The sequence below is a fragment of the Lissotriton vulgaris genome, unplaced genomic scaffold (genome assembly GCF_964263255.1).
Source record: "Lissotriton vulgaris unplaced genomic scaffold, aLisVul1.2 SCAFFOLD_2252, whole genome shotgun sequence".
Classification (NCBI taxonomy): Eukaryota; Metazoa; Chordata; class Amphibia; order Caudata; family Salamandridae; genus Lissotriton; species Lissotriton vulgaris.
The window spans coordinates 165110-237198 of NW_028247894.1; positions in this window are offsets into that span (position 1 = coordinate 165110).

A 72089-nucleotide genomic window follows, 5' to 3' on the forward strand; every position below is an offset into this window, starting at 1 on the left:
GCCAAAGCGGACAATCGGCAAGTACACACATGTTGTATGAGTACATAACATAGAGTGGTCGCCAGCTACTCCAAATATACATCCCAGAAAACAACAGGATCAACATCACAGATATGATGCAAAGGTTTACGATCGATCAGTCCATACTCAGTATTTCCTATAACACAGAGCAATGGAAGAGGAATGAGTCAAGCTAACAACAAAAGAAAGACTAACACATACTGTCAAAACAATGTTCGAGATATGTATGATGTAACTAGATGCATTGCACATGGCCTGCAATGTATCAGTAACAGTTCTCTAAAGTATTAACACTTGACCGTTGCTTCTCTTTTAGCTGACCAGGGATATGGCGTCCAGCAATGGGTTATGACACCCCACGCACACCCCAGATTGAGCCAGAGAAGGCCTATAACCAGGCTCACAGCAGGAGCCGACACATAGTTGAAAGAACCTTTGGACTGCTGAAGACCAGGTTCAGCTGCATTGACATATCAGGGGTTAGATTGCTCGACTTCCCCCAATGGCATGCAAGATAATACTGGTCTGCATAATTCTGCACATTATTTGAGTGCAGACAAAAGTCCCATGGGGCGCTGAGATAGAACTACCCAACTTGCTGGAGGATGATGAAGAGGACGATGCTGAGGCTCGGTACCACCAGGACACAGCTGCAGGCAATCGCAGACGTGAACAGATTGTGCAAAATATTTTCACATGAAACACACGTATGTGAATAGACAATTAAATCTAATGAATGAACGTTTATACTTGATAAATGACACAACCTTTTACTTGTCATTAAGTCTATGTCACATTTTGCGTAAATATCAACTGCAACACATTCTGTCAACTAGGACTAGCCTTCAGAAAAGTAGATTCTTGTCGTGTGCCAGGCATCAACATCACACACCCATAAACAATGCACCATGTTGTGTCACGTGTTGGGTGGCACTTGCACTTTGACCAATTCCATAGTACTGTGTCAGTGGACAAAGATGTGTCATTTGTGAAGTCGACAACCTATTAGGAAAGAAGCTGACACTATCGTATGAAAGGTAAGATTTCTGTAGTGAATGTGGCCATTTGTCATGCAAAGTCATGCATGGCCATTAACATTGATGTAGAACTCTGTAAAATAAAGGAATCAAGGGAATAAAAGTTGCCTTCATGGTGATAATAATAATTCCTTCTTTATAGGCAGGCAATACATCCATAAAAGGATACAATAATCCGATCATCTATACTTCTATACTACTATTATAAAGAGAGAACTTGCACCTTTTGGCCAGGTAAACTCGGGAACCACAGCACCAATCACAACACCCAATACAGCGTTGGAAAGGGCAGTTGCAGCAGAAGGACATAGGCTATGCAGACGCCAAGAACCATGCCAGAAAAGTAGTCCCTTGTGGGCGTGTCTGCATTGTGCTGTGGGTGTGTGCTGGGGGGCGTGACAATCGCGGGGGGGGGGGCATTCCGTCAGGAGTGTTGTTTTTTCTTCCCAGGTTCTATACATTCCTGCTCCCTTTAAATAGTAATTCAGTGGAGGTCCCATTCTCTTAGAACCACCCCAAGCACAGTTATGAGCAAAAATACAACTAAAAGGCCCTGCAAAGCATTATGGGATAAGCTTAGCATAATTTTTAGCATTCATGAAAGGGTTTCAATGTTTTTGAATTTTACTCATCAGGGACATCTTGGGACGACGAGGTGAACTGCAGCTTGATGTATAATTTTTTTAATGCTATTGCATTTGCCTCATCAGGGACATCTAGGGACCATGAGGTGAACTGCAGCTTGATGTGTAATATTTTAAATGCTATTGCATTTGCCTCATCAGGGACATCTAGGGACCATGAGGTGAACTGCAGCTTGATGTGTAATATTTTAAATGCTATTGCATTTGCCTCTTGGGGACAACTGGGGAGAAGGAGGTGAACTGCAGCTCTTTGTAGAATTATTTGGATACTATAATATTCACTTCCCAATGCTAATCTCGTCCCATAATGGTTTGCAGGGGCTTGATCTCAAAATCATCACCTCTCTCCCTGCTTGCTGGAAGCTAATTTCAGTTTTGTGAAATGACTATATGCATTTTAGCATGTAGAAATACTTGTTATTTTACCTTGAATATATGAGGTTTCTGTTTTAATAATTGGAAATCTGACGGAACGAAATATTGCGGATTTATTGTACCAAGTTCGCGCCAATTCCGCCCACCCCTACTTTAAATACCCTTGCACCCCATAATCATAACCCACCCTTACTCTATAAAATACCCCAACACCCTTAAACACTAACCCATCTTAACCCGATAAATCTACCCTGTACCCCACAACCCAAACCTATCCCTAAACCCTAAAAATACCCCTGTACCCCAAAACCAAAACCTAGCCCTGAACCCTATAAATACCCCTGTACCTCAAAACCGAAACATACCCCTGAACCCTAAAAATCCCTCTGTACCCCAAAACCCAAACCTACCCCTGAACCCAAAAATACCCCTGTACCCCAAAACCCAAACCTAGCCCATAACCCTTAAAATACCCCTGTACCCCAAAACCCAAACCTACCCCTGAACCCTTAAAATACCCCTGTACCCCAAAACCCAAACCTAGCCCTGAACCCTAAAATACCCCTGTATCCCAAAACCCAAACCTAGCCCTGAATCCTAAAAATATCTCTGTACCCCAAAACCCAAACCTAGCCCTGAACCCTTAAAATACCCCTGTACCCCAAAACCCAAACCTACCCCTGAACCCTAAAAATACCCCTATACCCCAAAACCCAAACCTAGCCCTGAACCCTAAAAATACCCCTGTACCCCATAACCCAAAACTATATCTGAACCATTAAAATACCCAAACACCCCAAAACATATACCTCAGTACCCCAAAACATATACCCCTATACTCATACTTGCCTTATCAAAACATTTTTAAAAAACATGCTTTTGCCATTCATGCATTTACAACGAATTGCGTTGTAAATGTATGCGTGGTAAAAGCATATAAAATGTAATGCCATGCGTTATAATGGCATTGCGGAGTCATGGTACTTTCGTAATGAAAGTATGCAGAGTGATGGTATGCGGAAAGAAATTTGCGGAATAATGGGTGTTTACCCTCCCCCGTAAGTACATTGGTGGCACGGCGGCCCACATCTCCAACAACATACTCATATTTTTTCACCACCAATTGGAAAAATGCACAGGTCTCTCTCATTGATGCCCAGCACCGACATACACTTTTAGACACTCCTCCCACCACAAGTTCTAGAATTGTGAACTTTAGAGATGGGGAGCTACGTTAGAATCTCGGCATCAGCTCAACATCCTGTGATTCCAGGCAAATCGCTTTGTCTCCCCTTGCCTACCACGAATCAATTTGTTCTTCTGTAATGTAAATTGGGCTCATGCCATGTTGTCGAGTTCGCGCTATATAATATTGCAAGGAAAATAAAGTAGGGAAACTCGAGTTCACACACTACTGAACGCGCACTCTTAAGTGCATCAGCAGTGCACTGTGAATCGGAGCGTTTCACAGGCCTGTCACAGATAAGAAATGCTATCAAAATGAAATCCTACGAAACAATATACTACTGGCCGGCAGCAATTCATACCCGGACAACGTCGGGACGGGCTGCTAGTCTATCTATACTACTATTATAAAGAGAGAACTTGAACCTTTTGGCCAGGTAAACTCAGGAACCACAGCACCAATCACAACACCCACTACAGCGTTGGAAAGGGCAGTTGCAGCAGAATGACATAGGCTATGCAGACGCCGACCATATACATTTAAAATGTAAAAGAACCATGCCAACAAAGTAGTCCCTTGTGGGCGTGTCTGCATTGTACTGTGGGTGTGTGCTGGGGGCGTGACAATCACTGGGAGCCTTCCCGTCACGAGTGTTGTTTTTTCTTCCCAGGTTCTATACATTCCTGCTCCCTTTAAATAGTAATTCAGTGGAGGTCCCATTCTCTTAGAACCACCCCAAGCACAGTTAGGGGCAAAAATACAACTAAAAGGCCCTGCAAAGCATTATGGGATAAGCTTAGCATAATTTTTAGCATTCATGAAAGGGTTTCAATGTTTTTGAATTTTACTCATCAGGGACATCTTGGGACGATGAGGTGAACTGCAGCTTGATGTATAATATTTTAAATGCTATTGCATTTGCCTCATCAGGGACATCTAGGGACGGCGAGGTGAACTGCAGCTTGATAAATAATATTTTAAATGCTATTGCATTTGCATCATCAGGGACATCTAGGGACATGAGGTGAACTGCAGCTTGATGTGTAATATTTTAAATGCTATTGCATTTGCCTCTTGGGGACAACTGGGGAGAACGAGGTGAACTGCAGCTCTTTGTAGAATTATTTGGATACTATAATATTCACTTCCCACTGCTAATCTCGTCCCATAATGGTTTGCAGGGGCTTGATCTCAAAATCATCACCTCTCTCACTGCTTGCTGGAAGCTAATTTCAGTTTTGTGAAATGACTATATGCATTTTAGCATGTAGAAATACTTGTTATTTTACCTTGAATATATGAGGTTTCTGTTTTAATAATTGGAAATCTGACGGAACGAAATATTGCGGATTTATTGTACCAAGTTCGCACCAATTCCACCCACCCCTACTTTAAAAACCCCTGCAACCCATAATCATAACCTACCCTTACTCTATAAAATACCCCAACACCCTTAAACACTAACCCATCTTAAAACTATAAATCTACCCTGTACCCCAAAACCCAAACCTATCCCTAAACCCTAAAAATACCCCTGTACCCCAAACTAAAAACCTAGCCCTGAACCCTATAAATACCACTGTACCTCAAAATCCAAACATACCCCTGAACCCTAAAAATACCCCTGTACCCCAAATCTCAAACCTACCCCTGAACCCTAAAATACTCCTGTACCCCAAAACCCAAACCTAGCCCATAACCCTTAAAATACCCCTGTACCCCAAAACCCAAACCTACCCCTGAACCCTAAAAATCCCCCTGTACCCCAAACCCCAAACCTAGCCCAGAACCCTAAAATACCCCTGTATCCCAAAACCCAAACCTAGCCCTGAACCCTAAAAATACCCCTGTACCCCAAAACCCAAACCTAGCCCTGAACCCTTAAAATACCCCTGTACCCCAAAACCCAAACCTACCCCTGAACCCTAAAAATGCCCCTATACCCCAAAACCCAAACCTAGCCCTGAACCCTAAAAATACCCCTGTACCCCATAACCCAAAAGTATATCTGAACCATTAAAAGACCCAAACACCCCAAAACATATACCTCAGTACCCCAAAACATATACCCCTATACCCATACTTGCCTTATCCAAACATTTTTAAAAAACATGCTTTTACCATTCATGCATTTACAACGAATTTCGTTATAAATGTATGCGTGGTAAAAGCATATAAAATGTAATGCCATGCGTTATAATGGCATCGCGGAGTCATGGTACTTTCGTAATGAAAGTATGCAGAGTGATGGTATGCGGAAAGGAATTTGCAGAATAATGGGTGTTTACCCTCCCCCGTAAGTACATTGGTGGCACGGCGGCCCACATCTCCAGCAACATACTCATATTTTTTCACCACCAATTGGAAAAATGCACAGGTCTCTCTCATTGATGCCCAGCACCGACATACACTTTTAGACACACCTCCCACCACAAGTTCTAGAATTGCGAACTTTAGAGATGGGGCGCTACGTTAGAATCTCGGCATCAGCTCAACATCCTGTGATTCCAGGCAAATCGCTTTGTCTCCCCGTGCCTACCACAAATCAATGTGTTCTTCTGTAATGTAAATTGTGCTCATGCCTTGTTGTCAAGTTCGCGCTATATAATATTGCAAGGAAAATAAAGTAGGGAAACTGGAGTTCACACACTACTGAACGCGCACTCTTAAGTGCATCAGCAGTGCACTGTGAATCGGAGCGTTTCACAGGGCTGTCACTGATAAGAAATGCTATCAAAATGAAATCCTACGAAACAATATACTACTGGCCGGCAGCAATTCATACCCGGACAACGTCGGGACGGGCTGCTAGTCCATACTAATATAATAAAGAGAGAGCCCAAACCTTTGAGGCGGGTAATCTCAGGAACCACAGCACCAATCACAACACCCAATACAGCGTTGGAAAGGGCAGTTGCAGCAGAAGGACATAGGCTATGCAGATGCCCACCAGATACATTTAAAAAGTAAAAGACCCGTGCAAGAAAAGTAGTCCCTTGGGGGCGTGTCTGCGTTGTGCTGTGGGCTTGTGCTGAGGGGGCGTGACAAATGCTGGGGGCGTGTGGTACGTTCCGCCCTTCGGGCTGGACTGTTCCCATGAGGCACAGGGTCAAGGCTGATTTGCATAGGGCCATGTCTGAACTGGGGTGGTGTGGAGTGCAAAAAAAAGATGTATTTAGGCCCAGATCTCTGTACTGGGGTGAATGTATGACATTGTTCTGCATACTGTCCATCAACTGTTGTTTTTGCATTTGTCACCCCGAGTGGTATGGGTATGCTAGGACGTGAGTCCCATGCTCTCCAAACCACTGGAGTCAAGCTATCCTGGTTGGAAACGGCTGATAGCCAGAAATTGGTCCTAGGATACTTGAGTCTGGTCCAGGAAAGACATGACTTTGCAGTTCGGTCTGGAATGTTCCCATGAGGCACAGAGTCAAGGCTGATTTGCATATGGCCATGTCTGAAGTGTGATGGGGTGGAGTGCAAAAAAATGTATGGATTTAGGCCCCGATTTCTGTATTGGGGTGAATGTATGATATTGTTCTGCATGCTGTCCATCAACTGTTGTTTTTACATTCCTTCCTTTATGCCATGTCGCATATCGTGTGCTGGGGGTGTGGGGGGGTGTGTGGCGCGCGCTGTGTCAAATATTTCATTGTTTTTTCTTCCCAGGTTTTGTACATTCCAGCTCTGGATGTCCACCCCGCTCCCTTTAAATACCCCTGCACCCCATAATCACACCTCACCCTTACTCCTTAAAATACCCCAACACCCTTAAACACTAACCCATCTTAACCCTATGAATATACCCTGTACCCCAAAACCCAAACCTATACCTAAATCTTGAAAATACCCCTGTACCCCAAAAACCAAACCTACCCCTGAACCCTAAAATACCCCTGTACCCCAAAACCCAAACCTAGCCTTGAACCCTTAAAATACCCCTGTACCCCAAAACCCAAACCTACCCCTGAACCCTAAAATTACCCCTGCACCCCAAAACCCAAACCTAGCCCTTAACCATAAAAATAACCCTGTACCCCAAAACCCAAACCTACCCCTGAAACCTAAAATACCCCTGTACCCCAAAACCCAAACCTAGCCCATAACCCTTAAAATACCCCTGTACCCCAAAACCCAAACCTACCCCTGAACCCTAAAAATACCCCTGTACCCCAAAACTCAAACTTAGCCCAGAACCCTAAAAATACCCCTGTACCCCAAAACCAAAACCTAGCCCTGAACCCTATAAATACCCCTGTACCTCAAAACCCAAACATACCCCTGAACCCTAAAAATACCCCTGTACCCCAACACCCAAACCTACCCCTGAACCCTAAAATACCCCTGTATCCCAAAACCCAAACCTAGCCCATAACCCTTAAAATACCCCTGTACCCCAAAACCCAAACCTACCCCTGAACCCTAAAAATACCCCTGTACCCCAAAACTCAAACCTAGCCCAGAACCCTAAAATACCCCTGTACCCAAAAACCCAAACATAGCCCTGAAACCTTAAAATACCCCTGTACCCCAAAACCCAAACATACCCCTGAACCCTAAAAATACCCCTATACCCCAAAACCCAAACCTAGCCCTGAACCCTAAAAATACCCCTGTACCCCATAACCCAAAACTATATCTGAACCATTAAAATACCCAAACACCCCAAAACATATACCTCAGTACCCCAAAACATATACCCCTATACCCATACTTGCCTTATCCAAACATTTTTAAAAAACATGCTTTTACCATTCATGCATTTACAACGAATTTCGTTGTAAATGTGTGCGTGGTAAAAGCATATAAAATGTAATGCCATGCGTTATAATAGCATTGTGGAGTCATGGTACTTTCGTAATGAAAGTATGCAGAGTGATGGTATGCCGAAAGAAATTTGCGGAATAATGGGTGTTTACCCTCCCCCGTAAGTACATTGGTGGCACGGCGGACCACATCTCCAGCAACATACTCATATTTTTTCAACACCAATTGGAAAAATGCACAGGTCTCTCTCATTGATGCCCAGCACCGACATACACTTTTAGACACACCTCCCACCACAAGTTCTAGAATTGCGAACTTTAGAGATGGGGAGCTACGTTAGAATCTCGGCATCAGCTCAACATCCTGTGATTCCAGGCAAATCGCTTTGTCTCCCCGTGCCTACCACAAATCAATGTGTTCTTCTGCAATGTAAATTGTGCTCATGCCATGTTGTCGAGTTCGCGCTATATAATATTGCAAGGAAAATAAAGTAGGGAAACTCGAGTTCACACACTACAGAACGCGCACTCTTAAGTGCATCAGCAGTGCACTGTGAATCGGAGCGTTTCACAGGCCTGTCACAGATAAGAAATGTTATCAAAATGAAATCCTACGAAACAATATACTACTGGCCGGCAGCAATTCATACCCGGACAACGTCGGGACAGGCTGCTAGTTTACACAATAAAACAAAATGAAGCATGTCCTGGGGAGATATAAGATCGCAGCCACAGGAGCCTCCTTGGGATAAGGGAAGCAATCCAGCTGGTGATGCTAAAAGATGGTGAAGTTGATTAAATCTGAAGCGCGAAATAAAAATCTATCATGGGCGCTAGAGAGTGCAAAAATATATGTTTCCATACCCAGCACAGACTGTAGCATTACATAAGCCCTCACTGTAGGTTTACTGAGCTATTGTTTTCGCGTTGGGCAGTGACAAATTTATGATGCAACTCTTTTGTGATGCTAAGATCCCCAGGGCATGAAGTGTCATGTGCAAAAAAAAGGTGTGGCCTTCCTATAGCCTGTACGAATTCCTTAATATAACATACCCAGGGGATTGTAGTGCCCAGATCCTGGGCCTGACAATCCTCTAAAATAAAGTGGTTTTGAAATGACCTCCGGTGCCCATGAGCCCAGTCTGCTGGGATAGCTGGTACTCAATCAGTCAATCAATCAAGCATTTATAAAGTGCGCTACGTACCCGGAATGGTTCCAATGCGCTGGGGGAGGGGGGATGGGTGGGCGGGGGGGGCTGCAGCTAGTGGTCGAAGAGCCAGGTCTTGAGTAGTCTCCTGAAGGTCTGAGGGTCTTCCGTCTGCCGAAGGTGGAGAGGGAGGGTGTTCCATGTCTTTGCGGCGCGGTAGGAGAAGGACCTACCTCCGGAGTTGGTCCTGTGGATGCTTGGGACGGCGGCCAGGGAGAGGTCAGCGGAGCGGAGTCTCCTGTTGGGTGCCTAGAATGACAGTCGGTTGTTGAGGTATGCTGGGCCGGTGTTGTGAAGGGCTTGTGTGCGTGGGTTAGGAGCTTGATGGCGATGGTCCCCACGGACAGATTCCTACGCCTTCCCAGGGTATGCGTAAGGGAGACTCAACAAAGTGAAATACCTAAATGTTTGCCTTTTATTTAACTACTAGCAGCCCGTCCCGACGTTGTCCGGGAGCAAAAGGCTACTTCTAGGCCCCTGCCCCCCCCGACGTTAAGGCTGCTTCTGGGCCCCCGCCCGACGTTAAGGCTGCTTCAGGGCCTCGCCCGCCCGCCCGACGTTATGGCTGCTTCAGGGACCCTGAGCAGTGGGAGTCTTTCTTACCTGCTCCTGAGTTCTCCGCTCGCCCCTCCTTGCCGGTCATCACCCCACCCGTCCCGACGTTAAGGCTGCTTCAGGCCCCGCCCGCCCTGACGTTAAGCCTGCTTCAGGGCCCCTGAGCAGTGGGAGTCTTTCTTACCTGCTCCTGAGTTCCCCACTCTGCCGCTCCTCACCGGTCGTCACCGCTCCTCCCCGCTTGTCCGCCAGTCCTCTCCGCTCCTCCCCGCTCTTCCTCTTGCTCCGGGACGCCGCTCCTCCCCGCGCTCGTGATGTCAGCACGCACGTTGCGGCGGGCGCTTCTTCCTAGAGACTACTTTTTTTTTTTTAATATAGCCGATGTCCATCTGCTTGCCCTGACGTTTTCAAAGATGTTTTGGGTGTTTGGATTGGTGGTGTAGTTTTCGAGTTTACCTGGCTCAAAGGACACACTTCTCTCTTTATAATAGTAGTATATATAATCCCCCCTAGAAGTTATCCACTGTGGTCACTATAGTCGCTGAAATTTCATTACTTTCTCAGTGGTGAAGGGAAGATCAAATATTTCTTACAAACACCTATGGGTATTGTCTTGGGAGAGCACTGTGGATGAGGGAGGTGTTATGTTTTGAATATGTCAAATCATGGTCTGGGGGTTTTTTCGTATGAGGCTTTACAGAAAGATGTTAACAGGATATCATAACACATCCTAGCTTTCTTTTCTGTGAACATTTTTTATTTGATTAAGAACATCGAAACATGGCTTATGCCTCAGTGATATGTAGTCATCATGTTCCGTTCCGTTGCTTATTTTGTTCTGCTGTTTACATGGCTGCTGAGAATGCAAAATAATGAAATCAGAGCTGTGTGAATAATAACTGCGCCAGCCCCATGCTGAGGTGCATCATCAGAGCTGTGTGAATAATAACAGCTGTGAGCCCGTGCCTGAGGTGCATCATCAGAGCTGTGTGAATAATAAGTGCGTCAGCCCCTTGCGTGAGGTGCATCATCAGAGCTGTGTGAATAATAACAGCTGTGAGCCCTTGCCTGAGGTGCATCATCAGAGCTGTGTGAATAATAACTGCGTCAGCCCCGTGCGTGAGGTGCATCATCAGAGCTGTGTGAATAATAACAGCTGTGAGCCCTTGCCTGAGGTGCATCATCAGAGCTGTGTGAATAATAACTGCGTCAGCCCCGTGCGTGAGGTGCATCATCAGAGCTGTGTGAATGATAACAGCTGTGAGAAACAGCATACTCTTGCACACACTCTCGCTGCTCACCAATTCAAAGTTTGCTAAACAATTATGCAACGCATTGTCATACACAATGCCAATAACTCAAACTTTAATGCTGCGAGACCTATTGCATTGTAATTGCTTGCTTTGTTTTTGTTATTCTGCTTCAAAGTACTGTCACTGTTGTACTGGGAACGCAGAGTTTAATAGCTATTTTGTGAAAGTGTGTTAGAGTTTCAAAATCGGCAAATGTGACCTGTTTAATGAAGATGCTATTTTCTGGAAGGGTCTTTCCTTCTTTTACGTTTTGTATCCCTTGAATAATGTTTCCGTTTCGTTTTTCTAATTCTGTGCGCAAGTACTGGGACTGTTCCAGTGATTAGGGCCAGTTGTGTTAACTGTGGAAATCGTATTTGTTTGGTTAAGCTTTTAATATTGTTCGCAACATCCGTAATTAGTCGTAGTTTTGGGAGGAAAGTCTCGTGAATGTTCACTCGATTGCCTTTCTCCGGTAAGAAATGGCCGCTTCTTTTGTTCCGGTTCATCCCCCTGGAATGTCGTTGGCGAATGGTTAAAGAGTTGTTATTTATTTTCACTGAAGTCGTGTGTGTGTGTTAATTATTGTGGGTTGTGATTGGTGTACTGTGTGAAGCAAAGCGATGATAGGTGGTTCTCATTTGTAACCCTGCCCCCAGTGTCACGTCATTGTTATTGAATCTGCGACGATGGAAGGCACGGCCATTTTTTCATGTGTATTAATTATTGTGCGTTGTGATTGGTGTACTGTGTGAAGCAAAGCACTGATAGGTGGTTGTCATTTGTAATTCTGCCCCCTTTGTCACGTCATTGTTATTGAATCCGCGACGATGGAAGGCACGCTCATTTTTTCATGAAATCCGACGAATGCGTCAATGTTGTCAGGGTAACGCCGACGAATGTGCGTATGTTGATGTTAGTATATTTGTGATACCGCGCACCTCTGTTGTTAGATTTTGAAAAGTGTGTTATAAACTTATTGAAAGCACATTCCCGCTATGTATGTAGTTGGAAGTGTGTGGTGAAGTGTGTAGCTTGCACAGTGAAATGTGGTAACGCCGACGAATGTGCGTATGTTGATGTTAATATATTTGTGATCCCGCGCACCTCTGTTGTCGGATTTGCAAATGCGCGTTATAAATCCAGTGAAAGCTCAATTCAGTGAAAGCGCATTCCCGCTATCTGTGCAGATCGAAGTGTGTGGTTAAGTCGCTTTGCCTATGTTTGTTCTTCGCCCTGTAAATGCCAGCATTTATCCTTCGACACGCCCACATTCTTCTTCCACACGACCACCAACATTTGCTCTTTGACACGTCCACGTTCTTCTTACACACGACCACGCCCACGCTAACGCTCACAAGGGACTACTTTTCCACTTTTGGCGTTTTTGCTTTTTTAATGTATATGGTGTAGACATCTATAGCCTATGTCCTTCTGCTACATCTCCCCTTTCAAAAGGTGTATTGGGTGTAGTGATTGGTGCAGTACTTTTTGAGATTACCTGGCTCAAAGGTTTGTGTTCTCTCTTTATAATAGTAGTATAGATTGAAAAAGTTTCCACTTAAAGCCCTGGTGACATCTGCCGCCCGTGCGCCTCAAGATGAGTCACGCATCTGCCCCTCCTTGCTCGATGGTGCGCTGCATTGTAAATGTGACGAATCTGTTCTGGCGCATCCCTGCTGATTTGCAGAGATCCGCCAGAAGACGTAAATATGCCCCCAAATGTTAACACCAGTGTACATTAAAATAAGCAGAAGCCAGGAGGACAATGTCAGGGAATCCAGAAGTGAAGTGGACTTTTTTTTATTATACATTTTCAACATAATAGACAGCAGCCACACTGCTCTACCACATAACCGTAACACATTGGCATCCTCAACTCCCCCTGCACCACCTCTAATCTGCTCTAATGACCATTTCTCTCACTGTATCTTGTCCATTTCTAACTATATATTTTACTTAATGTGTACCTGCTATGTTCATGTGCCATCACTATGTAAAGCGCTCTGATACTCTTGGGTCCAGCAGCGCTGTATAAAACTTTTTAAATAAATAAATAGCCAAAAGCTCTAGTCATACAATTAAAAGGTCCCACAGGCCAGACCTATTGGCTATGCCAATGCTTGTTTAGTTGGGTGGTGGGCGAGTTTGGGGACAGGTTGGGGTTCAAAAGTGCCTCTAAGGTTCTTCTCTTCAGGAGGCCCCGCCCCATCAAGGTCTCGCCCCCTCTTGACTCGTGAGATTGTTCAGGTTCTTGGCTGGTATGACGTGCCTGGTTGTCCGGAAATAAGCAAGGTACTCGAGAATATGCATACCCACAATTCCTTGCAAAGCCACAACATACTTATGTATGGATGGTATTTATTTAAAGTCAAGCTACAGATGTGTACCTTTGAGAATACCAAATAGAGAAGAAATACGTGCGCTGTGATAACTGATGCGAAGAATGTTTAATGATAGTCGCTTTAACATGTTTAGGGTGATGAATTCCAGAGTCATACAAGCAGAATTTCATTTTTTCAGGGTCTTGATACATGCAAGTCCCAGGCCCATGTATGTAAAGACATCTTCAGTTCAGTCATTGTAAATGGTTGTAAAACAGACCCCTTTCCTATCAGGTCTGGGGTAAGACAAGGCTGCCCGCTCTCGCCACCTCTGTTTGTTTTGGTTATATCTCCACAATGGCCCCTCGCGGCGGGATGCCTGGCTTTCACCTTGTGGATACCCTGCCGGGGTTATCTCACAGGGGAATACCAGGACGGGTTCCCTAAGCAAGCGCCGGGAAACCCTTTGTGGGTAGCTGTGCGCTATATAAGCTCAAATACATTTACATTTACATTTATAGAACTTCTTGCCGAGTACATCAGGAAGAACCCAAACATCAGAGGGATCCAGACTCCCGGCGACGCGAAGAAGGAGGTCTGGGGTAAGACAAGGCTGCCCGCTCTCGCCACCTCTGTTTGTTTTGGTTATAGAACTTCTTGCCGAGTACATCAGGAAGAACCCAAACATCAGAGGGATCCAGACTCCCGGCGACGCGAAGAAGGAGGTCAAGAGTTCGCTGTACATGGACGATATCACCCTCTTCTGCGCGTATGGAGAATCAGTCAAATCCCTGCTGGAGGCGTGCACAGACTTCGGAAAGGCATCAGGGGCGAGAATCAACGTGGACAAGTCGCATGCCAAACTCTTCGGGCGATGGGACCTCTGCAACGAGCCTCTCCCCTTCCCCATCGAGGCAGGACTGATGAAGATCCTCGGCGTCTGGTTTGGAGGACCAGGGCCAGCAGCGAAGAGCTGGAACAAACGCTTGGCCAAGGTGAAGCAGAAACTGGGTCTCTGGAGCCTGAGAAACCTGAGCATTGAGGGGAAGGCTCTGGTGCTCAGGAACGACGCCCTGCCCCTGCTGCAATATGTGACACAGGCCTGGCCACTCCTGGCCAACGTAGCACGGGCCATAAACAGCAGGGTGTTCGACTTCATCTGGCACTCAAAGATGGACAGGGTGAAACGGTCGGTCATGCACAAGGAGCACCACAAAGGGGGGAAGGCAGTCCCCGACATCCCAACAATCCTCAGGGCTTTCTTTGTGTGTGGCTGCGTCCGAATAACTCTGTTAAATATGAACAAGGACCACTCTGCCTACAAAGTCTTCCGCTTTTTCCTCCTCCCGGTGTGGAGACGGCTGGGATGGGATAAGTGGGAAAATGCAGTAACTTTCAACTGGGACCTACCATGGTACTACAGGGAGGTGGAAAAGTTTGTGGGTGAATTTGGGCTGAACTGTGTCATCCCTTGCCTTTGGAAGCCCAAGACAATCCGCAAACTGATCAGGACCAGGGACACCACCGAACCAGTAAGCGACCTGCCCCCAGCAACGGCAGCGCACGTGTGGGGGAATGTATCCTCCCCAAGTCTGACCAACAGACACAAGGACATAGCATGGATGTCTGTGAAGGGGGGCCTGCCAGTAAGTTCCTTCATGCACAGCAGAGGCCTGTGCCCGCACAGGAACTGTCCAAGGGGATGCCCCGCAGAGGGATCTGCACACCATCTCTTCTGGGCCTGCCCCTTTGCCCAGAGACTACGGGCTGTCTTACGCCAAGAACTGCTAGCCCTCATCCCCTACGAGAACATTACTGAACAGTCCATGATGTACGGGCTGTTTCCAGGGACACACACAGAGGAAGATATCCAGGGGTGCTGAGGCTCCTTTGCTGTATTAAAGGCATTCTCCTGTTCGCCTAGTGACCAATGGAGAGGTGGTGAACCGAGAAGGGTGCCTCAGGATGGTGCTCATAGAGACTATGCAGCCATGGACAAGCAGAAAAGTGATGAAGGGGAAGAACTGTAACACCCCCACCCCCCCCTACCCCACTAGACTCTTTAAAGTGGCCCCATTAATAACTGCAAACGCTATCTGCAGACATTCTTGAACCCCAAACTGACGACTTGTAAAATGTTTAAATACATTGATTAAAAGTTGAAGTGGACTGCCTTCCCTAAGGGGGAGGTACCACTTCCTTGAAAACTATGTATCGCAAATTTTTAAGCACTTAATAAAAGTCTTTCCCCCAAAACTAAAAAAAAAAAAAAAAGCACTCCGTGTGTCAATGATCGGCCTCGAATCTTGTTGAATATATGGATATCTCTGCATGTATAAAGATCTATAGCGCTGTTACATATGAATCGTGTAATGTATCCGTTTCGTAATGGAGGGCAGACCGGTGCCTCCAGCGAGTTGTTCGGATGGTAAAGAGCTACTATTTTGAGTTACAATATAACTTTTAACATCTGTAGATGTGTGGAAGCCTTTACTAACAATTACGGTGAAATGCAGAACACTGAACTTATTTAGAACAGGCAATGTCAATGCTTGTTTAGTTTATTTTTTTTTGGGGGTGGGGGGGGGGGGGGAGTTATGGACAGGTTGGGGTTCAAATGTGCCTCTTAGGTACTTCTCTTCAGGAGGCCCCGTCCCGTCAAGGCCTCCCCCCTCTTCATAGGGTGAGATTGTTCCACAGCTTGGCTGGTATGACGTGCCTGGTTGTTCGGAAATAAGCAAGGTACTCGGGAATATGCATACCCACAATCCCTTGCAAAGCCACAGCATACATATGGATGGTATTTATTTAAAGTGAAGCTACAGAGGTGAATCTTTGAGAATAGCATCTAGAGAAGAAATACGTGCGCTGTGATGACTGATGCGAAGAATGTTGAATGATAGTCGCCCTAACATTTTCAAGGTGATGAATTTCTGAGTCATAGAAGCAGAATGCACTTCGTGTGGCAATGATCAGCCTCGTGGTTTGCTGAATTTTTGGAGATCTCTGCATGTGTAGAGAATCTACATCGCTGTTAAAAGAGAAATGTGATAAGTACCAGTTATATACTGGAGGGCAGACCGTTGCTTACAGAGAGTTCTTCCGTTTAGAAAGATGTCCTATATTGTGTTGAAATATAACTTTTGATGTCTGCAGATGTGTTCAAGCCTTTACAAACAATTACGGTGAAATGCTGAACTCTGAACTTTTAGAACAGACATGTCTAGAGAAAATTTTTTTTGGGGGGGTGGGGGTTTATGGACAGGTTGGGGTTCAAATGTGCCTCTTAGGTTCTTCTCTTCAGGAGGCCCCGCCCCTTCAAGGCCGCTCCCCTCTTCATAGGGTGAGATTGTTCCACAGCTTGGCTGGTATGACGTGCCTGGTTGTCCGGAAATAAGCAAGGTACTCGAGAATATGCATACCCACAATCCCTTGCAAAGCCACAGCATACTTATTTGCAACTGTCAGATATAGGGGCAATTCAAGGCGCTGGGCCTGCGTCACCCTGGCTTGTCCGGGGCCAGGCTGCGTGTCGGGGAGGGGGAGGGTAGATAGTCCAGTGTGGACCCTCGGCCACTAGACCCTGCGGCTGGGCCTTCGACCTCTGGCTTGTCCGGAGCAAGGCTGCGCCAAAGGGAATAGGAACCTGGGTGAGGGCTGCTGCAGGGCATTATCCTCAGAATTTGGGAGCTCTTCTTTGCCAGTTTGGATGACCGTCGCTGAGGGGGAGGAGACCCTGGCTGAGAGCCAGGCAGGGTCATTTCACCGCTTTAGTTCTGGGATTTACAGTGAGCCCCCTCGGGGCCACTAATTGAGCAGGGCCCCCTAAGGAAGCAGGGCGCTGCACATGGTGAGAATCCATTGCGGCCTGTCGGGATCTCCGACCACAGCTTTGCACCAAAGCTGACCAAGGATCACCGGCCACAAGGGATGCGAGGCGTCGCCCCTTGCCCCTGACCCCTGCAAAGTGCCCCCACACCTCAGAGGAGAGGAAACACGGAGGGCAGACGAGCCCCCTTTGACCCCCTGCATCGGTGAAGGAGGCTGCCGGGAGACTTCAAGATTCACCCTGCAGTACCGCCTTTTGCCCCAAAAGGGCCGGGCCGGAGCAGTGAAGCAACCTTGAGGGGAGTCTGGGTCCCGGTTCTTACTCGGAAGTAGCTGGAGGCACACGCGAGAGAGGAAGGCTTCTCCCCCCTTTAACATTAACACTGCGGAGCAGGAATCTCTCCCTCTACCCGCCAGCAAACCCACCCCAAACAGCAGTGGGGACTCGCACCACCACCCGAGTGCACCCCGGTTTGAGGCGCAGAAAAGCCCTACCGCCCGATTCATGTACCTAAATTGCGCTCGCAAGGGGCCGGATTCTGAGAATCCGGCCCTTTGCGAGAGCGATTTTTGCATTTGGGATCAAAAATTAGCTAGCATTCGCGCCAAGAATTTTCAATTCTATTAAGGACACGGATGCGAGGATTATGCTTCTCTTTCTTATATTTGCCACTCACAGCAGCCAATGAAAAACGTTTTGTATGCAAATAAAAACTACATTTCCCATGATGCTTGTACATACATCACATCCTGTATAGCCCCATAAGAGCTGCTGCATCCTGTGTCTCCTCCTCTTTCTTTGCTCGAACATATACAGTCCACACATAAATAAATCCAGTCCATTGTACGGAATATGAGTCTCAATAAACATCCTTCAACATGGAGAACCAACATTACTAAATCCAGTCCTTTTCACGGATATGAGTCTCAATAAACATCCTTCACATGGCGAACCATCGTCAACTGGAAGGATCACGTCTTTTAAGCCAGAAGAACACCTGCTCCTTCTTCTTTACTGGAAGCTGAAAGGAATGAGACAGGAAAAACCCGTAACTTCTGCTTATACAGAATATCAAGTACATGCGGGTGGGTAATTATTACCACTGTAATAAACCGGGTGGGATAATCCTCGCCTCCGTGTCCTTAATAGAATTGAAAATTCTTGGCGCGAATGCTAGCTAATTTTTGATTCTATTACAGGACCGGAGGCTTCGGATTATGCTAGTTCAACGCTTAGCAACACAACTACAGTCTTAAATCTCCCACCGGTACATAATATACTGTTTAAATAGAGTCTGAGAAACTCCATCAGAAAAGGTAAAACTTGCACAACAATGGGAATTATCCAAACAAGAATGATAAGTATTGTACTTGAGCAAACTGTGTATCACCATTGGTTCAAACACCCATTCCGGCCAAAGGCCCTCAACCATCGGCTGTAATAGCCTCGTACTCACATAGAAAATGATAATAATCATCAACAATCATATGAACATATAGTCAAAAAAATCAGATGGTAATTCCGAGAATCATCGTTGTAAGCCATGAGGCATGTGAAGAAACACCCATAAAGTGCAAAGTCGTGTGACAAGGCCCTGACCACATGCAGTTCAGACCTCGCTGACAGGGCAATTTCTTATAGTACATACTATACCTGTAAAACGCGGGCTTGCCTCGCCATAGGAACCCCCGAAGGTGGAATGCTTCGTAACACAGCCTGACAATATTTAATGTCCCGTTTGGAAACTTATGCCACCAAAAGAATTCGAAAGAAAACCCGACGCAAGTTCAGCAACCTGCCCTGAACCGAGAAGAGCCGCAGGAAAACGGCCAAATGACGTTATTAGGACTAAAGTCCCCGTACATTAATTGGTAACTAATTCCCCAGAAGAAATCAGTCCTCACAAAGCCGCCAAATGGCGTACATATCCACAAGCGACCCTCTATCGCCGAAACCTCTGTAGGGAATGAAAGGTCCCAGAAATACGAAAAGAACGCGTTCGAGAACCAAGAAAGTATTGCAGATACCAAAAACTTAGTCGCAATAAAGCAAAGTCGGAATACATACACCCAGGAAAAAAGTTCCTACCACATTGCCATGTGTCAATCCGGACCCGCGCCTAATAAACGGCAACGATGAATCTGCGGGCCGTAGCTCTCTGGTGAACCATAAGGCATCTGCCTTGATTTACCTGAGTGTCACTACATTAGAAAAGGGGAAAAATTGCAAGAAAAGGCGGGAGAACGAGCCGTCCTCCGCCGACCCAGGGGGCATTGGGATTCCAAAATGGAGTCCGCCCTGCACGAAAGATGCGACCAGTTGTCCGAAATACCAGGAAACCAGATGGAACAAACCTTTACTGCCATGTAGGCTAAGGAGGTATACCACAACAATCTAAATGTGAAATCGTCGGCAGAATGGCCTGAGTCCTGGAATTAGTCCACTATGAAGATGACCTATATGCCCATATCCGCTGATCGTACTCGCAGTCGAGATATTGTGCATGCTGAACAGTAAGCCTCCAGAGGCGTGCACGACAAAGAGCCCGAATAACTGGAGGGGTCGGAAAAACTGTTTGAATGACGGTGCCCAACACACCACCACCGAGGCATCCACCCAAAGGGAAACTCTTGTACTAATACCATCGGAAAGTCATCCTCGCATTGTAAAGTGGGGATAAAACCACTGAGTCGCATAGGATTGAGATAAAACAACCATGCCTCTATGTATCCAATTAACCTGAGAGATAAAACAACACGGTACTCGGACGTTAATGGGGAACTGAGGAGGGATAGCCTATCCCTCGCATCAACCATTGGTACCACCATCGGAACAACTGCCCTTGTAGGGAAGGAGAGAACCAGACTCTCTCCTGAACGCTATATGCCAGAAACTGCGGAAACACGATGGAAAAGAACCGACCCACTAGTGTGAATGTGACCACAAGCAAAGAACGTCTACCCTTTATACACTCAACGATAATAAATCTGTCCCATAGGGGCCTCTGGTGTCCAACCTTACGAAGGCTTTGCGCCTCTCGGGCGATCCGGCGCAAAGGCGTCATACCGACGCCTATCACCGAGCGTGGCTGGCTACGACATTGATTTGCAGCCTGTCAAATTTGGGAATCCCTTTCTGAGACGACTAGGAAAAAGGAGGAAAAACGAAATAAAGACAATAACTAACAACGTAAAAAATAATAAGTAAATAGACAAAAACGAACGCATGCTGAAGGATTTGTGGTAGCAGAACAAAATGGGCGTCATCAAGCCCTGTCACCCCGAGTTAGGTAACGTCATACATGAGGCCCTGTTGACCACACAAGAACGGGAAGAACCTGGGTGTCAACATAATCAGTTCAGGAGGCTCTTGCGCTCCTATCAGTAGTTGTCATCCTCCAATATAGCAATATATATATATATACATACATATATTCCAACCTCATCCTCAAGGGACATCTGTATTCTATACATATGAAAGTGCAAGGCACAGTGCAATGGAGGAGTCGAGGGGGAGCCAACCCTGTGCACACTAAAACAGAGAAATGAATAATGCATCGGCTCCTCAGCAAAGCTGTAGTCATTATACCAGCCCAGAGGGCGTCGGGAGTCTTTGTAAAATACCAGGAGCGTGTGCGCACTCCGAGGGCCAGCCTATTGTCAAAGCCTGGCGGCTACCAGGAATCTGCCCAGGTAAGCAGGAGGCACTGAGACCTCAAACAAAACAAACAAGGGACGCCTGCGTCGTGCGTAGGCCAATGTGCCCAAAGTAAGCCCAAAATTGTGCCCAAATGGGTTACGCACACCGGAGCGTTATGACTCCATAACCGCACTCGGCTACTAGGGAAAGCCTTTGGCGGAGAAAGCGCGTGACCGCGCAATAATTCAAACAACCCTATGGAAGTGACCGGAAACTTACGCAAAACAGCATCGTTGGAATGTAATCAGGAGCAACAAATCAAGACACAAACACATTCACCCAATTCATCATGGCGCACTCTGTAAAACAGCATCGTTGGAATGTAATCAAGGAGCAACAAATCAAGACACAAACACATTCACCCAATTCATCATGGCGCACTCTAGCGCCGAATTCCAGCTCCAGAAGGAGCGTCTGATTCAGTTTGCGGCTGTCTAGGCCTCTCATAAGGATTAATCTCGCCGGCATAAGCAGAGCAACCTCACCACTCCCGCAGGAGCCATCTGAAAGTTGCATCAGCGCTACCAAAAAGCTGCCAAGCGCATACTGCCATCCAGTATAAACAGTGAAACATATCCCAGGAGACGGCTGCACGTAACACGTGCGCTGCCAGCTCCCATAAACCACAATCACGCCACAAGCATGAAACATAGCGCGATATAAGCGCAAAGCATTTCAACATCAAGCGATCTAAACGCAAGGCATTTAATACAGCGCGCAATGAGCGCAAAACGACTGGCAGTAACCTCAAAGAAAATCCGTCAGTCAACCAAGACATTAATCATATCATAATGCTGTGAGCACTTAACTGTCTGCGTGAGCAGCAAAGAAAGAGGAGGAGACACAGGATGCAGCAGCTCTTATGGGGCTATACAGGATGTGATGTATGTACAAGCATCATGGGAAATGTAGTTTTTATTTGCATACAAAACGTTTTTCATTGGCTGCTGTGAGTGGCAAATATAAGAAAGAGAAGCATAATCCGAAGCCTCCGGTCCTGTAATAGAATTCAGCATCCCAAATGCAAAAATCGCTAATTGCGATGTCGCAAATGTGCGAGGAATTACATTTAAGGAATTTCTATTAGAGATTCCTTAAATGCAATTCAACATCCAATTTAAATTTGCGAATTCGCAATTTCTAGGCGCAATTTACCGTGAGGTCAGACCTCGTGGTAAATTGCGAAAACTCAGAAAAATGCATTTAAATGCATTTTTCTGAGTTGCATGTTACACACACACATGTCCTCTGGACATGTGTGTGTGCAACACCTGTGTGAAATTTCATTTGAGGGGTGCTACAGGGTGTCCTGTGGACACCCCTGGCACCCTTCAAATCGCAATCTTATTTGCGATTAGCTAATTGCTAATCGCAAATAAGGAATACTCTCCATTCATTCCTATGGGCCTTTTGGCCCATAGGAATGAATGGCGAGTTATTCCTTATTTGCGATTAGCAAGTTGCTAATCGCAAATAAGGAATCAGTAGGAATCGCATTTTATTATGCGATTCCTACATGATTACCGTTTTGCGAGACCTTAATAGCGAATCGCTATGATTCGCTATTAGGGGCTCGCAAAACTGCCCGTGCGATATAAGCGCAAAGCATTTCAACATCAAGCGATCTAAACGCAAGGCATTTAATACAGCGCGCAATGAGCGCAAAACTACTGGCAGTAACCTCAAAGAAAATCCGTCAGTCAACCTAGACATTAATCATATCATAATGCTGTGAGCACTTAACTGTCTGCGTGAGCAGCAAAGAAAGAGGAGGAGACACAGGATGCAGCACCTCTTATGGGGCTATACAGGATGTGATGTATGTACAAGCATCATGGGAAATGTAGTTTTTATTTGCATACAAAACGATTTTCATTGGCTGCTGTGAGTGGCAAATATAAGAAAGAGAAGCATAATCCGAAGCCTCCGGTCCTGTAATAGAATTCAGCATCCCAAATGCAAAAATCGCTAATTGCGATGTCGCAAATGTGCGAGGAATTACATTTAAGGAATCTCTATTAGAGATTCCTTAAATGCAATTCAACATCCAATTTAAATTTGCGAATTCGCAATTTCTAGGCACAATTTACCGTGAGGTCAGACCTCGTGGTAAATTGCGAAAACTCAGAAAAATGCATTTAAATGCATTTTTCTGAGTTGCATGTTACACACACACATGTCCTCTGGACATGTGTGTGTGCAACACCTGTGTGAAATTTCATTTGAGGGGTGCTACAGGGTGTCCTGTGGACACCCCTGGCACCCTTCAAATCGCAATCTTATTTGCGATTAGCTAATTGCTAATCGCAAATAAGGAATACTCTCCATTCATTCCTATGGGCCTTGGCCCATAGGAATGAATGGCGAGTTATTCCTTATTTGCGATTAGCAAGTTGCTAATCGCAAATAAGGAATCAGTAGGAATCGCATTTTATTATGCGATTCCTACATGATTACCGTTTTGCGAGACCTTAATAGCGAATCGCTATGATTCGCTATTAGGGGCTCGCAAAACTGCCTGTTGATGAATCAGGCTGTAAGGGCCTTATTTATGAGGCCTTGCGTCAGTGGGAACAGCTCATTAAAGAATTAACAGGACAGGCATCCCTGTCCTATGAACTGGTTCTATATGGGTTGGGCATGAATTGCAATGTAAATAAAGAAAGGACACTATGGAGAATAATAAACTGCGTGAAAGAGGCGATGTGGGAAAACAGGAACCTTTCCTTGCATAAACACCAAGCAATCACGGAAAAAGAATGCCAAAAACTTGTTTTCACTAAAATGTTCTCTTACATGTGCACAGGCACCCATAGATTTGGACAAGAGTGGGCAAAAGAAACCTGGAAAATCAGGAGTTGGTCTGGATGGGTAAAATGAGAAATCTTGATGGAAAACCACCAAAGATAGCCTGATGCGCTTCTTTGAGAATGGTTAAATGTACAGCACCCAAATATAAGGGACTGCTTGAAATGTAAACCTGACAAATAATTTTTTAAAAAGTATATTTTTACAAAAAAAAAAAATCAGGGTCAAAACAAAGGTTCACCTGGGAAGCAGAAAGTGAAAAAGTCAAATCAAGAATTGGTTTCATTTTCACCTCCAAAAATATAAAAGCAAGGAATTATGAAACAAACGAGTGTGGTATGTCAGACCACAAAATCTTGAAAGCAACCAGGAAGATATACTCGACAACCTCGCCAATCTTGGACTCAAGCAGCTGGTGTCCACCCCCACCCACCTCGCCGGACACACACTCGACGCAGTCTTCTCTTCCTGCACAGACATCGACTTCAGCCACGCCACAGAGCTTCAATGGACGGACCACAGCTGCGTCCACTTCACCTTCAAGAGAACGATGACCCACCACCACCAGCAACAGGCCGCCCGCAGAAGCTGGAACAAGATCACAGCAGACCAGCTTGCCACCTCCCTGAGCCAGCACCCTCCTGCCAGCTCAGCAAACCCCAGCCAGGCCGCCGACAACCTCACGAAGTGGATCAGCATCTGCGCGGACGAACTCGCCCCGCTGAGGACCCCGCCCAGCAGACCCGGCAGCAAGAAAGCCCCGTGGTTCACCGACGAACTCAAGAGCTCCAAGAAGAACTGCCGAGCCCTCGAGAAAGTCTGGAGAAGGGAACCTACACCGGACAACAGGACCACCTTCAAGCTGGCCACCCGGAAGCACCACCAGCTGATCCGCGCCGCCAAGAAAACTGCATTCAAGGACCGTCTGGACAACAACGCACACAACTGCAAGGAACTCTTCAACATCGTGAAAGAGCTATCCAACCCCAGCGCAGGAAACAACGACATCACCCCATCGCAAGACCTCTGCAACTCCCTCGCTTCATACTTCCACAACAAGATCGCGGACATACACAACAGCTTCAACAACCAACCAACGCACACCAAGACCGAACAACCACCCCCCACCACCACCCTCCACGCCTGGACCCCGATCAGCACCGAAGACACCATCCTCACGATGAACTCCATCCACTCCGGATCACCGACCGACCCCTGCCCTCACCACGTCTTCAACAAGGTCGACGCTGTCATCGCACCCCACCTGCGAGACATCATCAACACATCCTTTGACACCGCCACCTTCCCTGAGAGCTGGAAGCACGCCGAACTCAGCGCTCTACTCAAGAAACCCACTGCGGACCCTACCGAACTCAAGAATTACCGCCCCATCTCGCTCCTCCCGTTTCCAGCCAAAGTCATCGAGAAGACCGTCAACAAGCAGATGGCCGCCTTCCTCGAGACGAATGGATCCCTCGACCCCTCACAGTCCGGCTTCCGAGCCAATCACAGCACCGAGACCGCCCTCATCGCCGCCACCGATGACATCCGAGCCCTGATGGACAACGGAGAAACAGCGGCCCTCATCCTCCTAGACCTCTCCGCGGCATTCGACACTGTCTGCCACCGCACCCTAGCTCAGCGCCTCAGCAACGTCGGAATCCTGGACAAGGCGCTGGAATGGATCATCTCCTTCCTCGACGGACGAACACAGAGAGTCCGCCTACCACCATACAAGTCAGAGGCCACCGAAGTCATCTGCGGCGTCCCTCAAGGATCCTCACTGAGCTCCCTCCTCAACGTCTACATGAGCCCCCTCGCGGCCATCGCACGCCAACACAACCTCAACATAATCTCCTACGCCGACGACACCCAGCTGATCCTCTCCCTGACCAACGACCCCGCCGCCGCCAGAGCCAACCTGCACGAAGGGATGAAAGAGGTAGCCGAGTGGATGACGACCAGCCGCCTGAAACTGAACTCGGACAAGACGGAGGTCCTCATCCTGGGCTCTTCACCCTCCGCCTGTGACGACTCCTGGTGGCCTCCCGCCCTGGGCACCGCACCCAAACCGACAGACCATGCACGCAACCTGGGCTTCATCCTGGACTCCTCCCTCTCCATGACCAGGCAAGTCAACAACGTCTCCTCGGCGTGCTTCAACATCCTACGCATGCTACGGAAGATCTTCTGGTGGATCCCCACCGAGACCAGGAAGACCGTCACCCAGGCCCTCGTCACTAGCCGACTGGACTACGGCAACGCCCTCTACGCCGGTACCACCGCCAAGCTCCAGAAGAGACTCCAGCGGATCCAGAACGCCTCAGCCAGACTCATCCTCGACATCCCACGAACCAGCCACATCTCCGGACATCTGAGAGACCTCCACTGGCTCCCCGTCAACAAAAGAATCACCTTCCGCCTCCTCACCCACGCACACAAAGCCCTACACGACCAAGGCCCGAGCTACCTCAACAGCCGAATCAACTTCTACGCTCCCAAACGCCACCTCCGATCAGCCAACCACGCCCTCGCCGCCGTCCCCCACATCCGAAGAGCGACTACAGGAGGAAGGTCCTTCTCCTACCTGGCCGCCAAGACCTGGAACTCCCTCCCGACCGACCTGCGCCTGACCCAAGACCACCTCTCCTTCAGGAAGAAGCTGAAGGCCTGGCTGTTCGAGCAGTAGCGGCACCCCCCCACCCCCAGCGCCTTGAGACCCTACGGGTAGGTAGTGCGCTCTATAAATGTCACTGATTGATTGATATGAAAAAATTACAGTGATATGTACAACAACTTAACAACTAGAAAGGTAAGTTTCCCATCCTTAGCAGAATGGTGGGAAGAGGTAAAAAAACAAACAAAACTTTTTTTCAGAAAACAGAGCATGATCAAAAGCAAGGAAAACTTTCAAAAATTTGATGAAATACAACAAAGAATGATCACGCTAGAAAACCTGGAAAGGGGTGGAATGGAAGTAGGGGAGGAAAGAGAAAAAACTAAAACAGAACTGAAAGAATGGCTGAAACAACGAGGGAAAGAACACATTTTTAACTCCAGGGTCAAGATCTTTGAGGAAGATGAAAAGTGCTTAAGGTTCTTTTTCAAAAAGGCACACAAGTGCAAAAGGTAATGAATGAACTGAAAGACACAAATGGACAAACACAAAAGGGCACAGAGAAAGTAGAGAAAATAACAACAGCCTTTTTTCCCAATTGTACAAAAAAGAGCCATCAGATATAAGTGCATGTGAAGATTTTCTAGGGTCTTTGCAGAGCTCTTTATCCCAAGAGGAACAACATTTTCTAACCACCCCCATTTCAGGAGAAGAACTCTTCCAAATCATTCAGGAAGCCCCAAAAAGGATCAGCCCCTGGGCAAGACGGCCTTCCATGGGAGTTTTACAAAGCTTTCTGGGGGCTTATTGCAAAGGATTTTTGGAGTCTGTTGAAAGAATGCTTGGAAAAAAATGTTTTGCCCCCCTCCTTTCCACAGGGCATCATCAAACTGCTGGAGAAAAAGGGGGACAAGCTGGACATCAACAATTGGAGGCCAATCACCCTCTTGAATGTGGACAGTAACAGTGGCGATTCGTCCATTGGGGGCGTTGGGGCGTTGCCCCATTAGCCAGACGACCGTCACTGACACTGTCATTACTGCGCGCACCAAAAAGTACAATTATGAGACAACAACAACAGCCCGAGTGCCGAGTGAGTCATAATGATTTGGGTCGGAGACTCGGAGTACTGTCACAACAATAGTGACGTCATCGCGATCTCAGAAGGTGGGGGGCGGGCCTGCAGCAGAGAGTGAGGGAGGGCAGCAGTAGTGTGCGCATTTAGGACAAGTCATTTTTATGACTTGCCCACGCATGTGCACAAATACAGTAGCCCCTTCCCTCCTCCTCCCTCCCCCTAGCACTCATACAGGCAGAGACCCTGGGGAGCCGGGTCTCATTATGGGCAGTATTAGCCCTGCTCTGTAGCCAATCCTGGCGCAGTGGCGATGTGATGCTGCGCCAGGATTGGCTGTTTTACCGCGCACGAGGTGGGTGGGTGGCTGGCTGTGCTTAGCCTGCCGCACTGTATGGCCAATCACCAGTGCCCATTGGCGGCAACCATGTAGTCAGTGGTGATTGGCCGGCGTTGGCCGCTGTCGGGACGTCACGCGTCCTGGCGTGGACTGCCACAACAACAACACCAGAGCCACGAGGAGACTACCTCGCGACTCAGACCTCGTGACTCGTGCCTGCCTGTGCATGGTCATCATTGTCTTCTTCTGTGACTGTCGAGTGAGTGACAAACAAGAGTCTGTCAGTCAGTTCTGATAAAACCGTCCGCGTAAGTTTTTTATGGTGGTGGTAGCATCATACGGGGTGGGTTGGTAAAATAATAAAAAGGTGTGTGTCCCACTGTTGGCCACTTTCCGAGTAACCGCTTTGCTTGATTCATGTCTGAGGAAAGGCCAGAGTCGTATTGTTATGCGGAGTCCCAACAAACAGGTGGTTATGGAAGACAGACCACATAGGCCTGGGTGGCGCTGTCTCTCGGCCTCTTCAAAGCGGGCAGCGGCGCTGTCCGATTAGTAAACACTGCAGTTCAAACAGAGATCGCTGAGGGCTTAGATTCACACCCCATCAAGTGCCCGCTGAGAGGCTAAATAACTCATTAACTGCCGCCCTCACATCAGGCTTTGAATACACAAATGATTAGTGTAGGCCTCAGCGCGGTCTGGGTCCCGGTCCTGTCAGAGGTGGGGTGACTGCCAGCGGCGCACGTCTCCCCACAGACCCCCATATCCTCACACACAGCCTCGCCTCTAGCCCTTTATAAACCTCTGTTTATGTTGTAGCCAGTCCCAGGGTGACGTATTACTGCTGCAGTCCAGTAAGTGCTTTATTGAATGTTTTGGTGCCTGTGTGTATGTAGGCTTGTAAATGTATATACACAGTTCTTCCGTGAATGGGTGTCTGCATTTCTGTGCATGTGTGTCTGTGAATGGATGGGTGTAATTGTGTACGTGTGTGCTTGTGAATGGATGGATGGGCATATCTGAGTGTGTGAATAGTTGGGTGTGCGTGTGTGACCTCCCCACTACTCCTCTAATCAATCAGCCACCACTACACTGTTTTGTATATTCCAGCTGGAAGGGCAGATGAGATGGCTACCATGGGAGGATTATTTTATCCTCATGCACAGAGAGATACAAAAGGCAGTCCGTCGATACACGTCACATGTGCGAGTATGGAAGAGGATGTTGTCTTGTGAAGGAAACCTAAATAATATTAAGGGCCCCACAGTGGTTATGTGTGGTATGTCGACTGATACACCACAAAAGGTTTGACCTGCAGCAGGCTTTGTTCTATAATTGGAATATTTAATGATTCAGTCGAGGCGGATACAGGAAGAGAGCCAGGTCGAGATGGAGATGGATTGAAGAGCCTACGTAGCTTAAGTGTTGTTTCCACCAGTGATTCTCCACAAAGAAGCAAAATCCCTCCACTTGGAAGTTGGAACCATGTCGCACCACATCAGTCTCCGAAATCCACATTCCCAACTCTTTTAAGGATGGCCCATTGGATTTGTGCTTCTCTTTTCTACTTTCCATCTTTCTTTCCATCTTTGCTTTCTACTTTCCTTCCTTCTTTCAGACTCTCATTTCCTTCTTTTATCTTTTGTCTTCTTTAATCATGTTTCATTCCATTGCCACCCTTTATCCCCACCCCAAACTTGCAGTATTATTTACTAGCTTCTGTTTCAGGCTTGTGGCCTGCGACTAACAGATAGAAGTTAAGAAGTGTCAATAAGAATTGTTTAAACTGTCCACTGAAAACGAGCTGAACGTATGTCTCTACTCCCTACTGCATGGTGGTCGAGAGACGAATATAGTTCCAGGTGCCTAGAAGCAGTTCAATCCAGGTGCTAGACCATTGACCAAAAAAGCCTAAAGGTAGAGGGCATTTATTTTCGGTGCACCAAAGAGCAGTGGCAATGTGCTCTTCACACAGATTTTTTTTAATCGCAGCTGATAGATGTTAAACATGTATTACTGAAATTACATTCTATTACAAGTATTTCGATTTGAAACACAAGGAAGTAAAGTGATTTGCCCAGAATCACATGACGTTTGGTCAAGTGCGATGCTGGGATTAAGGGCCAGGCTAGCAATTTAGAAATTGTATTAGATCTCTTTCCTGTGGTCTGATAAGTGTCATCTTCTTTGGTGAAGGTACCCATGGGCTCAATAGGAAAATATTTCCTCTGAATTTTCCACTGAAAAATTAAATATACCCCTAACATCTCTTGCTTAAAGTTCTCATCCTATGAGTGATGTCCGAATAGATCACAAACCCTAGCAGGCATTATCAGAGGAACAGTTTAATGTTCTTATTGTTGGAGATTGTAAGAGATGCAAGACTGGCTAGAGAGAACTCCTTTCTCCCAACACTGGAGGGCCCCTTTGAAATTCAAGTCAGGGACCTAGGATTTATACCACTTCCTGTCTACACAGTGAGACATTAATCAGGCACAATTAGTAGGCTAGTCAGCAGCAGAAGAGCATACAGATTCACTTGTCAGATAATACAAAGGTTAGCTGGTAATTTGGACTTTGCAGAATAGGACAACCCCCAGGATCTGTGAGGTACTCAGAAATGCATTATATCTCAGTCTGTTATGAAGCTCTGTGGTTATACTGAATAAGCAGCTACATATGTTATATGTCATCTCTTTAATAATGTAATACGTGCACTTTCACAATTGCTTTATTAACATTCCTGCTATTCTCAAATTTGCTTGAAAATGCACAATTTTCCCACTCTTTTTTCAAAATTTCCGAACCTTGGGTGGTTCGGGCTCGCTCGCTACGCTCACTCGCTACGGTGAGGTATGACAACCGTTTTAAGCCCCACCACTTTCAAATGTCACTGGACAGTAAGAGCCTAAGTAAAGTCCTGGCAGGAAGATGCAGAAAGGTGCTGGTCTCCATTGTGCACCCAGACCAAACATGTGCGGTCCCAGGAAGTAAAATCTGGGACAGCTTGACCATCATTAGAGACACCTTGAGGTTAGCGAAAGACAGGGGGAATCCACTAGCTATCTTGGCCCTTGATTTCCAGAAAGCCTTTGACTCCCTAAGTCATGAAGACCTTTTCAAAGTGCTCAGGAAAATGGGATTCCCAGAAGGTTTCAACAAAACTATTGGCTTAATATACACGGGATGTGAAAGCCAGGTCCTTATAAAGGGTACACTATCTGAGGGGTTCCACATTGAATCAGGGGTCAGACAGGGATGCCCCTTATCACCGGCACTCTTTGTATGTGCAATTGAACCTCTCCTATGTGCCATCAGGAAGGACAAGTGCATAACTGGCCCTCTGGTACCGGGCAGCCAAGGCAAACAGGTCAAATGTGTAGCATACATGGACGATGTCACCATTGCTTGCATTGACGCTAAATCGATAAAAAGAACTTTCCTTATAACCCAACTCTTTTTCCTAGCAGCTGGGCTACAGGTGAATGTGGAGAAAACGCACTGCATGACGATGGGACAATGGGACAAACTGTCTCAGCTCCCAGTGAAACCTTCCAATGACCCAGTAAAAATACTGGGGATTCTTTTTTCACAGGTCATGAAGGGAGAAATAAACTGGGAGAAGATCCAGACAAAGCTCAAGCAGAAAATGGCGCTCTGGACGACAAGAAAACTTTCCCTGGAAGGGAAAGTCTTGGTGCTGAAAGCAATATGTCTACCAATCCTGATGTGTATTGCCATGATTTTCCCTCCATCATACAGGTGGACAAAAGTGAGACAAAGACTTTTTGCAAACTTCTTTTGGGGGTCAAAAATTGAAAAACTAAAAAGAGACACAGTTTTCAAACTACCCACAAAAGGAGGGAAAGACCTGCCAAACCTCCATGACTTCCTGATGTCACACTTTGTTAAAAACGTACTGGGGAATGCAAAGAAAGACTCACATGTGGCTGCCTACACACTGTTTGCTACAAGATTCATCTTATCAAGAGTGGGAATATGTAAACTGGACAATACAAAGCCCTTTTTACTAGAACCACCCCCTGCGTACAAAGGCATCAAACCTTTTTTCAAGAGGCTGGAAGAGAGACAAATTCAAGCGAAGGACATCACACCCCAGATGGCCTTAAGCAAAGAACTGAAAGAAACGGACTCAGTGACAATAGTAAACAACTTATCAGAGAAGCAATCAGGGAAGGTTTGGGAGAGGGTGAACCACAAAGACTTGACAAACTCCCAGTAAGACTTGGCATGGATGATGGTATACAAATGCCTGCCAGTGAAGCAATTCCAACATGCAAGGAAACTGTCAAAAACAGCAAGATGTCCAACACCAGGCTGTGCAGCAGATGAATCCCTGATGCACTTCATTTGGAACTGCGACGGAGCACAAAGCATGTGGAAGGCAATGGGACAGCTCATTAAAGAATTAACAGGACAGGCATCCCTGTCAGGTTTGAGCATGAATTGCAATGCAAATAAAGAAAGGACGCTATGGAGAATAATAAACTGCGTGAAAGAGGCGATGTGGGAAAACAGGAACCTTTTCTTGTACAAACACCAAGCAATCACGGAAAAAGAATGCCAAAAACTTGTTTTCACTAAAATGTTCTCTTACATGTGCATAGACACCCATAGATTTGGAAATGAGTTGGCAAAGGAAACCTGGAAAATCAGGAGTTGGTCTGGATGGGTAAAATGAGAAATCTTGATGGAAAACCACCAAAGATAGCCTAATGCGCTTCTTTGAGAATGGTTAAATGTACAGCACCCAAATATAAGGGACTGCTTAAAGTGTAAACCTGACAATAATTTTTAAATAAAGTATATTTTTACAAAAAAAAATTCACAAAGATAGAGGTTTTTTTACGTTTTTTACAGAGCTGAAATATGATTTTGTTTTTACAGGGTGTGTCACTCATGTGTTCACATGAGAACCTCAAGGGGGTCAAAATTACTGCTATGGCAGCAGCAAAGAAGGTGGCAGTAATTGTCCATATGTATGATGCCCATGTGTCTACCTGGGAGATTGAATGTTTTTTAAATAGGTTTTGCGCAAAGGTGAGGGGAGGTATATTACAAAGAAATAAGTTTGGAATCTGGAATGGCAAGAGAACGTTTTTTGTGATACTTAAACCAAACCCTGCTGGGGGAGTGACCCACAAACCTTTGCATTGGGCCCAAACAGAGGCTATTTAAACTACCCAAGCCAACCACAATATTGTAGGAACTGTTTAAGTTTTGGCCACCTTAAAGAAGAATGCAAAAATGAGGGTTGCAAGTTCTGTGGGGACATAGGCCACAAACACACCGAATGTAATGCCCCCAAATCATGTAACCTATGTGGATCCAAAGAGCACCTTTATAGAGCATGCCCAAAGCAAAGATTCTCATATGCGGCATCTGCAGCTGCCAAACATCACCAGCCAGGGGATAGTAAACCTTACGCCGCAGTACTGGCACCATTAATCTTTAAGACAGTTAGTGATGGAGGCACCGGGGAAACACCCAACATAAAAAAACAAGTAATACAGGTTGAACCTACCCCTACCCCACAGGCAGAACAGGAACAAACCAAGGAAAGTACACAGGTAGTAGAGGAAACTCAAATGACAGAAATAGTGGAAAGTGAAAAGAAAGTTAAAGGGATGTCAGACATAGACTCACAAGTGGAAGACAGGGAAACAGATTCAGATTGTACTCTTATCCCTACAGATATATATAACATCATCAAAGAAGCCAAGGACAGGGCACAGGAAAAAACGGAAAGAGAAGAACAGACCTCCTCAGAAGAGGAAACAAAAAACACTGAGGGCCAAATGCAGATGGCTAAAAAAAGAAAAAAAAACTAATTTAAAAACAAACGGCAGACCCAAGCGGTCCGGCCGCAACAGAACAGAAGGAAACTAGGAAGAAAACTCTACCAAAAGAGAACTGCTCAGGGTCCAGGTATAGTGTACTAGGGGACCTCTCAGACTCAGAAGACCTACGACGAGCTTATTCTCACAAGAGGTAGGAGTAACCCCCCACAAAGACCTTTTTCTACAGTCCCCATTTTTAGGGGGAGCAGAAGAAATTGGCGAGCAAGAGACCAAAATAGTGAGAGCAATCAGCAAATATGTGACAGCATCTGGTCGCCATTGAGCTTTGAAATTGTTCAGGTTTAACATGTATTGTATACCATGCAAAGTAATCACCTTTGCAAATATAATGTTTAACATCATATCATGAAATGCCCGAGGAATGGGCTCACAAGTGAAAAGAGCGTCAGTGTTTGAGCTCTGCAAAGTACAAAAAGGGGACATTATATGTTTACAGGAATGTGCAATTCCCCACTCCACGGACTACAGTCACATATCCAAATATTGGGAAGAAGGCCCCTCCAAATGGTCTGGGGGTGGAAACAAGAAAGCTAGAATAGGCATTCTCATAAAAAACAAAGAAATGTCAATCCTTGATACTAAAATTATACGGCAGGGCTATGATGGTCACCATACAATACAGAAACACCACCTTTAAGGTCTGTAATATTTATGCACCAACCGACAAGAATGAAAGAATGTCCCTGTTTGAAATGCTCCCACTTTTTATTGCAGGTGCAACCCCAAAGGTGTTAACAGGGGATTTCAACTGCATCATAAACCCCACAGACAGATGTGGCAAAAAAAATTGTTACAAAATTGATAAGTCTGCAAAATGTCTCAAAACATGTGTAAAGATTTGCAACTGTCAGATACAGGGGCAAAACCAGGGTCAAAACAAAGGTTCACCTCGGAAGCAGAAAGTGGCAAAGTCAATTCAAGAATTGAATTCAGTTTCACCTCCAAAAATATAAAAGCAAGGAATTATGAAACAAACGAGAGTGGTAAGTCAGACCACAAAATCTTGAAAGCAACCGTTGAACTCTCAAACATGTGTCAAATGGGGAGGGGTGTGTGGAAAATGAACATCTTGTTATTACAAGAGGAAGATATATGTAAAAATTACAGTGATATGTACAAAAACTTAAAAACTAGAAAGGAAAGTTTCCCATCCTTAGCAGAATGGTGGGAAGAGGTAAAAAAACAAACAAAACTTTTTATCAGAAAACAGAGCATGATCAAAAGCAAGGAAAAGTTTCAAAAATTTGATGAAATACAACAAAGAATGATCACGCTAGAAAACCTGGGGCCTCATTTATGAAAAGTGACGCATCGCTGCGTGAAAACAGCGATGCGTCACTTTTCACTGCGCACTCCTTGCGACACCAATGATGCGTCATATTTAATGTATGACGCATCATGTCGCAAGGAGTTACAGATACGTCAGTATTTCTGACGCATCTGTAAGCGCAAAAGTGACGCATTGCTGGAGTGTGTCACAAAAGTGACGCAACTCCAGTAATGCGTCCTTTCACATGGGGAAAGCCCCATGTGAAAGGGCTTGCGTCAGTCTTACGCCTGCTGTGAGGCAGGCGCAAGATTTTGATGCAACCGCATCCTAAAAGTGACGCAGTGAAATCTCATAGATTTCACTGCGTCACTATTATGAGGCTTTTTGAGGGGGAACGCCCCCTCTGCATACATTATACCTGACGCAGGTATAATGTGGCGCAGGGGTTTAAAAAGTGACGCATCTACCTAGATGCGTCACTTTTTAAATATGGCGCAACAAGGCGCATGTTTTACGCTGCCGATGCGTCACAAAAAGTGACGCATCCGCAGCGCAAAACTGACGCAAGGCCTCATAAATGAGGCCCCTGGAAAGGGGTGGAATGAAAGTAGGGGAGGAAAGAGAAAAAACAAAAACAGAACTGAAAGAATGGCTGAACCAACGAGGGAAAGAACACATTTTTAACTCCAGGGTCAAGATCTTTGAGGAAGATGAAAAGTGCTCAAGGTTCTTTTTCAAAAAGGCACAGCAAGTTCAAAAGGTAATGAATGAACTGAAAGACACAAATGGACAAACACAAAAGGGCACAGAGAATGTAGGGAATATAACAACAGCCTTTTTTCCCAATTGTACAAAAAAAGAGCCATCAGATTTAAGTGCATGTGAAGATTTTCTAGGGTCTTTGCAGAGCTCTTTATCCCAAGAGGAACAACATTTTCTAACCACCCCCATTTCAGGAGAAGAATTCTTCCAAATCATTCAGGAAGCCCCAAAAGGATCAGCCCCTGGGCAAGACGGCCTTCCATGGGAGTTTTACAAAGCTTTCTGGGGGCTTATTGCAAAGGATTTTCGGAGTCTGTTGAAAGAATGCTTGGAAAAAAATGTTTTACCCCCCTCCTTTCCACAGGGCATCATCGAACTGCTGGAGAAAAAGGGGGACAAGCTGGACATCAACAATTGGAGGCCATTCACCCTCTTGAATGTGGACAGTAAGATCCTAAGTAAAGTCCTGGCAGGAAGATGCAGAAAGGTGCTGGCCTCCATCGTGTACCCAGACCAAACATGTGCGGTCCTAGGTAGGAAAATCTGGGACAGCCTGACCATTATTAGAGACACCTTGTGGTTAGCGAAAGACAGGGGGAATCCACTAGCTATCTTGGCCCTTGATTTCCAAAAAGCCTTTGACTCCCTAAGTCATGAATACCTTTTCAAAGTGCTCAGGAAAATGGGATTCCCAAAACTATTTGCTTAATATACACTGGATAAGAAAGCCAGGTCCTTATAAATGGTACACTATCTGAGGGGTTCCACATTGAATCAGGGGTCAGACAGGGATGCCCCTTATCACCGGCACTCTTTGTATGTGCAATTGAACCTCTCCTATGTGCCATCAGGAAGGACAAGTGCATAACTGGCCCTCTGGTACCGGGCAGCCAAGGCAAACAGGTCAAATGTGTAGCATACATGGACGATGTCACCATTGCTTGCACTGACGCTAGATCCATAAATAGAACTTTCCTTATAACCCAACTCTTTTTCCTAGCAACTGGGCTACAGGTGAATGTGGAGAAAACACACTGCATGACGGTGGGAAAATGGGACGAACTGTCTCAGCTCCCAGTGAAACCTTCCAAAGACCCAGTAAAAATACTGGGGATTCTTTTTTCACAAGACATGAAGGGAAAAATAAACTGGGAGAAGATCCAGACAAAGCTCAAGCAGAAAATGGCGCTCTGGATGACAAGAACACTTTCCCTGGAAGGGAAAGTCTTGGTGCTGAAAGCAATATGTCTACCAGTCCTGATGTTTATTGCCATGATTTTCCCTCCATCATACAGGTGGACAAAAGTGACACAAAGACTTTTTGCAAACTTCTTTTGGGGGTCAAAAATTGAAAAACTAAAAAGAGACACAGTTTTCAAACTACCGACAAAAGGAGGGAAAGACATGCGAAACCTCCATGACTTCCTGATGTCACATTTTGTTAAAAACGTACTGGGGAATGCAAAGAAAGACTCACATGTGGCTGCCTACACACTGTTTGCTACAAGCTTCATCTTATCAAGAGTGGGCATATGTAAACTGGACAATAAAAAGCCTTTTTTACTAGAACCACCCCCTGCGTACAAAGGCATCAAACCTTTCTTCAAGAAGCTGGAAGAGAGGCAAATTCAAGCGAAGGACATCACACCCCAGATGGCCTTAAGCAAAGAACTGAAAGAAACGGACTCAGTGACAATGGTAAACAACTTATCAGAGAAGCAATCAGGGAAGGTTTGGGAGATGGTGAACCACAAAGACTCGACAAACTCCCAGAAAGACTTGGCATGGATGATGGTATCCAAATGCCTACCAGTGAAGCAATTCCAACATGCAAGGAAACTGGCAAAACCAGCAAGATGTCCAACACCAGGCTGTGCAGCAGATGAATCCCTGATGCACTTCATTTGGAACTGCGGCGGAGCACAAAGCATGTGGAAGGCAATGGGACAGCTCATTAAAGAATTAACAGGACAGGCATCCCTGTCCTATGAACTGGTTATCTATGGTTTGGGCATGAATTGCAATGCAAATAAAGAAAGGACGCTATGGAGAATAATAAACTGCGTGAAAGAGGCGATGTGGGAAAACAGGAACCTTTCCTTGTACAAACACCAAGCAATCACGGAAAAAGAATGCCAAAAACTTGTTTTCAATAAAATGTTCTCTTACATGTGCATAGACACCCATAGATTTGGACAAGAGTGGGCAAAGGAAACCTGGAAAATCAGGAGTTGGTCTGGATGGGTAAAATGAGAAATCTTGTTGGAAAACCACCAAAGATAGCCTACGTGCGCTTCTTTGAGAATGGTTAAATGTACAGCACCCAAATATAAGGGACTGCTTAAAATGTAAACCTGACAAATAATTTATACTACTATTATAAAGAGAGAACTTGCACCTTTTGGCCAGGTAAACTCGGGAACCACAGCACCAATCACAACACCCAATACAGCGTTGGAAAGGGCAGTTGCAGCAGAAGGACATAGGCTATGCAGACGCCCACCATATCAATTTAAAATGTAAAAGAACCGTGCTAGCAAAGTAGTCCCTAATGGGCGTGTCTGTATTGTGCTGTGGGTGTGTGCTGGGGGGCGTGACAATCGCGGGGAGGGGGGGGGCATTCCGTCACGAGTGTTGTTTTTTCTTCCCAGGTTCTATACATTCCTGCTCCCTTTAAATAGTAATTCAGTGGAGGTCCCATTCTCTTAGAACCACCCCAAGCACAGTTATGGGCAAAAATACAACTAAAAGGCCCTGCAAAGCATTATGGGATAAGCTTAGCATCATTTTTAGCATTCATGAAAGGGTTTCAATGTTTTTGAATTTTACTCATCAGGGACATCTTGGGACGACGAGGTGAACTGCAGCTTGATGTATAATATTTTAAATGCTATTGCATTTGCCTCATCAGGGACTTCTAGGGACGGCGAAGTGAACTGCAGCTTGATATATAATATTTTAAATGCTATTGCATTTGCATCATCAGGGACATCTAGGGACATGAGGTGAACTGCAGCTTGATGTGTAATATTTTAAATGCTATTGCATTTGCCTCATCAGGGACATCTAGGGACCATGAGGTGAATTGCAGCTTGATGTATAATATTTTAAATGCTATTGCATTTGCCTCTTGGGGACAACTGGGGAGAACGAGGTGAACTGCAGCTCTTTGTAGAATTATTTGGATACTATAATATTCACTTTCCACTGCTAATCTCGTCCCATAATGGTTTGCAGGGGCTTGATCTCAAAATCATCACCTCTGTCACTGCTTGCTGGAAGCTAATTTCACTTTTGTGAAATGACTATATGCATTTTAGCATGTAGAAATACTTGTTATTTTACCTTGAATATATGAGGTTTCTGTTTTAATAATTGGAAATCTGACGGAACGAAATATTGCGGATTTATTGTACCAAGTTCGCGCCAATGCTGCCCACCCCTACTTTAAATAACCTTCACCCCATAATCATAACCCACCCTTACTCTATAAAATACCCAAACACCCTTAAACACTAATCCATTTTAACCCTATTAATCTACCCTGTACCCCAAAACCCAAACCTATCCCTAAACCCTAAAAATACCCCTGTACCCCAAAACCAAAACCTAGCCCTGAACCCTATAAATACCCCTGTACCTCAAAACCCAAACATGCCCCTGAACCCTAAAAATACCCCTGTACCCCAACACCCAAACCTACCCATGAACCCTAAAATACCCCTGTATCCCAAAACCCAAACCTAGCCCATAACCCTTAAAATATCCCTGTACCCCAAAACCCAAACCTACCCCTGAACCCTAAAAATACCCCTGTAGCCCAAAACTCAAACCTAGCCCAGAACCCTAAAATACCCCTGTATCCCAAAACCCAAACCTAGCCCTGAACCCTAAAAATAGCCCTGTACCCCCAAAACCCAAACATAGCCCTGAACCCTTAAAATACCCCTGTACCCCAAAACCCAAACCTACCCCTGAACCCTAAAAATACCCCTATACCCCAAAACCCAAACCTAGCCCTGAACCATAAAAATACCCCTGTACCCCATAACCCAAAACTATATCTGAACCATTAAAATACCCAAACACCCCAAAACATATACCTCAGTACCCCAAAACATATACCCTATACCCATACTTGCCTTATCCAAACATTTTTAAAAAACATGCTTTTACCGAATTTCGTTGTAAATGTGTGCGTGGTAAAAGCATATAAAATGTAATGCCATGCGTTATAATGGCATTGCGGAGTCATGGTACTTTCGTAATGAAAGTATGCAGAGTGATGGTATGCGGAAAGAAATTTGCGGAATAATGGGTGTTTACCCTCCCCCGTAAGTACATTGGTGGCACGGCGGCCCACATCTCCAGCAACATACTCATATTTTTTCACCACCAATTGGAAAAATGCACAGGTCTCTCTCATTGATGCCCAGCACCGACATACACTTTTAGACACGCCTCCCATCACAAGTTCTAGAATTGCGAACTTTAGAGATGGGGAGCTACGTTAGAATTTTGGCATCAGCTCAACATCCTGTGATTCCAGGCAAATCGCTTTGTCTCCCCGTGCCTACCACAAATCAATGTGTTCTTCTGCAATGTAAATTGTGCTCATGCCATGTTGTCGAGTTCGCGCTATATAATATTGCAAGGAAAATAAAGTAGGGAAACTCGAGTTCACACACTACAGAACGCGCACTCTTAAGTGCATCAGGAGTGCACTGTGCATCGGAGCGTTTCACAGGCCTGTCACAGATAAGAAATGCTATCAAAATGAAATCCTATGAAACAATATACTACTGGCCGGCAGCAATTCATACCCGGACAACGTCGGGACAGGCTGCTAGTTTTAAATAAAGTATATTTAAAAAAATAAATAAATCTGTACTCCATGTGGCAATGATCGCCTCGAATCTTGTTGAATTGTTGGAGATTTCTGAATGTATAGAGAGCTATATCGCTGTTAAATACGATGTGTGTAAATTAACTGTTTAATATTGGAGGGTAGACCGGTGCCTCCAGTGAGTTGATCCGTTAGTACAGATCCATCATTTAGTCTTCAATATAACTGTAACATCTACAGATGTGTGGAAGCCTTTACGAACAATTACGGCGAAGAACAGGCAATGTCAATGCTTGTTTAGTTTTTTTGTGAACAGGTTTGGGTTCAAAAGTGCCTCTTAGGTACTTCTCTTCTTCTCTTCAGGAGGCCCCGCCCCTTCAAGGCTCCCCCCCTCTTCACTCGTGAGATTGGTCAGCAGCTTGGCTGGCTGGTATGGCGTGACTGCTTGTGCGGAAATAAGCAAAGTACTCGATAATATGCATACCCACAATCCCTTGCAAAGCCACAGAATACTTATTTATGGTATTTATTTAAAGTGAAGCTACAGAGGTGTATCTAGGAGAATACCAATTAGAGAAGAAATGCGTGCGCAGAGATAACTGATGCAAAAAATGTTTACTGATAGTCGCTCTAATATGTTTAGGTGATACATTCTTAGTTGGGTTCTACAAGCTGAGGAGTAAATAGTGGCTTAGAGGGAGTGTGGTCAGCTTTCATTGTACTGCGTGGGTCAATGATATTCCCAGCACGGTGCAACAAGATGACGGAATCGGAATGTGATGGTACCGGAACGAAATATGACAGAAATGTCATAACGCATATGACAACGATGTCATAACGTTTTTAGTAGCCTGGCACGCTGGACTGTTGGGTGGCCCTTCCAAAGGGGGGGCGACTGGCAGGCAGGCTGAATTGTGATTTTTTCGTAGGTCTGCAGGCCGGACTGGGCTACTGTGCAGACCGGCTTTGGCTGAAGACCGGTCAGGGCAGAACGGCATGGCTGCGAACCCTCCTAGGTCAGACCGGCACAAGGCCAACCAGCTAATGGCAGTCTGCGGATTGGTTCCCCGATTTCAGCTGGGCTGGTTGCCTGCTGGATGGAGGTAGTAGCAGGACAGACCGGGGTTGGCTGAAAGGATAAGCCATGCCTAGAACCCCCTCGGCTAGTAAGCCAGACGAGACGGCTGGGTTGAAGGGCGAGGTCGGCAGGTGTGGCAGACTGGCCCGACCGGCTGACTGAGGGTGTGGCGGGTAGGAAAAAAAATGACTGTGAAGTGCTCTGCCTTACTCTCTCTGGAAAACAAGCTAGGCTCTCTTATCATCTCCATCTCCCAGCTTGTAGCTGCCATTTCACTTTTAAGCTCCAAGATTTCCACCTTTCCATGCACCTCTACTCCTTCCCAACTTTCCACGAGATGCACCTCGCCCCCTCACCCCAATACAGCCAAGCTCAACCTGTCGTCTGCAAACTTTGTTAATTCACACAAGCCCTTGAACGCCACCCTTCTTCAACCTGCATCCCTAGTAACCGTACTATCTACACTATTCCGACCATCTCCTCTGTCAGAACCAGGCATCCACCTAAACCCTCCCGAGCACCCCAGCATAAGTACAATATCCCAATCACCCTTCAGAGCCCAAGTGCCCCCGTCTGTCAAGATCGCGACTTAACAGAACTACGTTTCCTGGCATGCCCTGGGCCGGAACTACAATTCCCGAGATCCTTAGCGACGCGCTGCGTTCTCTCGATGAACACATTTAAGGAGAATGGCGGCCGGGGATCGGTGTCGGGTATTCCGGTCCGTGAGCCTGTTCTGATGCGGTAAGGGTGCTTGCACCACAGCCCTTCTCAGCAGATCACTGGTTGTTGTTTTGGTTTCCTGGTTACTTTGGGGCTTAACGATAACGGCTATTATCGTGGTGCTAGTTCTAAGGCTTGGTTTTCATTGGAATTGTCTCGGTTGGCATTTTCGGCCAACGGTGGTTCTTCTGCTTCGTGCTAGCAGACTTTTGGGTAGCACCAAGTTCATTTCAAGGTTGCTCTATTGTACATTGTGATTTCGCCTTGTACCCAGCTAAGAGGCATTAGTTGGGTGTTTGGAACCGCCAAGAGTTTAAGGAGGATCTTTGATTGATGGCATTTGAACTGTGTTTTCTTTTAAAGGCAACATGCATTACCTTTTCTTTAGGTGTTTACTGTGTATTTACCTCTTCTATTTAACAGGGGTTCGGGAAGTGTAGGATACACTCTTCCCCTGTGAGGTTTAGTAGAGACAATACTTAGGTATGTTCATATTTCATGTACAGCAGGACATGTAGATGTACGTAGTATATTATGTCACGAAGTATATCACGTTTTCCTGTCTTTTGTGCATTACTATAGTTACACCGTATCAACCCCTACGTTGCCTCTACACATCTACAAGGTTTAAATATTCTTTTACAGGTATATCTCCTTACGGTAATTTCAAGAGTATTTTTGTGTCTAAGGCATAGGAATCTAGTCTTATGTGTGTGTTCTGTTTATGTCTTTCAGATCTCCTTCCCTGCTGTCCCCTTCCTTTCCTTCCCTGATCTTTTCTATTATCCCCTCGCTTGATCCTGTCAATGCTCTGTGCCATTACGGAAATTCAGGCGTTGGCTCGATCTAGAGGTGGGCATACCAATAAACAAACCGATCCTGAGGACTACATCATAACAGAATACCCGACCCACGTATCTTAGTCCTCCCGGTCGTGTGTGTGGTATGGCCACGTTGGATGATGTGATAGAGGCTTTGGGTGCATTACAGTTGGAGGTAGCGGCGTCTCGGCTAGAGACTGCTGACTTGAGGGCCCGTGTGGATGTCGTTCAACGCAATCCTTTTGATGCGGGGGGCGCTCCTCCGCCTCAGCCTGTGGTGGTGGAGATGCCAGTGTCAGTTCCATTAGCGTCACCTGAGCGTTTTCATGGGGATTCAGACAAAGTTCAGGTGTTCCTCACTCAGATAGCGTTACATTATTCTTGCAAGCCTAGATCATTCCCCACTAATCAGGCTAAGGTGGCCTTTCTGATATCCTACCTGGCTGGCAATGCTGCTCAGTGGGCGGTCCCGTTGGTAACTCGCAATGATCCCTTGTTGCATGATTGGGAAGCATTTAAAACAAAATTCCTTAGAGTGTTTGACAGAAGGGCCGATTCCTATACAGCTGATAGGGAGCTGTTGGAATTACGGCAAGGTAAAAAGGATCTGGTTACATATTTGAATGCCTTCAGGCGTCTAGTGACAGAAACCACGTGGCCCGAAAATAAACAGGCATCTTTGTTTCATCAAGGGTTGAACGATGAACTTAAAGATGTAATAGCACAAATTGATCCTCAACCCACCACATGTGAAGGTTTGATCAATTTGGCCCTGCGTTTAGACCATCGACTAGGTGAGGGGAAAGGGGAAAATCGGAGGAAACCAGGGGTTGAGACACACGTCGCCAAAGAAGGGAATCCGGCTTCCTCTTCTGAACCCATGGAGATAGGGGCTGTGAGATCAGCTTTGACTCTGGGAAACGGGAAGGGGTTTCTTGGAGTCCAAAATATGTCCCTTCTTTGAGTGGCAGAGTGAAACAGGTGAAGAATCATCTGTTTGTGGCCATAGTGTTAATGCTGGCAGGGGAAGCAGTAGTAACATCAGCTACGGTGGATTCAGGGGCAACGGGCATGTTCATTCATATACAAGAATTCCAATGCATGGGAATAGCTCTGGTGCAAAAAGAGAGGCCCGAAGAAGTATATGGTGTTGATGGGAGGAAGCTTAGTATGGGTCCCATTAGCTATGAAACAGTAGAAATTGAGGTGTTACTAGGGGACACACACTCTGAGTTTCCTAAATTTGGTGTTATCAGGGCTCCTCAATACGGTATAATCTTTGGTTTACCTTGGTTAGAGAAGCATAACCCTAGTATAAATTGGGACACCAGAACTGTTCATATGGGTTCCGAGTACTGTATGAATCATTGTTTTCAGGGAGCTATGAAACCTGCTCAAGCCTTATCTGGTGGGTCTTGTATCGCTACAGCCGCAGAAAAATGAGTTCAACTCCCTGCGGAGTATCAGTCCTTTGGCAAGGTGCTCAATGAGGAACAAGCTGAGGAGCTCCCTCCTCATAGACAGTATGACTGCCAAATTGATCTGGTCCCAGGATCTGCGATCCCGTGTGGGCGGATTTATGCTCTAACGGAACCAGAGAACCACCACCTACGAGAGTATTTGGACAAATTGTTAGATCTAGGATTTATACGCCCATCCAAATCCCCAGCCGCCTCGCCTCTATTTTTTATTTCAAAAGCGAATGGAGAGCTGCGCGCGAGTGTTGACTTTAGAGCACTAAATACAATTACTGTTAAGAACAGGTATCCTTTACCCTTGATTAGTGTTTTGTTAGAGCAGGTGAAAAAGGCTACTATATTCACGAAACTTGATTTGAAGGGGGCATATCATCTGGTCCGCATGTGTAGCGGGGATGAATGGAAGACGGCATTCAAGACCAGATATGGACTCTTCGAATACAGAGTAATGCCCTTCGGTCTCTGTAATGCCCCTGCGGCCTTTCAATTCTTCCTAAATGATGTGTTCCATGACATCTTGGACCGATATGTGATAGTCTATATAGACGATATTTTGGTTTACTCGGACTCGGAAGATCTGCACTGTCGACACGTGGCCAATGTGCTTACCATTTTGCAGGCAAACAATCTGTACTGTAAAATTAGTAAGTGTGACTTTCACGTTCGTGTTGTGGAGTTTTTGGGGGTAATGCTGAGCCCGGAAGGTCAAGAGATGGCTGAACAGAAGGTTGCAGTGGTGAGGAATTGGCCTGTTCCAGGTAATGTTCGTGACGTACAGTATTTCATAGGCTTCGCCAATTTTTATAGGCGTTTCATCAATCAGTTCTCTAGGTTGGTAGCGCCTATCACTCGGCTGCTGAGGAAAGGGAAGGGATTCGTGTGGTCTGGGGAAGCGCAATCCCCTTTCACGGCCCTCAAGGACGTGTTTGTATCAGCTCCTGTGTTGTCCCATCCTGACCCGGACAAGCCCTATATCGTGGAGGCAGATGCCTCGGAGGTGGCGATCGGGGCTATCTTATCTCAACGCCATGCGGATACGGGTCAGTTACACCCGGTGGCGTATATGTCTCGTAAGCTGAATCCAGCAGAAATGAACTACCACATCGCTGAAAAGGAGTTGTTGGCCATTCGGGACTCTTTTCAGGAATGGCGGCACTTCCTCATGGGTGCTCGGCATGTGGTCACTGTTTATTCCGACCACAGGAATTTACAATTCATGTCTGCTGCGCGTCATCTTTCACCTAGACAGCTCAGGTGGATGATTTTTTTCTCTGGGTTCAATTTCGTTATTACGTTCTGCCCTGGTGCTGACAATCGGAAGGCGGATGCACTCACCCGCCAGTCGACAGTTACTCCTTGTGTGGAGAAGGCCGAGGCTAGCATCATTGCTCCGGACAGAGTGGTGTGTGTTTTGCAGCCTGATACCTTCTTGAGGGATGTCAGGAAAGGGGTGGAATCCTTCGTTTGGAAGACCTGGCTTGGTTGTCATCAGGAATGGAGGTTGCATGGTGGCCTGCCGATGTTTCGCAACAGGTTATTGGTGCCTACATTGGCCTTGAGGAAGCAGGTTTACGTCTGGTGCCATGAGTCACCAAGTGCGGGTCATCTGGGTTTTGCCAAGACTCTGAAGCATGTACTGCGACAGTTCTGGTGGCCATCTGTGAGACCTGATAATGGGCGATGGGTGTCCGCCTGTGCACAATGTGCTAGGAAGAAGTCCGACCACTAACGTCCACAGGGGTTGTTGCAGCCTCTCCCTACTCCAACAATCCCTTGGGATTGGATATCGGTGGATTTCATCGAGGGTCTTCCCGCTGACCGGGGATGTACGGCTATAATGGTGGTGATCGATTATCTGTCCAAGATGGGGCATTTTGTGGCCTGCAAACAAGTGCCTTCGGCAGGACAGCTGGCTGTACTACTCATGGTTAACGTAGTTAGGTTACATGGTCTGCCAAGTGTCATTGTATCCGACAGAGGGTCACAGTTTTCTGCCCAGTTTTGGAAGAAATGGTGTTCTTCGTTGCATATCGACTCAGCCCTTTCCACCAGTTTTCACCCACAAACCGATGGCCAGACTGAACGGTTAAACCAGACTCTTAAGAAGTATTTGAGATGCTATGTGGATAATGATAAGGAGAACTGGGTGGACTACGTGTGGTTGGCAGAAGTGGCTTATAACAATGCCACGCACAGTTCCACCAAGAACACTCCGTTCTATTGTTTATATGGCAGAGACCCTCGGTTTCTTCCCTTTGTGCATCCGAAACCGGACTCACTCCTTCCAGAGGTGGTGCACAGGATGGCCCATATTAAGGAAACTATGGTTAAAGCGCAGGAACAGCTGCATGCCGTGAAACTCAAGTACAAGGCTGCCGCTGATAAACACCAGAGGCAAGGTCCATTGTACTGCACAGGTGATGAGGTGTGGTTGTCCACAAGGAATATGCGTTTCAGAAAACACAGCGTGTTCAACCCTAGGTACATTGGACCCTATAAGGTGCTGAAACGTGTAAACCCGGTGGCGGTGAAACTAAAACTCCCTTCCCATTTACGCATCCATCCGGTGTTTCATGTCTCTTTGTTGAAACCTTCATTGTCCAAGGGCCAACATCGTCCTCCCCCCTTGATGGTACGGGGTGAGTTGGAGTATGTGGTCCGCCGAATTCTGGACTCCAAATATCGGAGGAGTGAGTTGTGGTTTCTGGTGTCATGGAAGGGGTATGGGCCGGAGGAAAATTTGTGGGAACCTGCTCTGGGTGTTCATGCCCCCAGGTTGGTGTCTGCCTTCCATCGGAGATGCCCCCCGAAGCCTGGTCCATGACCCCTCTGTTGAGAGTGGGATGTACTGTCAAGATCGCGACTTAACCGAACTACGTTTCCCGGCATGCCCTGGGCCGGAACTACAATTCCCGAGATCCTTAGCGACGCGCTGCGTTCTCTCGATGAACACATTTAAGGAGAATGGCGGCCGGGGATCGGTGTCGGGTATTCCGTTCCGTGAGCCTGTTCTGATTTAGGATTCAACTGTCCTGGTGCGGTAAGGGTGCTTGTACCACAACCCTTCTCAGCAGATCGCTGGTTGTTGTTTTGGTTTCCTGGTTACTTTGGGGCTTAACGATAACGGCTGTTATCGTGGTGCTAGTTCTAAGGCTTGGTTTTCATTGGAATTGTCTCGGTTGGCATTTTCGGCCAACGGTGGTTCTTCTGCTTCGTGCTAGCAGACTTTTGGGTAGCACCAAGTTCATTTCAAGGTTGCTCTATTGTACATTGTGATTTTGCCTTGTACCCAGCTAAGAGGCATTAGTTGGGTGTTTGGAACCGTCAAGAGTTCAAGGAGGATCTTTGATTGATGGCATTTGAACTGTGTTTTCTTTTAAAGGCAACATGCATTACCTTTTCTTTAGGTGTTTACTGTGTATTTACCTCTTCTATTTAACAGGGGTTTGGGAGGTGTAGGATACACTCTTCCCCTGTGAGGTTTAGTAGAGACAATACTTAGGTATGTTCATATTTCATGTACAGCAGTACATGTAGATGTACGTAGTATATTATGTCACGAAGTATATCACGTTTTCCTGTCTTTTGTGCATTACTATAGTTACACTGTATCAACCCCTACGTTGCCTCTACACATCTACAAGGTTTAAATATTCTTTTACAGGTATATCTCCTTACAGTAATTTCAAAAGTATTGTTGTGTCTAAGGCATAGGAATCTAGTCTTATGTGTGTGTTCTGTTTATGTCTTTCAGATCTCCCTCCCTGCTGTCCCCTTCCTTTCCTTCCCTGATCTTTTCTATTATCCCCTCGATTGATCCTGTCAATGCTCTGCGCCATTACGGCAATTCAGGCGTTGGCTCGATCTAGAGATGGGCATACCAATCAACAAACCGATCCTGAAGACTACATCATAACACCGTCACCAAAACAGTCTTGACAGAGCTGCGCTGTCTGCTCCACAACTGCAGATCTTCAGTAAAACACAAACTTGAAATCTCCGATACCATCCCCCTTCACAATATTCACATGCTCTTCCTCACAGAGACCTGGTTCAACGATATCTCTCACTCTATGTTTGATCTCCTATTACCCACAGGCTATTCTATATTTAGGAATGACAGAACTGACAACATTGGGGGGGGTGTTGCACTCCCTTCAACTTAAGGCTTCTCCTATCAGCTCCTTTGAATGCCTTTCTCTTGAGCTTCAATTGCACCACCACTCACCCCTCAGATTCCATGTCATTTACCGCCCGCCTTGTAGTGGCCCTTCGTTTATGTAGGAACTCACTGACTTCATCAGCGACCAATACTTACGAAGTGACAATCAGACCTTTGTGGGTGACTTCAATCTCCACTGGGGAGTACCGCATGACTCTTCTGCGAACTCGCTGGCCACCTTCCTCTCTGCAAACGATCTTATCCAACACTGCACTGAATCAACACACTCTAAGGGCTCCATCCTGGACCTTGTTATTTCTAAAGCAGGCATGCTTTCTATCTCTACCCCTCTTATCCAACACTGCATTGAATCAACACACTCTAAAGGCTCCATCCTGGACCTTGTTATTTCTAAAGCAGGCATGCTTTCTATCACTACCCCTATTCATGTAGACTGGTCTGACCACCTCCTCATCCCATTCTCTCTTCACCTATCACACTCTATAACTCTTGGCCACTTGCAGCCGAAATCAATAACGTTGCTCCACTCAAATGCAAAAAGATAAGGCCCACTCCCTCAGCACCTTGGTTCAACAAATACCTCTAGGAAGAAAGGAAGCAGCTACGATTCCTGGAGAAATAATGTAGGCAAGTGCCCTCCACCGATAATTTGGCCACGCTTCGTTCAGCAAGATCCAAGTACCACAAGCACATCTTCCTTGGGAAAGCATCGCACTTCAAAACCCTCCTTGACTCAGCCAAAAATAGACCCAAAAAACTATTCGATCTCATCAAGATTCCTAGCTGCTCTCCCCCACCCTCCAAGTTGGAGGATTCTACAAAGAAAGCAGCAGATTTCGCTATATTCTTTGATGAAAAAGTGAAATCACTTATGAATCAGGTCGCTCATCCTACCCCTCCAGAGGAGCACAAATCCTCAGACATTTATCAGAACTTTGACCCCATATCTGAAGATGCCCTTCTCAAGTGCATCCTCGAAACAAAGCTCTCCAACCATTCCCTGGACCCCATCCCCAGTGGCATTGCCATTGACTTCTATACCCATTCCCTTTCCTATTGGACCACTCTGGTCAACTTCTCCCTCTGTCAAGGCTCCCTTCCTGTCTCCTTCAAAACTGAGCAGGTCACCCCTCTGCTTAAAAAACCCACCGCTGATGCGAATGACCTCAACAACTTCCACCCCATCACTAACCTACCCTTTCTTGCGAAGATCACAGAAAGATGTGTAGCGAAACAACTCTCTCATCATATCAAGGATAATGATCTTCTTGACAATTGTCAGTCCGGCTTTATCCAAAACTGCAGCACTGAAACAGCCCTACTGCAGGTGGTTGATGACGCGCTGAGGATACTCGATTCGGGGGGGTCCTGTCTTCTAATTCTCCTTGACCTTTCTGCAGCCTTTGACACTGTCAATCACAACACCCTCCTCAACACTCTTCAACAGAGAATGGGCATGGAGGGCACTGTGCTTAAATGGTTTGCTTCCTTCCTCTCAGATAGATCCCAAATGATCAAAATAGCGAACAATCTTTCATCTCCTGTGGCGGTAGGTCAAGGTGTTCCTCAAGGCTCTATACTTGCACCCACATTGTTCAATCTCTATTTAGACCCACTGGGAAATCTCCTAAGTAAATCCGGGATCAACTATCATCTCTATGCAGACGACACTCAAATCTACCTCAAGGTTGCCTCCGCTCACGATCTCTACATCCTAATCTCTACTCTCGACTCCATTCAAAACTGGATGTCAACTCATCAACTGATTCAGAATCCCTCCAAAACTGAATTCCTCCTCCTCTCCTCCTCACTCTCTCCTCCCCCGGTTCAATCATGGATGGATCAGATGAATCTACTTAACAATAAACCCATCATTGTTGACAGTGCAAAATCCCCTGGTGTCATAATCGACAAAAATCTCAATCTAATCTCCCACATGAATTCCATTGCAAAGTCTGCTCGATACCAACTGCGCCTTCTTAGGGGAATTCGTCGCTTTTTCCCGGAGCAGGATCTTAAAACCCTGGTGCAATCGCTGGTCCTCTCCAGACTGGACTACTGCAATTCTCTTATTACAGGCCTTCCCAAATCCCACTTGTCCCCCCTTAGATCTGTTCTCCATTCAGCAGCTCATTTAATTTATGGGGCCAAAAGAAGCGACCACATCAAACCGATGTTATCTACCCTCCACTGGCTTCCCATCGAGAATAGAGCTATTTCCAAGACTGCCTGTATCACCCACAAAGCCTTGCACCCCTCCTCTCCTCGCTACCTGGCGAATAAACTGAAACTCTCTGGAGGCTCTAGACCATCACGTAATGCGGAAAATATACTGCTTGAATCTCCCACGTTCAAGAAGGAAAGATCGATGGCCCAATCCTTTTCAGGCAACGCAGTGAGAATCTGGAACTCACTTCCGCCTCAGCTCCGGACCGCCACCTCCTCCCAGGCCTTCAAAACGGACCTCAAAGTTCTCTTCCTCCAAAGACACCTCGAAAAGTAATTCACGCCCTCTATATTATCTGAAGGAAGACCTCCCATTACTGAAAACTCTATTCTCCATGACTATGGAAGTGCCTTCCCAGTGTGTTCTTGTGGTTGGAGTGTATGCATTTATTACAGTATTATCCTTGTACCTGTGTTTGGTACGCTTTTGTAACATGCACACGCCACTTTTCTCTTGTAACACACTGTTTGCTACCTCTCACATTTTGTTTGCTTTTGATACTTGCACGAGTGCCACCATTGCCTACGTAACGTTTGTTCTTGTGCCTCAGTGTCTAGCATATATTGCAGTATTTTACCTCTAATTGTACTATTTTCTCTTGTAACCTGCACACTTGTCACTCTTTCCTCCTGTAATGCACTGTTTGCTACCTCATGTATTTTGTTTGCTCACAACTGTCACTTTTGCCTCATGTAACTTAACGTCTGCTTTTGTAATTTGTTCACTTGTAATTTTCTGTTCCTATTGTGAAGCGCTCTGACGCCTTCGGGTAAAGTCTGCGCTATATAAAAAACGCATAAATAAATAAATAAAACTGATGCGAAGAATGTTTAATGAAAGTCGCTCTAACATGTTTAGGGTGATGAATTCCTGAGTTATACAAGCAGAAGTGCATATTATTATAGGACTAGCAGCCCGTCCCGACGTTGTCTGGGAGCAAAAGGCTGCTTCTAGGCCCCTGCCCGCCCCGACGTTAAGGCTGCTTCTGGGCCCCCGCCCGCCCCGACGTTAAGGCTGCTTCAGGGCCCCGCCCGCCCGACGTTAAGGCTGCTTTAGGGCCCCTGAGCAGTGGGAGTCTTTCTTACCTGCTCCTGAGTTCTCCGCTCTGCCGCTCCTCGCCGGTCGTCACCCACCTGCCCCGATGTTAAGGCTGCTTCAGGGCCCCGCCCGCCCTGATGTTAAGCCTGCTTCAGGGCCCCTGAGCAGTGGGAGTCTTTCTTACCTGCTCCTGAGTTCCCCGCTCTGCCGCTCCTCACTGGTCGACACCGCTCCTCCCCGCTTGTCTTTCAGTCCTCTCCGCTCCTCCCCGCGCTCACGTTCCCCGCTCTTCCTCTTGCTCCTGTACGCCGCTCCTCCCCGCACTCGTGATGCCAGCACGCACGTCGCGGCCGGCGCTTCTTCCTAGAGACTACTTTTTTTTATATTAATTTTTTAAAGAACGTTTTTTTTTTTTTAAAATATAGCCTATGTCCATCTGCTTGCCCTGACGTTTTCAAAGATGTTTTGGGTGTTTGGATTGGTGGTGTAGTTTTCGAGTTTACCTGGCTCAAAGGACACACTTCTCTCTTTATAATAGTAGTATAGATAATCCCCCCTAGAAGTTATCCACTGTGGTCACTATAGTCGCTGAAATTTCATTGCTTTCTCAGTGGTGAAGGGAAGATCAAATATTTCTCACAAACACCTATGGGTATTGTCTTGGGAGAGCACTGTGGATGAGGGAGGTGGTATGTTTTGAATATGTGAAATCATGGTCTGAGGGTTTTTTCGTATGAGGCTTTACAGAAAGATGTTAACAGGATATTATAACACATCCTAGCTTTTGTTTCTGTGAACATTTTTTATTTGATTAAGAACATCAAAACATGGCTTATGCCTGAGTGATATGTAGTCATCATGTTCTGTTCCTTTGCTTATTTTGTTCTGCTGTTTACATGGCTGCTGAGAATGCAAAATAATGAAATCAGAGCTGTGTGAATAATACCTGCATCAGCCCCGTGCTGAGGTGCATCATCAGAGCTGTGTGAATAATAACTGCGTCAGCCCCGTGCTGAGGCGCATCATCAGAGCTGTGTGGATAATAACAGCTGTGAGCCCGTGCCTAAGGTGCATCATCAGAGCTGTGTGAATAATAACTGCGTCAGCCCCGTGCGTGAGGTGCATCATCAGAGCTGTGTGAATAATAACAGCTGTGAGCCCGTGCCTGAGGTGCATCATCAGAGCTGTGTGAATAATAACTGCGTCAGCCCCATGCGTGAGGTGCATCATCAGAGCTGTGTGAATAATAACAGCTGTGAGAAACAGCATACTCTTGCACACACTCTCGCTGCTCACCAATTCAAAGTTTGCTAAAAAAATTATGCAACGCATTGTCATACACAATGCCAATAACTCAAACTTTAATGCTGCGAGATCTATTGCATTGTAAATGCTCGTTTTGTTTTTGTTATTCTGCTTCAAAGTACTGTCACTTTTGTACTGGGAACGCAGAGTTCAATAGCTATTTTGTGAAAGTGTGTTAGAGTTTCAAAATCTGTTTAATGAAGATGCTTTTTTCTGGAAGGGTCTTTCTTTCTTTTACGTTTTGTATCCCTTAAATACTGTTTCCTTTTCGTTTTTCTAATTCTGTGCGCAAGTACTGGGACTGTTCCAGTGATTAGGGCCAGTTGTATTCTGACAATAGCTATCCTCCCCTCCTGAGGCGGAAGCCGGGAGGTCTCCTACCTTTCCTTTTAATTAGCAGCATTTTAATCTGTGTAAAATCGTACTTTGCATATTTGATGGCGTTTTTGCACACTTGATTTTAGAAGTGTGTAGAGACTCCCCTGCGCGTCCTGGCGCTTTGTGTTCCTTCTCCCCCCTCCCTTCACCTCCGGACCGGCTCTCGGTTGAGTGTAGACCCCGAGGGCAGGGTCTCCGGTTTCGGCGGCCATTTTGGGTCTCCCAATTGCTGTCATGTCCGTGCTTTAAAATGGCAACTAAAGGCGGGAGATCCTTTTCAATCCAAGCCCCTCAAACGTGGAATAAGCTACCTGAGGCCCTTTGTAAAGAAACTAACCTCCTCCTTTTTAGGAAATCTTTGAAGACACTTTTATTCAGAGACGCCTTTGGATCTCTGTGAGTTAGGCCGATAATCTGTATCCCTGTTTACTTACCTCTTTTGTTGCTGTATCTGTCAGAAGCGCCTTGAGACCTGACGGTGATTTGGCGCGATATAAAACCCAGATAACAATAACAATAACAATTGTGTTAACTGTGGAAGTTGTATGTTTTTTGGTTAAGCTTTTAATAATGTCCGCAACATCCGTAACTAGTCGGGGGCGTGGCCAGCCGGGCAACATGGCGGATGCCACTTGCTAGAGCTCTGCCAGTGACCGTGAGGCACGGCCGAGGAGCCGGGAACACGCCGCTGTCTGAGCACCGCGCGCAAACGTGGCGAGGGCGCGAAGGTCGCCTGGATCTCAGAAAAGAGAGGAGGGGCCCTGACTCCGGCAACGCGGAAGCAGCGGGGGAACCCCGGCCACAGCTGCGGGCTACGGAGCCCTCTGGGGAGGCACTGAGGAGCCCCCGGACCGGGTGATCGGTTGGTCTGCTTAGCCGCCGGCAGGCTAGGAGGATGAGCCCGGAGCAGTTCGTACAGGGAGCCGGAAGGAGAGCGGCTGAGCACCGGCAACTGTGTGGGCCGGAGTGAGCTGGGGAGGTGCAGACTAGGCCACTGGCGGGGCCCCGGTGATGAGCTGCGAAGGGGGAGAGTCTCGCTCCTCTACTGACGGTCCGGTGCGAGTAGCAGCCAGTGCTTGCTGCAGTCCCTGAGGTGAGCTGCGGGGCCCAGAGGAGTGCGATCGGGAGGCGACCCAGCGCTGGTGCAGAGCCGTGACCGGTGGGAGCTGTGAGGTGCCTAGGGACACAGAACCAGCCGAGAGGCACGGCAAGGCGGCGGTGGACGGAAGGGGCAATGCTGGGGTGAGACGGCCACTGGACTGCGTCAAAGAGGCGACATTTTGTTTTAGGCGCCATTTTGGGAGCCCACGTAGTGAGAGGCCCCTGCACCCCTGCTGATCCAACGTTGGGCTCTCCGACCGCAAGCGCCGGTCCAGCTCAGACACTGCGCAATCACTGCAGGGCAGCAGAGCCTGCATGTACTGCCGCCTCGGGGAGCTTCCAGTGGGACGTTACTGCCTGCAGCCCGCAACGGTTTTACAGCACAGACGCCCACGACTGGAGACCCCCACGCGTTCATCAGCGCATGACCCCGGCTGCAGAGGTGTGGATTACACGCTTGCCTCTAGTCTGGCTGCGCAACATTTGAGAGTAGCAGAGGTGCGGTGGGTGCAGCGAAGGCCAAGGCAGAGCGGCGAAGTAGTCGAGGCGGGCAGCTGAGCGTGCCGCCCTGCCCCGGTAACCACCTTGGCCGCCCACAGGAGGTGAGGCCCCCGCCTACGGACCGCACCCCTCTGTGTATGTCGCCTGTTGACACATCGGGACACCCAGGCTGAGTCAGTGGCGAGGACCCAAGAGTGGGGGGCCCCTCTGCATTGCTGCAGTGGCGAGCCGCCTGCGAGAACCGCCTGCACACCCCCTGGGAGTGAGGCACACAATTTGAGACTCGATGCTGGACTGCCCTCCAAAGACACAACAACGCGCTTTGCTGAGGTGAGTGCGCTTGGGCCCGCTAATCACTGGTTGCCACGTTACATTGGCCCTCCGGCGAGTGCAGAGAGCCTGGTGGGTTCGTGAGCCCCGCCGTCACTGCTGCTGGTCCACAGCCGGGAGTGTTGATGCCCACGGCGCAGCAGCTCGCAATGGGCAGGCTGAGAGATAAACCTCAGTCGAAGCTACAGGGCCCGGGCGGTCCTACCCGCCACAGGCTCAGCGGCAGATGGAGATGGAGCCTGTAACAGCTCTCGCAGCGCAGACGGACACGGTCTTGATGGCGGTGGAGCGCATTGGGAATACTCTAGTACAAACCAAGACTTCCCTGGAAGCGCGACTCGACAAAGTCACCTCCGACTTCACGCTGCTGCATGCGGACCATCGCAAACTATCGGAGTCAGTTGCCGCACAGCGCCAAACAGTCCAGGAACTGCAGCCTGTGGTGCATAGCCATGCCTCTGCTTTGCAGGACCTAATTGACAGAGTTCACGTGTTGGAGGATCGCGCCGAGGATGCGGAAGGGCGCTCCCGGCGCAGCAACGTTCGGGTAGTGGGTCTACCGGAGGGGGAAGAAGGGAAGAGCCCTGAACAGTACGTGGAAGACTGGCTGCGGGCTCTTCTGCCAGTTGGTACACTATCGCCGCAATTCGTAGGGGAAAGGGCACATAGGGTGCCAGCGCAAGCCCAGAGGCCTGGAACTCGCCCCGTCCGTTCCTATTTAAACTCCTCAACTATCGAGACCGCGATGCGGTGCTCCGCAAGACTCGGAAGATGGGAGACCTCAAAGTGGGCAACAACCAAGTCTTGTTCTTCCCGGACTATACGGCGACAGTACAGAAGAGGCGTGGCTCGTATCTGGCAGTGAAGAAGCATCTGAGGGAGCTAGACCTTCCCTATTTGCTGCTCTTCCCCTCCCGCTTGAGAGTGGTCACCAAGGAGGGCTCGCGCTTCTTCGAGGCCCCGTCAGAGGTTTGGGACTGGCTAGAGGAAACGGGACAATGGTCGGGGCCGCGACTGACAGGCCCAGATGAAGGTGGCTGGCAGGAGCAGCACTCCAGGAGGCGGCGGAGGAAGAGGGGGACCCGGCGGAGTGCAGGCTTAGGACAGGCCGCCCCAAGCCCGGAGAAAATGTGGCAGGAGCGACAGGAGGCCCTAGAGGCGGTTGCGACGTTAGGTACAGGGAACACAAGCAACGACCTGGACCATGGACAGTTGAGTGAAGCACAAGCCAGCGGACCATCGTCTCCATCCATGGTGCTGTCGGATGATATTGTTATGCCTGCGGTCACGCCCCAGACAGCGGACTTCATAGTGTGAACTGGGACGGACTTGGAACGACCAGATGTATTGTCCAAATTGAATGCACTGCATATTGTATCCTTTCCTTGCTTGCCAGATGTGTTGCTAGCGCAGGTGGCGGCCCCCTGCTGTCAAGCGCGTGCCACACTGCACTGCAGGCGCCTAGCCGTGCCCGGTGGAGGGAGGAGTTGGGCGCTCAGCGCGCGCACCATCCCATGGGCTACCCAGGGTCATGGTAGCCAGGGTCGATCTGGCGTGAACCACCGATTGATAACTTCATGAACACCTCCACAAGTTTGAGGGCCCTGGGTGAGGGCATAGTATGATAAGCTATTGACTGCGCGCTTCCCCACACGCATTCACATCGAGGCCACGTTGTCTTGAAGAGCACTTACCTACTAGGTTTGGACGTTTGCCCCGTTGGGAAACTGCCCGTTGAGTTACTATGTTGATATTAGTTCACATATTTCCATCCTCGTCGCCAAAATGTTGTACTCAAAAGGAAGATGGATACTTCAAGTAAAGTAGATCAAGTTACTTTATTTAAGTTAGATAGTTAAGATATAAAGTTAACCCCATCAGGAGCAGCTGTCCTGCTGCTCAGCCCTCACTCAACTGACATTCATAACATACTAACATTCCACTCATCCAACATTCTACAACACATGCATTCTAGCTGAGCAGCAGGGAGACTCAAGATACAACACTATACTTAACGACCACCCCGCACAAGCCCGGCCCCCGGCCCAGCGGGTCAACCCCCCCAAACCCCCAGATGGCTACACTACAACACACGCCATGGCGAACACCACCATCATGACGTGGAACGTCCGCGGCATGCATACCCCGTCGCGTAGATACTCTATATTCGCTTATATGCAGCGACACAGGGTGGGGATTGCGCTCCTCCACGAAACGCATATGTCCCAGGTGGAGCTGGACAGGCTCTGCAGGCAATGGAGGGGGCAAATACATGGCACGACTTACTCCTCGCAAGCGAGTGGTACCCTGTTATGGGTGAGAGCTGGCGTTCCCTTTACATATACTGACGCGCAAGTAGACACTGACGGGAGGTACTCTTTTGGTAGGGGGAGGCTTAACGGGCAGGAGATACTGCTGGGTTCCATCTATGCCCCCAACACAGACCAACCAGCTTTCCTGGCGTCCCTCAACCCTGTCCTCCAGAGATATGCGGGCCTTCCCTGGTTACTAGGCGGCGACTTTAACATGGTTTTAGACACACACCTAGACCGCTCCTTCCCACCTCTGCGCGCAGTGGCAGCGACATAAACAGCACAGGCCTTTAGGACCTGGTTAGTACACTGGGACATACATGATCTTTGGCGCACACAACACCCTGCGGACAAAATATACTCGTATTATTCGCCTGTGCACGGCCTCCACGTCCGCCTGGACCGCATAGTGGGTTCCCAGTCCCTACTCCTGCTACTGTCCAAGACCGAGTACTTGGGAAGGACACACTCGGACCACAATCCTCTCTGCCTTCAGCTCAACTGGGAGGCGGATGGACCCCCGGTGCCCACCTGGCGACTACAGCCTGCAGCGTTAGAGGACGCTGAATTTAGGTCATCCCTGAGCACAGCCATCCTTTCTTATTTTGAAGATAATGAGGGCACAGCGAGTGATCCGGGGGTGGAGTGGGACGCCCACAAGGTGACTATCCGCGGGCACTGCCTGGGTGCCACGTGGACTATCCACGCGCAGGTGTCTGAGTCCCTAACCCGTATCGAATCTGAGCTTCTGCCCCATGAGAGTGAGAGGTTGCCGGCGAGCACGCGCGTACACTGGGGGAGCTTCGTGGTGAGCACGCGGTCTTACTTGAACGGCTGAGGTGCCACAATTACGTGGCCCACATGGCCAGAACACACTCACAGGCGGACAGGGCTGGCCGCTTGCTAGCTTGGCTGGTCCGAAAAGCAGACCGCATGGCCCCAATTGGCGCCATCCGATCAAATGATGGGTCGGTGGTGTACACGCAGCGCGAAATCCACCGGGCGCTGACGGACCACTACCGGGAGCTCTACAGGTCACGCAGTACCGGCCACACACACAGGCTGGCCGGGTTTTTGGACTCAGTCACCCTGCCTACTATTGAGGACAGCTAAAACGAGGAACTCGGTGCGCCGCTGTCCTTAGAGAAAGTGGGGGACGCAATCCGAGCGCTGGCGTCCGGAAAGACGCCGGGGCCGGACGGTCTACCGGCTGAATACTACAAAGCACACAGCGATATCCTGGCACCTCAGCTCCTCAGGATGTATACGGCATCAGTGGACGCCGGCCGGCTCCCACCTTCCCTGAGGGAAGCGTTTTTAGTGTCCTTACCCAAGCCAGACAGAGATGCCATGTCCTTATGCTCCTATCGCCCACTGGCAATGCTGAACACCGATTACAAGGTGTTCGCCAAGCTCCTTGCAGAGCGGCTGGCACCGGTGGTCCCACATTTAGTGCACCCGGATCAGAATGGTTTCGTACCAGCAAGGTCCACATCCCTGAACCTCAGGAGGTACTTCCGGGTGGCTGCGGAGGCAACGTCGGCCTGGCCCAGGGCAGGATGTCTGGTGCCAAACTTAACAAAGGCTTTTGATTGCCTCGAGGGGGGATACCTGTCTGCAGTGCTGGTGGCGTTCGGATTAGATGACAATTTCCTGCAGATGGTAGGGCTTCTGTACAACAACCCCGTGGTCCATGTTCGGATGGGACCGTATGTCTCGGAGGCGGTGGCAGTGGGTAGAGGTACCCGGCAGGGTTGCCCCCTGTCGCCGCTCCTCTTCACTTTGGCAATAGAGCCCATGGCTGCAGCCATGAGACAGCACCTGGCGGATGGTTCATTAAGTGTCGCTGTACGCTGATGATTTACTGGTCTTTGTCCGGGACGTGAGTCACATACCGGACTCACTGGCCTCATTGCTGAGCCGTTTCGCTGACCTCTCGGGGCTCCGAGTCAATGCGGGCAAGTCGTGCCTCTATGCATTTAGAGAGGGCGTGGCAGACCCGGAGTACAGTCTCCACGGCACGAGAGTCCAATGGCAAGAGGCCATGTTTAAATATCTGGGGATCCAGATTTACCGCCAACAGGCAGACCTGCTAGACTGGAACCTGGGAAGAGCAGTGACGGCGCTCCTGGCTCAGATAGGCTTCTGGTCTACGCTCCCGCTCTCCCCCACAGGCAGAGTGGCCCTCGCTAAAATGGTGATGCTTCCTCGCCTCCTCTATTACTTCGCGAACCTCCCACTCTTCTTGCCCGCGTCCTTCTTCTCTAATCTCAATCGGATTTTATGAGACTTTGTCTGGGGTGCATCTAGGCACCGCCTTGTGCTTGGGAAATTGTTTTTGCCCACAGACAGGAGCGGGCTAGCGGCTCCCTGCTTTGAACACTATTACTTGGCGGCACAGCTCCAATGGGTCTCCCGCTGGCTGGCGGACAGGGGAAGGGAGGATACCGCTACAGCTGACCCATTGTATACACTGGAGCGGATCACTGCGCTATTTCATCCACTGGCGGTGCCAACGCTCCCCACCCCACTACTGCTGGCGGTAGCATTCAAATGATTTTGCAGGGCACTGTACCTCACGAGAGGGGTGCGCTCTTATGCGCCTGCTGTGCCCCTGGAGGGTTTGCCCGGCGGCGGGGGGACGCTCACGCACTCCATGTTAGAGCAAAGGCACGCGATGGATGTCCAGACGCTGGGCGACCTGTACCAGGATGGAGTATTGATATCATATGAGACGCTAGTCGCGGACGCTGGGCTCCCCCCCGGGGGTTTCCTAATGCACAGGTCCCTAACGGCGCACACGGCGGCTAAATGGGGCGATGTCGAGGAAGAACCGGCACAACATTTGTCGATACAGTACCTACACGTTATGGGCAGGGGCAGACATTTAGTCAAATGGTTTGCTGCGTCCCTACGGGCGCATACAGAGCAGGACCTAGCCCCACTACGGGTGAAATGGGAGAGAGACGTGAGGCGAGCGTTCGCAGACAGAGAATGGGAAAAGATTCTAAAAAGCCCGGTCCGCATCCCCAGAAATGCGAGGTTCCGCCAAATCCAAGTATTAATAGTGCACAGGGCCTACCTAGCCCCAGACCTAATAAAGAAATACTTCCACGGAGGAGACGCATCTTGCCCCAGATGCGGGGAAGTGAACGCAGAACTTCTCCATATTCTGTGGCATTTTCCGCGCCTCGGCACCCACTGGAGGGACATCCATGCACTACTTACACGGAGCACAGGCTGCATCATCCCTTGCAATTGGCCTGAGTGTCTCCTACACCACTTCAAAAGGCCGCCCAGGCACAAGGCGTCGTCCAGATTCCTTGACTTGGGAATGGTGACGGCAGTCCGACTCCTCAACAAGAGATGGAAGGCGAGGGAACCCCCCAACACGAGGGCGTGGATCCTGTCATTCTCGTCATGGGCTCGTGCGGAATGGACAGCCATCCGGAGGGAGGAAACTATGGGTCTCCGTAAAGAGCCTATGGCAGAGAGATGGGAACACATGCTAAACACTATGCAGGAGACTGGAGCTGCTGTGGAGGAGGGGGCGGTGGGGACCTAGACTGACGCCACAAGCGGGAGGGGCGTGGGAGCAGGCAACGCCATGGCAGACATACCCTTCGGTGCAATGCGTGACACGGCGGCGATGCAACGCCTGGTGAAGAATCTTGCGGGTCAACTGGATGGGAGTGGAGGAGGAAGGGGGGGTCTGGGCTGGTAGGGGTTGAGAACTGGGGCGAACGGCAATGTAACCTATCAATAGTGTCGTAGTTAGTTGTTTTGTTCTATTGCACATGCTAATCATTTGGGGCTGGGATGGATATGTAATGCTTGTCCTTTTCCTTGTAAAGAGGTGAAGAGCTAACTCCTGTTTTCTACTCGGAAGGCACACCCGGGCATTTGTGTCCTGCTCAAAACCACTTTAATTGCACTGTCATGCTGCCTCCGATGAATCATACTGTTGATGTCCTAATCCACGTGAATGACTGAAGAGCAATTCTGATTGTAAAGCAGTGCCTTTTGTATTGTTGAATTTACAAATACCAATAAACAGATTTAATTTAAAAAAAAAAAATCCGTAATTAGTCCTAGTTTTGGGAGGAAAGTCTCGTGAATGTTCACTCGATTGCCTTTCTCCGGGGGGAAATGGCTGCTTCTTTTGTTCCGGTTCATCCCCCTGGAACGTCGTTGGCGAATCGTTAAAGAGTTGTTATTTATTTTCACTGAAGTCGTGTGTGTGTGTTAATTATTGTGGGTTGTGATTGGTGTACTGTGTGAAGCAAAGCGATGATAGGTGGTTCTCATTTGTAACCCTGCCCCCAGTGTCACGTCATTGTTATTGAATCAGCGACGATGGAAGGCACAGCCATTTTTTCAAGTGTGTTAATGATTGTGCGTTGTGATTGGTGTACTATGTGAAGCAAAGCAATGATAGGTGGTTGTCATTTGTAATCCTGCCCCCTTTGTCACATCATTGTTATTGAATCCGCGACGATGGAAGGCACGCTCATTTTTTCATGAAATCCGACGAATGCGTCAATGTTGTCAGGGTAACGCCGACGAATGTGCGTATATTGATTTTAGTATATTTGTGATACCGCGCACCTCTGTTTTTAGATTTTGAACAGCGTGTTATAAAGTCATTGAAAGCACATTCCTGCTATGTATGAAGTTGGAAGTGTGTGGTGAAGTGTGTAGCTTGCATAGTGAAATGTGGTAACCCGACGAATGTGTGTATGTTGATGTTAATATATTTGTGATCCCGCGCACCTCTGTTGTCGGATTTGCAAATGCGCGTTATAAATCCAGTGAAAGCGCAATTCAGTGAAAGCGCATTCCCGCTATCTGTTCAGATCGAAGTGTGTGGTTAAGTCGCTTTGCCTATGTTTGTTCTTCGCCCTGTAAACGCCAACATTTGTTCTTTGACACGCCCACGTTCTTCTTCCACACGACCGCCAACATTTGTTCTTTCACACGCCCAGGTCCACGTTCTTCTTACACACGACCACGCCCACGCTAACGCCCACAAGGGACTACTTTTCCACTTTTGACGTTTTTGCTTTTTTAATGTATATGGTGTAGACATCTATGTCCTTCTGCTACATCTCCCCTTTCAAATGGTGTATTGGGTGTAGTGATTGGTGCAGTACTTTTTGAGATTACCTGGCTCAAAGGTTTGTGTTCTCTCTTTATAATCCATACTAATATAATAAAGAGAGAGCTCAAACCTTTGAGGCGGGTAATCTCAGGAACCACAGCACCAATCACAACACCCAATACAGCGTTGGAAAGGGCAGTTGCAGCAGAAGGACATAGGCTATGCATACACCCACCATATACATTTAAAAAGTAAAGGAACCGTGCCAGCAAAGTAGTCCCTTGTGGGCGTGTCTGTGTTGTGCTGTTAGCTTGTGCTGGGGGGGCGTGACAAATGCTGGGGGCATGTGGTACGTTCCGCCCTTCAGGCTGGACTGTTCCCATGAGGCACAGGGTCAAGGCTGATTTGCATATGGCCATGTCTGAACTGGGGAGGTGTGGAGTGCAAAAAAACGATGGATTTAGGCCCAGACCTCTTTACTGGGGTGAATGTATGACATTGTTCTCCATTCTGTCCATCAACTGTTGTTTTTGCATTTGTCACCCCAAATGGTGATGGGTATGCTCAGACGTGAGTCCCATACTCGCCACACTACTGGAGTGAAGTTACCCTGGCTGAAAACGGCTGATAGCCAGAAATTGGTCCTAGGATGCTTGAGTCTGGTCCAGGAAAGACATGGCTTGGCAGTGCAGCCTGGAATGTTCTCATGAGGCACAGGGTCAAGGCTGATGTGGTGTAGAGTACCAAAAAAAATGATGGATTTAGGCCCAGATCTCTGTATTGGGGTGAATGTATGACATTGTTCTGCATTCTGTCCATCAACTTTTGTTTTTACATTACGCCCTTCCATGTCTCATATCGTGTGCTGAGGGTGTGGGCGTGTGCAGGGCGCGCGTTGTGTCAAATATTTCATTGTTTTTTCTTCCCAGGTTCTGTACATTCCCGCTCCCGGTGTCCACCCTGCTCCCTTTAAATATCCCTGCACCCCATAATCAAAACCCACCCTTACTCCTTAAAATACCCCAACACCCTTAAACACTAACCCATCTTAACCCTATAAATATACCCTGTACCCCAAAACCCAAACCTATACCTAAATCCTAAAAATACCCCTGTACCCCAAAAACCAAACCTACCCCTGAACCCTAAAATACCCCTGTACCCCAAAACCCAAACCTAGCCCTGAACCCTTAAAATACCCCTGTACCCCAAAACCCAACCCTAACCCTGAACCCTAAAAATACCCCTGCACCCCAAAACCCAAACCTAGCCCTGAACCATAAAAATAACCCTGTACCCCAAATCCCAAACCTACCCCTGAACACTAAAATACCCCTGTACCCCAAAACCCAAACCTAGCCCTGAACCCTAAAAATACCCGTGTACCCCAAAACCCAAACCTAGCCCTGAACCCTAAAAATTCCCCCATACCCCAAAACCCAAACCTAGCCCTGAACCCTAAAAATACGCCTGTACCCCAAAACCCATACCTATCCCTAAACGCTAAAACTACCCCTGTACCCCATAACCCCAAACTATATCTGAACCCTTAAAATACCCAAACACCCCAAAACATATACCTCAGTACCCCAAAACATTTACCCCTATACCCATACTTACCTTATCCAAACATTAAAAACAAAACATGCTTTACCATTCATGTATTTACAACGAATTTCGTTGTAAATGTATGCGTGGTAAAAGCATATAAAATGTAATGCCACGCGTTATAATGGCATTGCGGAGTCATGGTACTTTCATAATGAAAGTATGCGTTGTGATGGTCTGCGGAAAGAAAGTTGCGGAATAATGGGTGTTTACCCTCCCCCGGTAAGTACATTGGTGGCACGGCGGCCCACATCTCCAGCAACATACTCACATTTTTTCACCACCAATTTGAAAAATGCACAGGTCTCTCTCATTGATGGCCAGCACCGACATACACTTTTAGACACACCTCCCGCCACAAGTTTGAAAATTGCGAACTTTAGAGCTGGGGAGCTACGTTCGATTCTCGGCATCAGGTCAACATCCTGTGATTCCAGGTAAATTGCTTTGTCCCCCCGTGCCTACCACAAATTGATGCGTTCTTCTGTAATGTAAATTGTGCTCATGCCATGTTGTCGAGTTCGCGCTATATAATATTGCAATTTAAGAGTCCTAAAGTTAGGACTACTAACTTCTGTGAATACCTAAATGAGTAAGTGACAGGCCTGTGAAACGCTCCGATTCACAGTGAACTGCTGATGCACTTAAGAGTGTGCGTTCAGTAGTGTGTGAACTCGAATTTCCCTACTTTATTTTTCCTTGCAATATTATATAGCGCGAACTCGACAACATGGCATGAGCACAATTTACATTACAGAAGAACACATTCATTTGTGGTAAGCACAGGGAGACAAAGCGATATGCCTGGAATCACAGGATGTTGAGCTGATGCAGATATTCGAACGTAGCTCCCTAGCTCTAAAGTTCGCAATTCTAGAACTTGTGGCGGGAGGTGTGTCTAAAAGTGTATGCCGGTGCTGGCCATCAATGAGAGAGACCTGTGAATTTTTCAAATGGGTGGTGAAAAAATATGAGTATGTTGCTGGAGATGTGGGGCCCGATTCACAAAACTAACTTAAGACAAAATCCTAAACTTACTACCATTTTCGTATTCACAGAAGGCACTTACTCATTTTGGTATTCACAGAAGGCACTTACTCATTTAGGTATTCACAGAAGTTAGTAGTCCTAACTTTAGGACTCTTAAATGCCTTCTGTGAATACCAAAAGTCTTAAAATTAGAATTTTTCTCAATTTAGTAGTAGTAAAGTTAGGACTCCTAACTTTACTACTACTAAATTGATAAAAATCCTAACTTTAAGACTTTCGGTATTCACAGAACACATTTAGGAGTCCTTAAGATAAAACTCCTAACTTTACTACTACTAAATTGAGAAAAATCCTAACGTTAAGACTTTCGATATTCACAGAACGCCATTTAGGAGTCCTAAAGTTAGGACTCCTAACTTCTGTGAATACCAAAATGAGTACGTGCCTTCTGTGAATACCAAAATGAGTAAGTGTCTTCTGTGAATACATTAATGGTAGTAAGTTTAGGATTTTGTCTTAAGTTAGTTCTGTGAATCGGGCCCGTGGGCGCCCGTGCCACCAATGTACTTACCGGGGGAGGGTAAACACCCATTATTCCGCAACTTTCTTTCTGCATACCATCACTCCGCATACTTTCATTACGAAAGTACCATGACTCTGCAATGCCATTATAACGCATGGCATTACATTTTATATGCTTTTACCATGCATACATTTACAACAAAATTCGTTGTAAATGCATGAATGGTAAAAGCATGTTTTTTTATGTTTGGATAAGGTCAGTATGGGTATAGGGGTATATATTTTGAGTTATTGAGGTATATGTTTTTAGGTGTTTGGATATTTTAAAGGTTCAACTATAGTTTTGGGTTATGGGGTATGGGGTAGTAGGGTTTAGGGATAGGTATGGGTTTTGAGGTACAGGGGTATTTTTAGGGTTCAGGGCTAGGTTTGGGTTTTGGGGTATAGGGGTATATTTAGGCTTCAGGGGTAGGTTTGGGTTTTGGGGTACAGGGGTACTTTAAGGGTTCATAGCTAGGTTTGGGTTTTGGGGTACAGGGGCATTTTTAGGGTTCAGGGCTAGGTTTGGTTTCTAGGGTACAGGGGTATTTTAGGGTTCAGTGGTAGGTCTGGGTTTTGGGGTACAGGGTTATTTTTATGGTTCAGGGCTAGGTTTGGGTTTTGGGGTACAGGGGTATTTTAAAGTTCAGGGGTAGGTTTGGGTTTTGGGGTACAGGGGTATTTTAAGGGTTCAGGGCTAGGTTTGGGTTTTGGGGTACAGGGGTAGTTTAGGGTTCAGGGGTAAGGTTAGGTTTTGGGCTACAGGGGTATTTTTAGGGTTCAGGGCTATGTTTGGGTTTTGGGGTACAGGGGTACTTTTAGGGTTCAGGGTAGGTTTGGGTTTTGAGGTACAGGGGTATTTATAGGGTTCAGGGCTAGGTTTGGGTTTTCGGGTACAGGTGTATTTTTAGGGCTTAGGGATAGGTTTGGGTTTTGGGGTGCATGTTATATTTATAGGGTTAAGATGGGCTAGTGTTTAAGGGTGTTGGGGTATTTTAAGGGGTAAGGGTGGGTTATGATTATGGGGTGGAGGGGTATTTAAAGGGAGCAGGGTGGACACCCGGAGCTGGAATGTACAGAACCTGGGAAGAAAAAACAATGAAATATTTGGCTCAACGCTCGCTTTTTTTCCCCTGTAATCCCGCGCCCCGCACACGCCCCCAGCACACGTTATGAGACATGGCATGAAGGGCGGAACGTAAAAACAACAGTTGATGGACAGAATGCAGAACAATGTCATACATGCACCCTAATACAGAGATCTGGGTCAAAATCTATCATTTTTTTAGCACTCCACACCACCCCAGTTCAAACATGGCCATATGCAAATCAGCCTTGACCCTGTGCATCATGGGAACAGTCCAGCCCGAACTGCCAAGCCATGTCTTTTCTAGACCGGAATCAAGCATCCAAGGACTGGTTTCTGGCTATCGGCCGAGTCTGAGCATACCCATCCCACTCAGGGTGACAAATGCAAATACAACAGTTGATGGACAGAATGCAGAACAATGTCATACATTCACCCCAGTACAGAGATCTGCGCCTAAATCCATCATTTTTTTGCACTCCACACCACCCGCGTTCAGAAATGGCCATATGCAAATCAGCCTTGACCCTATGCCCCATGGGAACAGTCCAACCCAAAGAGTGGAACTATCACACGCCCGTTTGTCACGCCCCCAGCACACGTCAACAGCACAACGCAAACACGCCCACAAGGGACTACTTTGCTGGCACGGTTCTTTTACCTTTTAAATGTATATGGTGGGCGTCTGCATAGCCTATGTCCTTCTGCTGCAACTGCCCTTACCAACGCTGTATTGGGTGTTGTGATTGGTGCTGTGGTTCCTGAGATTACCCGCCTTAAAGGTTTGGGCTCTCTCTTTATTATATTAGTTTGGATGTGTGCTGCAAACTGCAGCACACATAGAAAGAGGAAAACACCTCTAGTGTCTGTGTTTGAGCAGTAAGGTGTCCCGTCTTCCAAAAAAGGATTCACCACTACTGCGAGGACACCCCTGCACCATGGCATGAGGGGACCTGCATTGGTGCATGGATGCCCATGGTGCGCCACTACAGGTGACGAGGACAGGAATGCGCCAAATGTTTTGTAGAAATGGCGCATCCCTCCCCTCATAAAGTAATGCTAGGCTGCACTACAGGAAGGCTTGATGCACTGCTGTGCTACTAAATATCGTAAATGAGGCCCTGATTATGACACATTGGCCTGTTTACAAGGGCTTCAAAATGGCAAGAGCTGATCATGCAGTGCAGGGGAGGCCCATAGGTGATGCGGGCCCACCATGCACTGTGCAGGGAGTAGTATCACCCTGTCAGCTAGGTCATCACTGACTCAGAACTGTGTGGCCCATCCCACATATCTGATGCATGTGTGCGCACTCAAAAGTCATCAGGCCACAGGTTGGACAGGGTGTATATCTCAACCAGAAGCAGTCATACATATGTGTTGGTGGACATCTACATTTTCCTAACTTAATGAGCCAATATAGGCCTTGAATGAACAATGGTCATTTAGAGTGCACTGGTCACATGTGAAGGAGCTGAGTTTCCACATTCTAGATCCGAGTCAATGGTACTGTTTCTTAGCATGAAAGCGTGGGGGGGTGGAGAACTCCTTAGTAACCCTGGGCGTAGGAGTGCACTTCACAGTACGCGATTTACGCATAGCACTATGCGAACTGCGTAGTACCCTGTTCGCACTGTGCAAGATGCCGTTTACAATGATTGCACAGTGCAGACAAGCATCTGGCACTGTGCAATCATTGAAAACGGCATCTTGCACAGTGGGAGCTGTAGTTTTCTGCCGCTCGAGTAGATTTTTACTCGAGCGGCAGCTTTCTCAATGCGGACTGTAGTTTCTCATCGCGAGCGGTCGCGAGCATACGCGATCACTCGCAATGAGAAACCTGACCTTCCTCGTTGAGAATCTCGCCGGGAGATTTATTTTCCACGCTCGCGATCAGCAACTTGATGTTGCTGATCGCGAACAAGGAAAAAGTCTTGCCAGGATGTCATTTTGCCTGCTCGCCGTCGCCAACTTGACGTTGAGGACTGCGAGCAAACAAAAAATCACTGCTGCACTACACTACGCTACGCATGTTTGCACTGTGCTACGTGCAGTTCACGTAGTGCAAAGTAGCGGTAACTTCGCAAACTACGCAAGCGTAGCGTATTGTTGTGCCCAGGGTTCATCCTGACAGTCAGTCCTGCACGTGAGCACTGGCTCTTTCACAGAAAGACGTGTAAGCAAAGGCCCCTGAATACCCATAAGCCTCAGTGGAATAGCTAGATACCCACATTCCATTGCAGATATTTGCATACGAACTTCCTTCTTAAAATCGGAAGCACTATTTTATTATTCTAAATAGAATGTACAACAATACGTTTTCAGCTCGTGATTTTTTTTTCCTCCAAGGAATATAACTTTCAATAAACCTTGTCCTAACACTTCAGTAGACTGATTTGGTCGTATGGGTTTACTGTATGCTTAGTAGATACAATCTTTCAATAAATATCGTTTTTTTCTGAGTGTCTGTTTAATGCTGCTGATTTAATAGAATTTTAGTAATGCAACTTATAGGGGCATATTACCAAGGGTGGCGATAGGCAATTATCGCCGGTTTAGCGTCCCTTTTCGGCCGCTAAGCAGCGATAATTCTATCGCTCTATTAGCAAGCTGTCCCTAACTGATGTTAGTGTCAGCTTTCAGGTGATGGCGAGCGGTTTGCGGCCCGCTTTGCATGTCAGCGGCATGCAAAGTGGGCGTACCCAACCAGTTAGCGACTGAAAGCAGTCGCTAACGTCGCTATCGCCTATTAGCAAAGCAGGCGTAGCGATGGAAATATTCCCGCTATCGCCAAAAAACAACTCCTGCTCAGACCTCCAATGGGAGGTGGATAACATGGCTAAGAGCATTTTGTCGCTAATGCGTGAATATCGCTGTATTCTCAGCGGTATTCACGCATTTCGCCGCTATCGCTGGATATTTTAGCACAATGGCGAAAAACATTGCTAATAGCATGTTTTCTCCGCTAACATATCCAGCGATAGGCAGCGATTAAAAAAAATGCGCTAAGCGCATTTTGCAATAAATATCGCTATTACTTGGTAATATGCCCCATAGTTTTTAGGTCTCGCCTGTCGATGCGCATGCGCATCGAGCAAGCGAGACTATGGGGGCTTATCCACTCTTTATCCACTGCAAGGAATCGTGGCGATTCCTTGCAGTGCCCGTGACTTTTAAGCTCAATGCGCATGCGCATTGAGCTTAAAAGCGCGTGCACGTCCGTCTTGTTTTACCCGCTCCGCCCCCTCCCCTTCCCGCCGTGTCGCATTTCTCCTCCCCCCTCCCCTCTCCTCCGTCCGTCTTGTTTGTTTAATTTAACCCGCTCCGCCCCTCCCCTTCCCGCTGTGTCGCATTTCTCCTCCCCCCTCCCCTCTCTTCCCTCCGTCTCGTTTGTTTAATTTAACCCGCTCCGCCCCCTCCCCGCCGCCTCTCCCTACCCGTCTCTCATCCCCGTTTCCTTTGTTTCCACTCTCGGTACAACTCTACCCCTTTCTGTTTTACTTCCCAGTGCTCGCTCCCTTTCTTCACTTCTCCACACCTTCTGGTCAGGTTTTGTGTAAATTCCCTTTCCCCGATCTCTAAATTTCTCTGCTGGCTCCACTGGCAGCGCCTCTCTGGCCCCTTTCCCTTTCCTCCTCTCAGCTGCTCCCTACTCCCCCCCCCCATTCCTGCTCTTACCGCTGCTCTATCTGCCCACACCCTTCCGTCTCTCCATCTTCCCACTCCCTCTGCTCCCGCTTCTGACACATGTACATTATATTCTCACAAGAAATAACGCCCCAACACGTTCCCGCAGCGCAGCATATGCCAAAAACAACACCGCCGCTGCTGCCGTGAGCAATTCACGTATTTCCGGCTGTTTACTTCCCCACTCACTGTTCAGCGTATTGTTGTATTCTCTTCAGCTTCTTAACCAAACTACATCAGACTACCTTGAGGGAAAATTGCTTACGAGAGATATTGAATTTTCCCTGCTCCCTCCAGTATTCTATTATTTGGACAGCCTACGCCCACTGTTATTTACAGGATAAAGCTAGCTATGTTAGCCTCTTCTAAGGGGCAATGTAAATACTGATACTTGTGTTCTGTCATTTTTTCTATGTACAAAATCCATGAAAAATATTTAGACCACAAAAAGTGCGTAAAATTTCAAATCAAAAACCATTTTGTTGCTTACTGGTTATTAGACGATCACCAATGTTTTTTATGCATCCTTTTTCCTGTCTAACTAGAAATCACAAACTAGACCTTGTTCACAAAATAATGTGCATGCTCATAATCATTCTTGAATTACCAGAAGGTCAATACAATATAGTATCCCGTCACAGTCTACCACCAGCAGTGAGAGGTCTAGTTACTGCTTCGGATTGGATCAATGGGGTTACACACGTCTCTGCGTGATGATGTCATTTTGTTACTCTCTTTTGATGTGGACTCTAGGAACAGTCCTATTTCAGGCTTAAACATCTGATGTCAATTCACTGAAGGTGTATGAAACACGGTGTCCAGGTAGGTAGCATCAGACCCCTTGATGAAATATGGCGGGAACAACTCTTATTTACCTTTACATTTATTGACTAGTGCTACAGTATGTTTTCTTGAGCATAGTGTTAAAGCATTTTGCAAGTAGCAACTATTATTTTTTGCAGTTACTGATATTTGCGCGTCCACAACACTGTACGCAGAACAAGAACATCTGGGGGCGCCGCCATGCTTTCAATAATCTCC